This window comes from Arachis stenosperma, chromosome 1, assembly GCF_014773155.1.
Source record: "Arachis stenosperma cultivar V10309 chromosome 1, arast.V10309.gnm1.PFL2, whole genome shotgun sequence".
Taxonomy (NCBI): domain Eukaryota; kingdom Viridiplantae; phylum Streptophyta; class Magnoliopsida; order Fabales; family Fabaceae; genus Arachis; species Arachis stenosperma.
The window spans coordinates 129,641,920-129,694,141 of record NC_080377.1 but is presented as its reverse complement, the minus strand read 5'-3'; the positions used below and the strand labels follow the sequence as shown (position 1 = coordinate 129,694,141).

The window sequence follows — 52,222 nt, the reverse complement described above, 5'->3', positions numbered from 1 at the left end:
GTAGCATTCCCGCATCACACCAGTACACAGATAGAGCAAACAGATTCTATCTTTTTCATCAAACATCATAACAATTTTGGGTAACATTTCAACAGAAGGTGTTCCCACCACCACCACATCCTTCTTCACAAGTTCACAAGATATTTAAGCGAATTCCTAAGGCATTCAGGGAAATCCCTTTCAAGAAATAAAAATACCTGTCGGTAAAGTTAAATTTGGTAGGCTTCTGGGGAAAAAAAACCCACTGTTAGAGAGTTAGGATCTATAATTGATTGCAGACATCCATACTCCATTGGTAAATATCACAAAGAAGGTAAAATAACCGTTCAGGGCTATTTTAGGGCAGTGACTTAGCAAGAGCAAATAATACACATGTCCAGCATTTGGTTACAATGACCTCTAGAAGTCTTGGAAAACAGGACGCTCTTTGGTTAAACCAAAGAACTCAAAATCAAAACAGTGCAGAACCTTCTCTGCTTCCAAGTATTTGACTTCCTGACAATAAGAATAATTTCATCGGTGGTTTTAGGACACTAATAAGTAATAACTGTTGAATTCAATCTAATCAGGTCCCCAGTATTCAGATATATTAAACTCTATATACCATCAAAGAATGGTATAAAAATGAGTTCACAATGCAGCATTATTAATTATGAAGGGCTATGGATGCAAACTTTTCAACTCAAGAATGGTACCAGTTTGTAGTACATATGTAGAGGACTATCCTAACAAAAGACAGAGCTGTGACTAGAACTACATGAGGAGCACTAAAACCTTGGCTAGTTAAGCTTGCTTTTTGGTATTCAGTTCATAAATGCTCAGAAGCATTTTGGTTTCGCAATGCCCCTGAAGATTCGCTTAAGAATAGTAAAGAGATGGCTCAATTTTAAAGCACTTGCCAAAGTAACCAAGCTACAAGTAATCCATCATGAACGCGGTTAATACTAAAGACAGAGGAATAGTTCTGTCATAAGAACACTGATCTGATGATTAATCAAAAGCAACCACATACTGGAAAACCCAGAACAATAAATCAAAGCCTTGCAAAGAAAGAAGCAATAAGCAACACCACAATTTCATAACCTTCTGAGAAAGATACCTCATATTCCATAAAAAAATTTGTCAAGGCTGTTGAGACAATACAGCAATAATAATACACCATAATCACCAAATCACTGAAATGCTACAAACAAAACATTACTCATGAAGCAAGTTTACCCTTTAATAGTCTCTCAGCTTCCAAATCATGACCATCATCATCATAATCACCAGGATTCTTCTCAACATCCACCATTGTATCACGCTGCACCGGGGCAGGCCCTGTAACTGACTGCTGATAAAGAACTCCACCAACAATGGTGAATAGCAAACAAAGCAATCCGAAGGGGCTGGCGTGCTTGTCCCAAATGAGCACATTGATAGCCACAGTGAGAAACTTGTTCACAACGCCAGTGACAGTAAACGCCGTGGCGGAAACGGCCTTCCTTGCCGCAAAGCCAAAGAAACTAATCGCCAATCCAAACACACAGGATAGCCCAACAGCAGCAAGAGCACTGGGATCAAACAAGCTCCCGGAACCGGATCTCAGAGCATCGAAAACCTCAAAATTCTCACCGGTAAGGAACCAGAACAAGGGCGCAATCATGAGAGACAACAAATTGTTGTACAAAACAAAACCCCAAGTGTTCAACCCTAGATTCATGACCATGTGCTTGATGTAAACCATCTCAGTGGTGATTGTGACAAGATAAGCAAAAGCCCAAGAATAAGCAGTGAGGGTGAAAGCGGAATCAGTGGAGACATACCCGACGGCGCCGGCAAGGATAACGACGAGGGAGAAAAATGTGAGCTTGGAGGGGCAAGGCTGGTGGCGGAAGACGGTGTCGGCAAGGGCGACGAGGAGAGGGGTGAGAGATCGGAAGACGATGAAGGTGTCGACATTGGCGTGGCGGAGGAGGTTGGTGTTGGTGAAGATGGCGAGGAAGAAGACGAGTGCAGCGGGGAAGAAGCGCTTGGCGGTGTCAAGAGTGAAGGGGTCGTGGTGGAGGAACCCTAATTTGCCGAGAAGATAGACGCCGAGGGCGGAAGTGAGGTACTGGAGTGCGGTTAAGAGGCCGGGGTAGTTGAATTGGGTGATGGCGTACTTGTTGATGATGGCGAGGAGACTGGAGCAGAGTGCGTAACCGACCACGAGGAAGGTGGTGGTGTAGTGCTGCTTCGATGCGTCGATTCGAATGGAAGACATTGGCGGCGGAGTGAGAAAGAGGGCTGGGATTGGGGTTGGGGTTTATGATTTAGATCACCGACACATTGAGGACACATTGAGGAGCAGTGGGAGATCTTGAAGACCAAGAAAGAAATGGAGGGAAGGAAACGAAGACCGTGTCAGGGTTGAAATAGTAAAATTGGGCGCCCAGCTGAGCAGCCAGTCAGATTACTGCCACTCATGGGGAAAAAGGACAATAATTTTGGGTCTCACTTTCATCTCATATTTATTGCACAAATATTTAGTAAGTAAAAAAAAATTAATAAAAAATAGTTATAATTTATTGAAAATATTAAATAAAATAAATTTTAGTTTTTTTTATCTTCTTAATATTATTATATTTATTGTTAGAGAATTATACAATAAAAAACTAAATCTATACAGATATGAGATATATAAATATATATAAATATTTATCACTAATATAATGACACGTGGTATGAAGTGTAACAGAGAGGTCCGGAAAGAGAGCTTGACAATGAATAATGAGCTTGGACGTTTCTTGATAAATGTGTACAATGAGAATCAGTTTTTTTATTTCCTTTTTCATGGAAATGGTGGGATAATAATAATAAAATTTGAATATAGCCAAGAATAAAAAATGCTACTGTAAGTCCATGAAAAACATTGAATTGAACTTCTGGTACTAAAATCGGCTAATTTTTTCGGATATGATGTACGGTGTGGTGTAACGCCCGTTTATGGAGGTTAGTGGTGTTTAACAAGTCTGTGACGGCGGTCAGCTGACGGAGAGAAATCGGACGGTCCGATTTTTTGCAGGGGTGAGGGTCACAAATCGGACCGTCCGATTTGTGGGCGCTGATGGTGCATGCATGGAAGTAGGACCATACGATTTGTAGCATGCGGATGAGTGTTGATTTTTTTTGCCCAAGGAAATCGGACCAACCGATTTGAGGGCCTATTTTCAAAATTTTTTATCACCAAATCGGACCTACCGATTTTGGGTAAGGAAAATTTTTTGGGCGGGCTTTCTGGTAATCGGACCGTCCGATTTTTTTGTTCTTAAAAATTCGAATGGGCATACATCCGGTCGGATGGTCCGATTTGGGTGTGGTTATATATATAGATGCACCCACCGAATTTAAGCAGCTCATTTCATTCTTCTTCTTCGTTGCTACAACTCTCTACATCTCCTCTTTGCAGATCTTTTCTTCTCTATTTGTAGATCTCTTCTTCTCTATTATCATGGATGATAGAGTAAGGTTAAAAGTATATTATGATGGCCATATTTTATTACAAACATCAGAAGGAGTGAAATTTGTGTGTGATAATCCGTTAGATATTGTTATTCCATTCACACTGTCATTTGAAGAATTAAAAGGGATCATATGTGAGAAGATGGATTTTGAAATATCTAGGAGAGTGTCGTGTATTCTGTACAGATATCCTATATCTGTCTTTGGTGGGTTCGTGCAATTTAAACGAAATACGTGACCGACGAGGCGAGCATGCAAGAAATGTTTTCAGTGTATCTTGAAAGTCGGTCGCGAATGACGTTTATCGAATTGTATATCGAGTTCGAGCAATCTGCAGCGGACCGAGATATTGAATTGGAAGATTACAACAGTGATAGTGAAGAAGACTTCGAAAGTAACTACGAGGTCGTTGATCCGGGTGGAAACGAAGATCAAGATGACGAGGCTATGTTGGCAGATGTAGCGGACGTGGCAAATGCACTAGCAAATCAGCAGCCGTTTGTGGAGCCGAGTTTCATGCGGTCGTTGGATTTGGATGCCATGCATGCACCGGAGTATCCTCAATATTTAAATGCAGGTGCGCCGTTAATTTAAGTTAAGATTTGTGATAGTATGATTTGTGCATGTGTTATTTGTTTAGGACAAATACTTAAGACAAGGGTAAATAGGCAAAATATAGCATGTAATTAGTAATTGTTTATCGTTTAATATAGTCAAATTGGTGATTGAATCAAACTGGCTCGGCCGGTACTACCGTGGCAGACACTTGGACAGGGTCCGTTGGTTCGATCGGACCGGCCTGTTCGCCCAGACCGGACCGGCCGGTTCGACCAGACCAGACTGGCCGGTTCAACCGGACCAATTTGGTATACGAAAATGACCGATTTGACTGGACCGGCCATCTATACCGGACCGGTCGGTCCAAATAAGCAGGGCATTAGGACGGGAGTTGACGGTTCGACCGGACCGGCCGGTTCAACCGGACCAGGTTGGTCGACCAAAATGACCGATTTGACTGGACCGGCCATCTAGACCGGATCGGCCGGTCCAAATAAGAAGGGTATTAGTGTATGAGTTGACGGTTCGACCGGACCGGTCGGTTGGACCGGACCAGCCGGTTCGATAACCGGTTCGGTTTTGAAAAGTACGTTTTCCATTGTTCTGTGCTTATTAGTTTCTTACATTATTAGTTCTGACTACTCTAAAATTTGTGATGTTATTGCAGCAGAGCTCCCCCTTATGCCGGATGGTGAATTTACTGTGGGGATGGAATTCAGTTCTAGGGAGGCAGTAATTAAGGTGATGAAAGATTATACAATCCGCAGATGTGTGGATTATCGGGTGCATGAGTCAGAACCGACGACATTCTATGCTAAATGCACCCAGTATGGTGTGCAGTATACAGTGGACCTCCGTCAACAAAGGTGTGACTGTGGTGAGTTCCAAGTTGACCGGCTTCCGTGTCGACATGTGTTTGCTTGTTGTGCAAACCAACGTCTTGATTGGCAACTGTATGTACATGATGTCTACAAGATGGACCAGATTCGACGAGTGTACAGGGTTAGGTTTAGGCCACTCGGGAATCCGACAACATGGCCAGTTTATCATGGACCTCGATTCGTAGGTAATCCATTCCTAAGACGGGTATCCAAAGGTCGGCCAAGGATGTCCCGGTTCTTGAATGAGATGGACACTCGGATGTTGCGTGGTCCTAGGCGATGTAAGCAATGCGGGGCCGAGGGCCACAGCCGTAGTAGATGTCGTCAACGTGGTGGTCCAACTAATCCGGGTGATACAACGCAATAGAGCTCCGGCCTTAGCGGTTACTCGATTTAGTGTATGACTTTGAGTATTTTATATATTGTATGACTTTGAGTATTTTATATATTGTATCACTAGATTCTTGGTGCGGGACACTCCAGTACTGCTGATATACTGGTGGAGTCAGGTAATCCGCAGAATGCGTGGCAGAAATGTATGGAGTGAACTGGTCAGGCTCTTGTTCTGCCTGTGTTTGTGAGGGGGGCGGTGGTGGTTGCGGTGGCAATGGTGGTTGCGGTGGCAATGGTGGTTGCGGTGATTGTGGGTCTTGGTTCTCCTGGTTATGCATAGGATCACCAGGCTGATTATCTTGCGGTTCCATCTGTGACAGCTGCAAGTGGTCACCAAATGCACCTCGGTACCAATGCAAGTAGATATCTGCCTGATGTTGTGAGGGCACCGTGTCATCAACAAGAACTAGACTATACCGGTTCGTCCACTGCATAACCCAGGATGAGTGGGTTCCAGACCAATCTTGATTCTTCGGACCTGTCAGAACTTCGCCGTGTGCTTCACCTAGGTCTCGCTCCTGATCAGGAATACCCTGAGTCAAGCCAAACTGCCTCCTCAGTCTATCAGATGCATGCCACTCAACACATTCAAAAGATATAAGTGGAACTGTGGCACTCCAAATAGCAGAATGCTGACGGATGTCAGCAGGAATCACTTCCGGATCGGTCCTTCCAATTGCATAAGGCTCCCAAACAAACTGCACACATTATGCAAGTAATCATAGGATTACACACAGAATAATAATACAGCTAAACGAATAACCAAGTCAACTAATCAACTCAAATAATCAATATACAACTCAAATAATCAAAATGCACACATTATGCAAGTAACCGAGGATTACTCAAATAATCAATATACAACTCAAATAATCAAACTACGTATTTATTACAACAGACCTGTCCTTCTTGCAGAGCATCCAGGTTTCCCCTAAGGTGCTCAAGTTTCCTCAATCTGTAAGGCCAATTCACACGTTTCCAGTTATGCCACCTAACATCATGCAATTCGTTAATATACATTTATCAACTAAATTTAAGATACATTATTATAAAGTGTTTAGTAATTAAGTTTACCTGTTTGCAATCAGAAAGATTCGAGGATTGCTAGGAATTGGCGCAAGGAATGGTAGGCGGATCCAAGCCCAGGCAAGCAAGAGTGTCAGCGGACCATCAATCTCCTTACAGTCAACACGAGTTGCCCTACACAAAGCTCTGTACAGGTGTGCCAGGCATGCCGAACCCCAACTGAACTGTATTATCCCGGCAAAGTTACGGAGTAATGGGAGAAACTTCCAGTGCACCCCTGCTCCAAACTTATCTCCAAACATAACGGTTCCAAACAATAACATTATGTGGCACTTCACGTACCTCTGAATCTGGATATCATCAACCAACACTAACCGATCCTTCAATGCTCGAAACCACGTCAACTTGATGAAACTTCCCCTACAGTCTGCCTGCCTAGGTGCAACACTAAACTGATCCAAGCATTCAGCCTCTAACGCCTCATAACTACTCAGTGTCGGTCCCGTAACTGGCAAACCATTCGTCGGAAGACCATAAATTAATGCCACATCCTCCAGTGTCACAGCACACTCACCAACCGAAAAATGGAAGCTATGAGTCTCGGGGCGCTATCTCTCAATCAGAGCATTAACCAATGCCGCCTGACATTGGACAACTCCAATCTGTGAAACATAATAAAAGCCAGTGTCTCGTAAAAATCCCTCCGCTATTAGATTGTACCGATCCGGCGGCATGTAGTGGTCACATTGCAACATTCTAGATCCCTAAACAAAAACAATAATATTAATAAATTAACAAATTAAACTTAAAAGAATCGAATTTTCATTATCAAATAATCAGCCACACATAAGAATCAATAAATATATTAATAATAACAATACAATACAATACTTACTTTATACAAATAACTATTATATTATCTACTAATACTCAAATAACTAACTACTCTATTTTATTCTATTCTAAGAGCAAGCAAACATACAATAATAAATCAATCAGTAACCCTTCATTAATTATTTATATTAAACTTATAACATAAATAATTAATTCAACAATTTTTAATTCATAATATTTATTTACGAACGACTACTAATACAATATTAAGTAACTACAAAAAAATTATTTATTACTAACAATTAAAACTACTTAACTTATTTATATTCACACGTACAGCACATTAGCACTACATATAATGTATTCTATTCTACTGATAGTTAAATTAAACGCTACTAGCAGTAATAATTATTATTATTACAATAAGCGTTATAACAATTAATATTAATATTACTTATTCTATTTATTTATCATACATCCAAAATTTTATAATAACCGTATTATTATTAACAATATTATTATTGCAATTATTCTATTAATAACAATAATTAATTTATTATTATAATGTAATATCTGAATAATATTAATACCCAATAATCTCTAATATTATTTTAATTGAACTCAAATACCTAAATATTATTACTCCACTAATTCCTAACATTATCATTACAATAAACTATTACTAATCTCTAACATTATAATTATTATTTTAATTAAAATAAAAAATTTTGGATTAAAAACTTACATAATTAGGATGATCAAGATAATTAGCAATATGGAGTTCTGGACGATTCACATCTTTTACTTTTCTTCTTTTAGGCATACTTTCTGTGTGGTCCAATTTTTTCCAGCTCAAACCTTTAACAATGGAGTGAACTACCGTGGCTTGGGGGTGGGGTATATGGGAGAAGAGAATTGGAACAAAGTGAAAGTGAAATGGGAAAGGGAAAGGGAAAGTGAAACTGGCTTAAGGGAGCTCGGGTGGTTGGGATTTGATCATCTTTGATGGACCAACGTGCATGCGCGACACGTGGCTGGGGGCGCAAATCGGACGGTCCGATTTGCGTACCTTCCCAGCCTAAAATCGGACCATCCGATTACAGCTCCTCAAAACGGACCGTCCGATTTCATCGATCTGGCCGTCACACTCTGGTTATGCACCATGAAGTCCCATATCGTTGTAATACACCACTTCTCCCCCAATATTAAAAATAAAAAAGTGACTAAAATCAAGTTATCTTGACCTTGTATATTATGTAGTTAATTCGAAGAATTTTTTCCTTAAAAAAATGTTGTTTTACTTGAAAGATTATCGAAAAATATTAATTTTTATTCTTAAAATTAAAAAATTTAATTTTAATACTTTTCAGTAAAATATGCATGACACATCTTTTTTGTTACACCTAACAAATATTAAATTTATGTTATTGTAATAAAAATAAAATTTACAATAAAGGAAATTTATGTAAATAATAATAATAAAAAATTAAAATTATAATATATATCTACCTATGAAAACACAAAATTAATATTTTAAGTAGTATTTGAATACATAATTTTATTTATTTAGCATTTAATTACTAGTTAAATATTTATTATAAAGATAATAAATTTTTTTGGGATAATTTGACTTTATTTTAGAATAATGAATTATGATTTTATTTTTAAATAGTTAAATTGTTATTACTTTAGTATTAATCATTATTGAAGGTGAAAAATATTTATAGTTGAAAATTATAGCTAATATAGTACATTGTGAATGATATTTTCTATAATAAAGTTCTTACACATCTAAGTATTTTTTATTCAAATTCATTCAAGTAGGTCCGACACCGACAAAAATCACTATCATTAAAAGAGTATGATTACACGCGCATATTCTTCTTCTTCTCACGCTAGCTCATTCTTCTTCTTTTTCTCACGTACATTTACGCACAGAGCGTTTTCTTCTTCGCCTTCTTCGTGTTCTTCATCCTACTATTCTCCTCTTTCTTTTTTTGCGTTCCTTCTTCTTCACGTGTTTTCTCCTTATCGTCATTCTTTTGTTGTTGATGTTGCTGTATTTTTTTTCTTTTCTTCCTCTCCCTAGTGAAGAAGCAATAAAAGGTGAGGAGGAAGAGTTTTGAATTGTGCAGAATATAAATGAAACAAAAATTATATTTAGAATGAACCGAAATTATATTCAAAATTAATCGAAAATTAAATTCAGAATATAAATTCGTTTCAAAATAAGTACAGACTAAATGTACCTTATTTAAATTTAGAATGAATTGAAATTACTTAATGATTGCGACACACAAACTTAATTCGAAAACAAACACACAAACAAAATTAAATCATGAACAAAAATACATCCAAATCCATAAAGTGACTTTGCAGCATTATGTGTTTCTTCTTCTTTATTTGATTAGATGAATAAGACAAGAAAAGAAGAACATGATGAGAAATTTTGAGAAATTTTTTCTTCTTTTTTGTTTGATTTTTCTTCTTTTTTTTCTTGGTTTTATTTCTCTTAAGATAGTGAAACAAGAAGAATCATAATAAAATAATTCACTCAGAAATAAACCGAAATTATATTTAAAATGAACCAAAATTATATTTAAAATAAATCTAAAATTAAATTCATAATGTAAACTCATTTCAAAACAAGCCTAAACCAAATGCACCTTATTTAAATCTAGAATAAATCGAAATTACTTAATGATTGCGACACACAAACTTAATTCGAAAATAAACACAAACAAAATTGAATTATGAACAAAAAAACACATCCAAATCCATCAAGTGATTTTGCAGCATTATGTGCTTCTTCTTCTTTGTTTGTTTAAATGAACAAAACAAGAAAAAGAAAAACATGATGAGAAGTTTTGAGGAATTTTTTCTTATTGTTTCTTCTTTTTTGTTTGATTTTTCTTGATTTTATTCATCTTAAGATAGTGAAACAAGAAGAATTATAACAAAATAATTCACTCATAAATGAACCAAAAATTAAATTCAAAATATAAATTCGTTTTAAAACAAGTACAAATCAAGTGCACCTTATTTAAATCTAGGATGAACCGAAATTAGTTAATGATTGCACACAAATTCAATTAAAAAACAAGCATACAAATAAAAATTGAATCATGAACAAAAAATGAGAAAAGAAGAAAAAATAGGAGGAAGAGGAGGAGGAGACGGTGGTGGTGACGACAATAACGAAAGTGAAAAATAATAAAAAAAAAAGAAGAAAAAAAAGAAGAAGGAAGACGAAAAAAAGAAGCGCGTGACTCTAAATTACTTGGATAAATTTGGATGCTAAAATTGTTTGGATGTGGAGAATAATTTTTCCTATAATTGATAAAAAGTTCAAAGTAATTAAGAAAAAGTTAAATAAAATTAAATATCTAATTTTTTATTTGAAATTTTTTATTAATCATATAAATGTTAGGTATAAAAGTTAAAAAAAATGAAATAAATCTAAAATCTAATACTCAATAAGTGCAAAATATTTAAGAAGGGGTGAATTGATAAGGATGAACAATTTTAATAAGTTTTTGCAATATTAAAACAAGAAAAATGAAATAAATCAAATATCACACAATTAAATAAGAAATAAAGACAGGAGTTGAAATAAATCAAATATGATACAAGTTTTAAGTTGAAATAAATCAAATATGATACAAGTTTTTGTTAGGATTTGGTTGAATTAGTCCCACATTGCTTAGGATAGCAAATGGAGTGGGTAGCCTAGGCTATAAATATGAGGCTAAGTTGTCCATATTTTTTGCACCAGTCGGAAACACTTAAAGTTTGTATCTGACTTTTCTTTTCCTCTATACCTTTTGATTAGAGAGTGTTGTGAGATATAGTTAAATATTTGCTTTGAGAGTATGGGTGTACTGGGGTGCTGGTGTTAGAGAGAAAGAAGTCTATGTGTTGTAATAATTTTCATATAGTGATATTCTCTGGTTGTCATTTGGCAACGGCCGTGGTTTTTTCTCCAGTAATTGGAGTTTCCACGTTAAATTCTTGTGTGGTGATTGTGTCTATTTTATTTCTCTGTGAAAGGTATTTTATCAAGAAAAAATGGTGTATTATTCCCAACAAGTGGTATCAAAGCTCCGGTTCGGTGGGATTTATTCTTAGTATACTCTGTGGTTGCAGCCTAGTCTGACCTTCCACATCAGAAAAAAAATTTATCCTGTAGCTTGAGGTTGATCTTTGGTTGCTGTTGTTGTTGTTGCTGGAAGGCAGTGTGACACTGTGAGAGTGCAGTTTGGAAAGGTTCTGGCTAAAGAAAGACCTGGTATTTAAGTGTGTCCATTGTGACACACCTCTCTTTCCTGGGGACCTTCCTAGTGCACGGTCTACATTTGAGTTATACTATTCCAGTATATGTTTGCAACAATGTCAGTATATTCAAGTGCTGTGAAGCTTGAAATAGAAAAATTTGATGGAAGAATCAATTTTGGCTTGTGGCAAATACAAGTCAAGGATGTGTTGATACAATCAGGTTTGCACAAGGCGTAGAAGACAAGAAGTATCCTCATGGTATTACCGTATTGCCATGGATAAGGATAAGTTGTGGCAATCGGGTCCACAATTGCACACGGACATTGGTTGGCGTTGAGATGCAAGGTGTGTGGCGGAGTTATGTCGATGACTGAAGAACATTTAGGAAAAGCCAATTTGAAAGTTGCACCATGAATTTTCAGCAAGGTTTCGATCTGTACCAAGGTGAAATGCTTGAAGTGGTCTAATTCCAAGTGAGTATACTTTCATGGTGGAGTATGATAGTTCTCTGAACTATGATTGTCGGTATAGACAATGGCAGCAAAGAATTGTCGGTGTTGACTATGGAAGCTGAAGATGTGTGACTATTTCAATCAAGGTGGAGATTGTTAGGATTTGGTTGAATTAGTTCCACATTGCTTAGGATAGCAAATGGAGTGGGTGGCCTAGGCTATAAATATGAGGCTAAGTTCTCCATATTTTTTGCATCAGTCGGAAACACTTAAAACTTGTATCTGACTTTTCTTTTCCTCTATACCTTTTAATTAGAGAGTATTGTGAGATGTAGTTAAATATTTGTTTTGAGAGTATGGGTGTACTGGGGAGCCGGTGTTAGAGAGAAAGAAGTCTATGTGTTGTAACAATTTTCACATAGTGATATTCTCTAGTTGTCATTTGGCAACGGCCGTAGTTTTTTCTCCAGTAATTGGAGTTCCACGTTAAATTCTTGTGTTGTGATTGTGTCTATTTTATTTCTCTGTAAAAGGTATTTTTTCAAGGAAAAATGGTGTATTATTCCCAACAGTTTTCAGCTCCCTTATACGGCTAAAAAATATTATAAGCGAATTGAATTGTATTTTAATTTTTTTTTCCTAATCACACAAGTAAGTTAAAAAGGTTATCAAACTTATGAGTTTGTGAACAATAAAAAATGTTAATTTAACTTTTAAAGCACATAGAATTTTCACTAGCGAAATAATGCTCATTTAAAGAAATGTTATATGATAATTACTGATGAATAGGAAAAAATTTTAAATCACAATTATCATTATAATTATATATTTCATTTAAACGGCCAACATAAATTATTTTTTTAGTAATTACTTATATGATTTAATGATTTTAAAAACGAGTACAAATTGTAAAAACGTTTTTATTTTAAAAATATTTTATACACAATTTATTACTCAATCAAAATAAGAATATTTTTTTAAAATTAGTAACACAATCATTAAAATATGTATATATTTATTATTATAATCAATGAACAGAGATTGGAGAATTTTTCAAAACAAGCTACATGCAAGCATTTTTTATTTACAAGTTATATAAATTGGGTCAATCTCAACAAAAACAACTCTTACATTAGTGTGTATGTAAATATGCGTTCACTCAACTATTTTAATAGCATATTCAGATTATGAAAGACGTTTCTTTTTCTTTCTCGATCAAAATCTCAACCCTGAAAATTCAAACGACGCTTTAAATCTCTCAAGAAACTGTTAAAATTATAGCAAAAACTCAAAGAAATCAACAAGAAAACTTCAAAATCTCCATAAAAAAACATAGAAACAAAAGAAGAAAGAATATTTAAGGTACTGTTTCACTAATCATCCAATTTTTTCACTTTTCTCTTTCTCATTTCGAACGCAAAATACTATATAGTCGTATTTCTATTTATTATGTGTTCTTGTCATTATGTTCAATTGGTGATAACCGTTTTACGTACTGTTTCGCGTATAGTTTAACATATATTTTCATGTGTTTTTGTGCATATTTGCATGTTTGGAACTAAGTTTTTATAAATAGAAATTTTCACTATATTTCAAGTAAATTCGACTGTAACTGGTGTTGTTGTTCTTAAATATTGTCCTTGTCATAGTTATCAAAATCGGACCGGATCGGCCGGTTCAACCGGTGAACTAGACCTAATACCGGTCCGGTCCAGCTTTCGAACCGCTTAAGACATTGACCCGGTCAAATCCGATATGAACCGGTAAAAACCGGTCAAATTCGGTGAAAACCGGACCGAACCGAACCGGTTCCATATGTCTCCAGTGCTGCCAAGTGTCAAGCCTTGTGAATTTTTGGAAAATTTTCCAAAATGTCTAGCACAAGGTTCGAACTCCTCCACTTAAGGATGTTAGGAGGAAGTTTATACCACCAAGCTGACAGAATTCTTGTTAATTTTATATACATATTATAATACATATATCAAGTTTTTATTTTATTTATATTCAATTTATTTTAATTTTAAAGCCACTCATTTTTAAATTAATTATATTTTATTTAACTATATATTTTATTAAATATATACAAATTAAAAATATAAACAAACAAAATTTATTAATCATAATTTATTTTTTCTTTTCATGATTATATGATATCTATTAATATTATTTTTTATTAAATATTTTTAATATATAATAATAGGTAAAGACTCACATGCAGAGTTGTCTTCATATGAAGTTGATAGTTAAAATTTCTTAGATGATATTTAGTCAAACTTGTCAAATCATCTAACGGTTTTTAAATATCAACTTCACATAAAAACAACTGTATGTGAGTTTTTACCTATAATAATAATATAATAAAATAAATATATATACCGGGTTGACCGGTTCAACCAGTGACCCACCGGTTGAACCAGTGACCCAGTGACCCAGTAACCTTACCGGTTCGATCATCGGTTCGGTTCTGATAACTATGGTCCTTGTACTTCTTGTGTCATTTTATGCATATTCGACAGTAACTGGTGCTGTTGTTCTTAAATATTTCCTTGTACTTCTTGTATCATTTTATGCATGTTTGGTTGACTTGAATATCATTTTGAACTCATATTATGTCATGTAATTTAAAAAATAATATAGGTGTATATGATTGGTATTTAGGTGTATATCAAGTGAATTCAAGTATAACTAGTACTATTGTCCTATCCCTAGTGTAATTAGAAACAGAATATTGTCCTTGTGCTTCTAGTGTCATTTTATGCATGTTTGGTTGACTTAAATTCATTTTGAACTCATATTATGTCATTTAATCTAAAAAATACTAGAGGTGTATGTGGCTGGCATTCCGATGTATATCAAGCGAATTCGACTGTAACTGTTGTCCTATTCCTGGTGTAACTAGAAATAAAATATTGTCATTGTACTTCTTGTGTCATTTTATGTATGTGTTGGTTGACTTGAATATCATTTTGAACTCATATTATGTCATGTAGTCAACAAAATAATAGAGGTGTATATGACTTGTATTTCGGTATGTATCAAGCGAATTCGACTGTAACTGGTGATGTTGTTATCTATTAACCTTATTTTTTATTGCTTACAGTAAAAATGGCAAGCAAGAACCATGCTGCACCAAATATAATGTAAGCAGATATATCCTAGACCAACTCAATTTATCTTTGTAAAACTATAGTTTATTAAAAGGGTAAAGTACTAAATTGGTCTCCTACGATGAGGCATAATCCTATTTTGGTTCTTAAGGTTTAAAGAGTCCTTTCAATCCAAAAAAGTTTCGTTTAGTTTCAATATAGTCCCGCCATGAGGTCAATGTTAAATAATTAACGGAATGTCCTACATGACAGCAGTACAAGAACAATTTCGATAATCTGGAGAACAAGTACAAGCTCTAGAGACACAAAATCAACCGTGAATGCATCAATTATATTTATTTATCATTTTTTTTACAATTTAAATAAAATATTTTCTATTTAGAATGAAAGTGTAAAATTTATTTATTTATAAAAAAAATTATATTACTTTAAGTTTAAAATTATAAAAAAATAAATTTATTTAGAATAAAAGTAATATGATTAAGTGTAATTTATTTAGATGTGATTAAAAAATAATTGAATACTATGTACAGTAAAAAATTGATATTATAGAAAGATAAAATTAAAATTTATTTCTATGTATCGTTTTTATCACCAACATTTTCGTCCTATTTAAGTCCCTAACGTTTCAAAATCATCTAAATTTTATCCTGTCATCAATTCTGTCAACGGATCCCTAACGGCAGGGCAACATTGAGTCAATTTTAAAATATTAAGGACTTAAATAGGACAATTGAAACGTTATGGACAACTTTGGGATTTACCCCAAATGTTGGCGACAAAAACGATACTTTACTCTAATAAGTATTTGCCAAATTCTTTTGCATCCTTTGGTTCAAAAACATTCCGCACTTCTCTCATGATGTAATTTCTCACATCTTTTTCAATAAAACTTAACTCACTATGATGCCATGCTGCTGTGACAAATGATTGGTATATTTTGCTTGGTCTGAATCCAGCTTCCTCATTATTCTCTATTGTACGTCGTACCGACATGCTTAGTTTCCCGTGCTGTTTAAGCATATCTGCTTGATTTGCACAGCAAGGATGTGAATGATGTAACACAACCTTCGAAGTCATTTATATAAATTCTTGCAGGACAATTTAATCCAACTGAGGGATTTGTCCTCTCGGTTGGAGATATTTTCGATTTTTATTTCCCCTCTCTGCTATATGTAATCAATTGATTCTTTATTTCATTTTCCTTCTTGTTTGTACTCTGAATTCTTGTAGAAAATCCTGCAACTTTTGAATAATCTTTGTAAAATTTTGCAGCATCTTCAAGCATGTTAAAAGTCATCCCAATCTTTGGAACAAACTGCTCATCAACATCGCATGAAAACTGAAAAAATACCAAAAATAGTCCACAATACACCATAGTAAAAGCTAGCATACACCAAAGTTCATCATAAAAAATAATAAAAATCAGATTCAGAAGTCCTCATCAAACATAACATAAATGATTCAACTATAGAATCATAAACTACTAACAAACTATATTATCTTGATTCAAACCGCACCTCACTACTTGATTTGATTCAAAACAATAATACAATTCATCCTCGTCTGAAGCTATAAATAGTTCTGACATACACCAAAAAGTTTCCACAGTACGCCAAAATAGTATTGATATATACCAAAATGAGAAATGTAATAAATTCATCAGAACTCTTACATTACATTCAACTCAAACCATCAATGATGAACATCATTTTTCACAAATAAAAATAACAGTATTCACCTATAGAATCATAAACTACTAACGGAAACATTAACTAGAATCGATCTACACCTCAGCATCTTCATTGGATTCAAAACAATAATCCACTTCGATCTGGTTGAATTGACAATCTAAACTTGAAGCATTCATTATCTTCGACAACAAGAAATCGTGATTTCAAAAACTGATTTCAGAGCTTGATTTTAACAACGTAGAGAGCAAACAAAATCGTGAAAAAGGAAGAAAGAGAACGCAGAGAATGAAGGAAGAGAAATGCAAAGATAGAATATCGAAAACGGTGAAAACAAAATCGTGAAAAAGGAAAAAAGAGACGCAGAGAACGAAGGGATAAAAACGCAGAAATGGAAGATCGAAAACGGTGAAAAAATTCGAAAAAAGAAAGGAAATTCGTTCGAAAAAGGCAGTTATATATTCACGTGTTGATTGAAAAATTGGTTACATTAGTTGGCGGGTAAGGTGAATTAGATTTAAAAGATTTGTAAAGACTTGTATGAAAAAATGACTTGTATGCGAAAAATAATTATTTTTCAAATAAACAAACAAAATTAAAAATATTTTGCTAAAATAACATTAATATTGTGTTATTAGTAATTTGAAAGTGTGTAATTAGTTTTATCCTTAGTTTTTTTAATACTTTTTACTATAAAAAGTAATTTTGTATTTAGATAGAAAATTTAAAAAAACATTTTTAATAAATAATTTATTAAAGAAAAGATGATAATAAAATAAACATATATTTTATATTATTTTTTTAAATCAATCAAATAATTATCACTAGCTTATATATATCATTATAATGATTATTAAATTGTATTTTAATTAAAATGAACTAAAATAAATATTATTTAATTCTTGTAAAAAAATATATTATTTAGATATCTTTCAATAGAGAACCATTATTTTCTTTTCATCAAAATCTTTTTGAATTTGACTTTTCTAAAAACATGTTACTTGCTTAAAATGAAGTGACGTTTTTTTACGTTTTTAATAAAAGTATAATACAAACAAACAAACAACAAACAACAACAAAGCCTTGTCCCACTAAGTGGGGTCGGCTACATGAATCAAACGACGCCATTGTGCTCTGTCATGTATTATGTCTACAGAGAGACCGTTTACATGTAGATCTCGTTTGACCACCTCACGGATGGTCTTCTTAGGTCTTCCTCTGCCTTTCGCTCTTTGTCCATCTTCCATCTCATCCACCCTCCTGACTGGATGTTCTATCGGTCTTCTTCCCACATGTCCAAACCACCTGAGACGCGATTCAACCATCTTTTCCACAATGGGTGCTACTCCAACTCTCTCCCTTATATCTTCGTTCCTTATTTTATCCAATCGCGTATGACCACTCATCCATCTCAACATCTTCATCTCTGCCACACTCAACTTATGTTCGTGCTCCCCTTTAGCCGCCCAACACTCTGTACCATACAGCATAGCCGGTCTTATAGCGGTGCTATAGAATTTACCTTTAAGTTTTAAAGGCACTTTTTTGTCGTATATAAAACCAGATGCACTCCGCCATTTTGACCAACCTGCTTGGATCCTATGATTTACATCCTGTTCAATCTCTCCATTATCCTGTATGATGCACCCAAGATACTTAAAACTTTTAACTTTTCGTAGGATGTTTTCTCCAATCTTCACCTCTATATTGGAGTTTTCCCTTCTCAGACTGAACTTACATTCCATATATTCCGTCTTGTTACGGCTTATGCGCAGACCATACACTTCTAGAGCTTCTCTCCATAACTCCAACTTCTTATTTAGGTCTTCCCTTGACTCTCCCATAAGGACGATATCATCGGCAAAAAGCATGCATCATGGCACAGGCTCTTGGATGTGCTCTGTGAGTACTTCCAAAACTAATGTGAAAAGGTATGGACTTAAGGATGATCCCTGGTGTAATCCTATACCAATAGGGAATTTCTCTGTCACACCACCTTGAGTCTTCACACTAGTTGTGGCCCCATCATACATGTCTTTAATTGCCCGAATATATGCGATCCTTACTCTCCTCTTTTCTAAAACCTTCCATAAGACCTCCCTTGGTACCCTATCATACGCTTTTTCCAAATCAATAAACACCATGTGTAGATCCCTTTTATTACTACGATACCTCTCCATCATCCTTCTTAATAGGTATATCGCTTCAGTGGTAGATCTGCCTGGCATAAATCCAAATTGGTTCTCTGTTACTCTATCACCCTTTCCCATAACTTCATAGTATGACTCATAAGCTTAATCCCTCTATAGTTTCCGCAACTTTGTATATCCCCCTTATTCTTGTAGATAGGTACCAAGGTACTCTTTCTCCACTCATCAGGCATCTTCTTTGACCTTAAAATCTCATTAAAAAGCTTGGTTAACCAGTTGATGCCTTTTCCTCCAAGACCCTTCCAAACCTCAATCGAGATATTATCAGGTCCTACTGCCCTGCCATTTTTCATCTGCTTTAGAGCCTATTTTACCTCGAAGTCTCGAATTCTTCGATAGTAGTCAAAGTTTTGATCTTCTTCCCTTGTGCATAATCGACCAAGGCTCGGAAGAGTCTTCTGTTCCTCATTAAATAACTCGTAGAAGTAGCTCTTCCACCTTTCATTAATCTTCTCCTCTTGAGCCAACACCTCTCCATCCTTATCCTTTATGCACTTAACCTGATCCAAATCTCTCGTTCTTCTTTCCCGACTCTTTGCGATCCTATATATACATTTTTCTCCTTCCTTCGTGCCCAAAGACTGGTAGAGACCCTCATATGCTCTTGTCCTTGCTTCACTTACAGCCACTTTTGTCTCTTTCTTAGCCGCCTTATATTTTTCCCAGTTATCTGCATTGCGGCATAAAGACCACTCTTTAAAGCATTCCCTTTTTATCTTTATCTTTCTTGTATACTCCTTCCACCACCAGGACTCCTTGTCTCTTGGTCCTATTCCTTTAGATTCACCAAACTTTCTTTTGCTGTCCTAATAACTCTGCCATCCCACATTCTTCCGCCTCTTCTCCTACCCGTCTTAGGAAGCTTCTTTGTTCCTCACCTTTCATCCGCCACCACCTCGTCCTTAGGTTCTTCGTATGATGTCTTTTCCTCAACTTTTGCTCAACGCGAAAATCCATGACGAGCACCCTATGTTGTGTTGTCAAACTCTCTCCCGGGATAATTTTACAGTTAATGCAAAATTTCCGGTCGACTCTCCTCAACAAGAAGAAGTCGATTTGAGAGCTTGTCATGCCACTCTTATAGGTTATAAGATGTTCGTCTCTCTTTTTAAAACATGTATTTGCGATGAGAAGATCAAAAGTTGAGAAAAAGTCCAAAATAGTTTTACCCTCGGCATTGATCACCCCGAAACCATGGCCTCCGTGAATACTCCCATATCCAGTCACTTCTCTCCCAACATGGCCATTTAAATCTCCTCCTAAAAAAATCTTATCTCCCAAAGGTATGCCTTGAACCAAACTCTCTAGATCCTCCCAAAACCTTATCTTGTGTTGTTCGTCCGAACCCACTTGACGTGCATAGGTGCTAATCACATGGAAAGCACCTCCCTCCACCACAAGTTTGATAGAAATGATCCGATCTCCCACCCTCTTGACATCCACTACGTCCTTCTTCCACTGCTTATCCACAATTATTCCGACCCCATTCCTATTCTTCACCTTTCCTGTATACCAAAGTTTGAAACCAGAAGTATCCAACTCCCTAGCCTTTGCACCAACCCATTTCGTTTTTTGTAGGCACATAATGTTAATCTTCCTCCTTGTCATGGTGTCCACCACCTCTATGGACTTTCCTGTTAGAGTGCCTATGTTCCATGTCCCAAATATCAACCTTCTGTCGCTTCGACCTTTACTTTTTTCTTTGTGAACTAGCTTATTTACCCTCGTCCGTTCACGAAAACGCGAGAACCCTTGCTCATTTAACACTACATCCGGGCACCGATGCAGCGGCTCTTGCTTCGACACCGTACTCGAGCCATACGGCGCGTTGCTTCCGGGCAACGACCTAGCTTTAGCGCAATAATGTCTTTGATTCATGTCATGGGGGTTCGGCTATATTTTTATGTTGGTTGCCGAAGACCTAACACAACCCTCCTCCTTTATCCGGGCTTGGGACCGACTATGTACCGCAAGTGTAACATAGGCGAAATTAATAAAAAATAATTGAAAAAAAAATAAAAATCTTGACAGGGAAAAAATATTTAAAATTATATATGATCACACAACATAGCATAAGTCCAAGCCTTGTTTAACATGTTTATTTGCTTCAAATGTTAAATATGTAGTATTTTATCTGTTTCTTTTTTTTTTTTTTTGGACTTGTATTTTGTCTGTTTCTACTTTCTAGTTTTTGTTGCGAATTGGAATAATCAACAAATACTTTTCTTTAAATTTTAGATTATACTATGAAAAGGTAAGAAAATTTTTGTTTCACTATTTTCAGTTTTTTTTATCTTGGACTAAATTCAAAAACCCTTCCTGAACACGTAATTCAACCCGCCCATAACCCTTTCTTTGTGTCTTTTTTTTTCCCACCCAAGTTAAGAAAGAAAACCCAATCACAAAGAATCTATCAACCCATTTGTAGAGACGGGTCCAAAAATAATAATTTCCCTTGCTTATGCTAGCCAAGCCATGTCTAGGAAGTTGATATATGAAACCCATTAGAAAAAGAAAGGAGTGTTCATGTGTTTGTAAGGGTATTTGACCCCAAAAAAAAAAAATGCCTAGCCAAGCCACCAACTTCCTGCGCCAGCACCCCTGGCAAGCTGTTCCTCCAACATAAAGCCAAAACACACGTGTTGCAAAGAAAGCAACTCCATGGGAATCTGTGTAAATTTATATCTGTATTGTAGTGCGTCTCTTTATTGTTTTGAGGAAACTGCCAAAACTGAGTATGAAAGATTTTAGGTAAAAGATTGTAGTGCGTTGAGAATTGTTATATAATTTAACACATTTAATTAAATTATTATCTAATATTTTTTAATTATTAATTACACATAAATTTTTACTAAAATTTAAACGTTGACAAATTTGATTATAAAAACAAAATTATAACTTTTAATGATTCATTTCGTTCCTTAAAACTAACTAAACATCAAACAAAAATAGATAACATTAATAATCTAATTTACGTAATGTGTTATTGAATACGTATCATTTGTGATGCAGATATTCAAATTTAAAATTAACTTAGTCTTAGTGAAATCATTTGAACACAGAGTATTATTATTTTTTTTTATCTATGCAACTGTTAAGTTAGATTTTACTAATTATTTTTTTCCGGCAATAAAAGCAAAGGTACTTAGCCTAAACTAAATCACCTGTCAAAAGTCAAAGCTTGATAATATTGTCGTTAGATTCAGAGTTTATCATAGTCAACTTATTTAATTATAATCATACTAGTTGTATATTAAAATTAACTATTAAAATTATTCACTAACATAAAATACATACTAAAATAAATTAAATAATACATATATTTATATATAAATATATAATAACTAATTTTAATAATTAATTTTAGTGTACAAATAATATTTTTAAATTATATATGACTCCAAGTCGGTATATAAAAGCCTATGATCGAACAAATGTATGTCAATTTGTATTTGGGCACTCTGTTGCATTCTTTGATCTGTAGCCTTTTAAATTTAAAAATGTGGGGACGTTTAAGGTTCTCCAAAATCAACTTCTTTCGTTATTATAGTTAGGACGATGACATTTATGGCTGTATTTAATTCAGGAGCAACAACCAAAGGCTGATCAACTCATAAACTAGTTGGTAACACTATGTTAGTTGCATTTTAATACAAAGTGAAGCAATGACGTCACCGTTCCCAATATGAGGATTAAGTCAAAGTGGATGATATAAATTAATCAACAACTAGTACATCAATTGGTGATTAACAGACATATGTATATATGCTTAATTAATTGTAGCTCATTTTCTTCACAACAAAAACTCTCCTCACTAATCATGGTTGATATGCCTACATCAGCATAAAGAGTCACCAAAGTACAAAGTACAAACTAAGAATTAGAGAAGAAGAGGTGGATTTTGTTAGAATCATTACTAAAACCGAACATTTTAGCATATTAGGCAGCAGGAGCATAGTCATAGCCATCATCGTCGTCATCACCTTCCATGAAACTTGAATGATCATCTCCATTATTATCCCCTTGTCGAAACCAACTAGTAGTTGCTGGAGCATAGCCACCATCACGATCACCGTTTTCAAGCATGTTGCAGCAAGGGGCAACATTAACCTTGGAAGTGGAGGACATTTTTCTAGAGTAAGTAGTTGAACAAGAAATAATACAAGTGTATGTATGTGTTACTATATATTATGTGTTTTGTGTTGTTGTTGTTGAGTTTGAATTGGTGGCAAGAGAGAGACCACTCTGTTATCTATATAATGGAGATAGAAAGTGGAAGGACTCGATCGTTTTGGCCACTAGCAACTAGCAAGCCACGAGCCAGGCATGTGGATTTTGGGTTCGGACCTGAGCATCTCTCTAATTCCAGTGATGCACGGTGCTTGGTTTCTGCGTCCACGTAGACCAATTCATACAACTCATCATACACGTTTGATTGGGACACATAGAAGCCAGGTTGTTAATGTTGTTGGAGCGTGCCAACAAAACACACACACACAATTCTTCATCACTGCAAGGTTGGGCCACTTAAAGTGAAAGTGTATGCTTATTATTAGATGCCTATAATACTGCTAGATTTGCATTGGCCCTTAATTTAATTTATAACGTTTGGCTTGTGTATCGAGTAGAAGATGGAATCTTTATTGTTATTAATCTCTCTGGGTAAACAATTAAAGATACTGTTCGGTTCGGTAGGTCGGGTACCGGATGGTTCGGAGTGATCCACGTACGGACAGGTGAGGCGCGGCCTGGAGATGGATCGCGATGGTAGAAAAAGGGAGGAACCGACGTTCCGAGCTCTCGATGAGGAGAGGAGTGTCACCTGCAATGACACTCTGACGCTCAAGTCAGTCGAATGTGCAGGCGAAGAGGGGAAAAGCAATATGTGATATACCTTGGGGGAGGGGTAGATCCCTCCCCATTTATACCATGTCAGAGGTGGGCCATACAAGGACAGGCCCACCTTCCTCGAAGCTTCCTCGCGCAGCTACAGCAGAGAGTTGTCAAGGACGCGTGTCCGAGTCACGGAATTAGTCATATGTTCTCGACCATTCGAGTCGGGTCATCTGTGGGCGGTCGGGTCGACCCACGAGTAGTTTGGATCAGGCCGTAACAGATACAAACAACATAAATAACAGGATGTATTTTAGCTTCATTAACCATCTAAAATAAAAATTATATTGAATTATTTAAAATTTAATTTTTAAAATTAAAATTAATTTTCTTTTTTTAACCTATTATTTACATTGTTTTGAAAAAAATGTTACTCTCATACTTTCTCTATTGCTATTCACGTATAATTCTCATTAAGATTATTAGTCGATAATTATTCATATAAAGATGTCTTTATGTAAAAAAACATAAATTAAAAATTGAGCATGTTATTTTTAATTTTTCATCATAATTTTTTTTCATTTTACTCAGGAATATATTTAGCTAGAGATAAATATTAATTCAAAATTCGAAAAATTCAGACACTGATAAAATAATACTTAACAGATGTTATCAACAAAATAGTCCTTAAACAATTTTTAAATTTGACAAAAGTGACCTTCATTGTTTAACTCTGCTTTCATTGAATGAAAGCGCTGTTTTGCCAAAAAAATTTGATAAAATTCCTAATTTACCCTTTAGTCGCAAACTCTAATCCCATCCTCTCTCACCCCTAACTCTCACTATCACCAACTTCTCACCCTATCTCAATTCTGTCATTACTCTAATTTCTCATCACACAACTTTATCATTATCATCATCTTGTTCTTTATCAACAATAATAAGAATAATTTTTTATATACAAGAAATAAAAAAGACAAAGGTTCTAGCTAGTTCTGGCTACATTTCGAATTCAAACTCTTGGTTAAATAATTTTTTGTAAAATTTTTCAGAGGCTTCGCCAGCAAATCGAACCTTTATACGGTGAAACTCGATTCGTTGCGAAGGACGAAGCAGGAGGGATCCTTGAAGAATTTTCTATCGTCATCGTGATACTCAGAAGTAGATGTGGACATCACAGATGGCGAGGTTTCGAGCAGTGCCATGGAAGGGTTGTAACTCCGTGCTTCTTTTTGGGGTTTTCTTTGTTTCTGTCGTAGCACGTTCTCTGAGATTGGAATTTGGTATTTATGTTTTTTTTTTCTGGTCTTTCTTGTGGTGGTGGTAGTGGTTAGGGGTGCACAGACCCGGCCCGGCTCGAAGGCCCGGCCCGGTCCCAAACACTTTAGAGGCTAATTTGGTGTGATTTCATCGGGTTTAATGCTCGGTAAGGGTCTCAAAAATAGACCCGGTCATTATTTCGGGTCGGGTCCGGGCCATAGCTCGGGTCACCCGAAGTCCGCCCGGTGGCCCGGTCATCATACACAATTAATATTTTGTGTTATTAGTGATGGATCATGACTATTCTTATGTGTAATTTAAGTATTGTAAACTTTAATATTTTGTGTTATTAGTCATTATAAGACTATAAGTTAATGTTTTATGTTTAGAATACATAAGACTTTAGACTAATGCATAATATTGTGTTATTTGTATTGATTTAAATATTTGATATTATTAGACAATATTAGTATTGATTGTGGTTTTGCTTTAGTATTGATTGTGGTTATGCTTTAATTTTAAAGAATGGTTGGTTCTTATTATATTTTTCTAAGTAAATTTTACCATGTTAAATAATGGTTGGAGTCTTGAAAATTTGGATATTTTTACATGCTAGCTTACAAGAAGGTATCAACATAATGTAATGTTAACGGCCCGATTTTCACCCGATTTTCACCCGGTATAATTGTGGCCCGAAAGTGTATTGGTTTCATCGGATCTAGGGTCGGGTTCGGGTCTAATAAATAGACCCGGTGTATATTTCGGGTCGGGTCTGGGTCCTATCAAACCCGGCTTCACCCGACCCATGTGCACCCCTAGTAGTGGTGTTCTTCTTGTCTACGGCACTATTTTTGTTTTTCTTCTTCTCTTTGATTGTTGCTTTAATGTGTTTTATTTTTATTATATTTGATCATGTTGTTTCTATTTTTCTTTATGGTTATGTTGTTGCGGCTTTCGTTTTTCTTCTTTTCCACCTTCCTGTTCTCGAAAATTTTGTGAGTGATTATGGATAAAAAAATTAGTTCGTTTATAAATTTTGATTATCATTTAGTTGTTAAAGTATTAATCTTTCTCCCAAAATATGAATGAGTTTGACCTGTTGATAGTAATATTGTGGGGTTGATGATAATGATCCTCCATTTTTATATGTAAAGAAGAAGAAGAAGGAATACAAATAAAAGGGAGGGAAAGAGAAAGAGTGATAGTAGAACCATGTAAAGATAAATTAAGAATTTTATCAATTTTTTTGCCAATTCAACGTTTTTTGTCAATGAAAACAAAGTTAAATGATGCATAGTCATTTTTGTCAAATTTAAAAATTGTTCAAAAACTATTTTATTGATAACATCTGTTAAATATTATTTTATGTGAATCTTTTAGATATTAAATTGATATTTACCTCTATTTAATTATGAGTTGATATTCTACATCCATTCCTTACCAAATTTGTTAAATTTTTTGGCAATGTATTTAGTTTTTATGTTGCTATATAAAATATACCTTAATTAATACTACACGATTATTTTATTTCTCCACATACTGCTTGAATTTTTTGAAGATGTCAAAAATTTATAATCTTTTACATAGAAAATATATCAGCATTATTTCAGTATAATTATATCAATGAAAAGAACGAAGTATTTGTTATTATTAAGTGATAGTGTCTTCAATAGACCATAAATGTCAACGAAAAATTAATTCAAACATCTCTTTAACTCGTTAAGCTCTTTCAAAAAGAAATAATTGAGTATGTTATTTGCCTGGTAAAAACTCTTCCCAAGATTGGCTAATTTCTATAATGCTAGACAAATCTCTCATTAAATGCTTTTGGCATAATAGCTTTATTAATTCATGAAAGTAAAAATGGTAAAATCTTTAATTTGATAGTTAAGAATTATCTTCATATATTTTTAATGTAGTTTCTATGACATAATTCTATTTTAATGACATGTATATTCTTCATCTCTATTAATGGGAGAAATAGAATTTTAGTTTTTCTATCATGTATGGTACATGAATCTCCTTCAAAGTGTATGCATAATCTTTCTCCATCATTTGATCAATATATACTAAGTAAAATCTAAGCAATAATGTTAAGAACTAACAGAAGATCATGGGTATTATTTGTTTTTATCTTGATTTTGACTGTCATTATACTTTAATTTATCATTCGTGATGGTTTGGTCTCCAAATTTAATGTTAGATCAAACATATTTATTAATATTATTAAATAGGACTTGACCACCTAACATAACATGTGATTACTATATCCATTATCAAGATATCATATGTCATCTTTTTTCTTGCACTCTTTTTATGACTATGCATAAAAAAGACACTCTTCTCCCTTATTTTTCTCAAAGAAATTTGCATAATAATCGTTCTTCCTATAGTCCTTTTCAATATGGTCGATTCTTTTGTAATTACAATATTGTAGTTTTTTCACAATGCCAACAGTCCTTAGCTTCTTTAGGTGGTTGATTTTTTTACATATGCCACATGAAGAATATTATTTTTTATTTTTAGTTTTATTTTTATTTTTTTCTAAAAATTTTGGCCTAATAATTTTTTTTGTCTTTTTTCTCATCGTCTTTTATTTAAATTCTAAGTCTTTATATTGAGTTTAGATTGAAATGTATTTTTTAAAATTTTTTTATCTTGTCAACTTGTCTGTCTTTGTTCAAGAGCGTATAATGAGTTTATTAATTCTGTTAGTGTTAATTTTATTTGATGTATTATTAGTGTCTTGAATTATAGACATTTTAAGATCAAATTTAGATCACAAACTAATTATTATTTTCTCTACTGTCTTTTTATTTGACAAATTCTTTCCATAGACTTTTATTTTCATCTCTAAACTCTTACTTCATGTTTTGCAATAATTCGTTAGCTAATAATATTCCTATTATCATTGAGAAAATAGTCTTCGTCACGATTTATTGGAAAAAATACAAAATTATATAATTTTTTTATTACTGATCTTTTTTTAATTCCTTCTTTTAGCAACGAAATGTGTTGCTTAATTTTTTAGACTGGCGAGTATTTTATGGACAATTTTTCATAAATCTTATACTTATATAGAAAAGTTTTTACCTGACAATGACAATTTGCATAATTGTCTTTTGATAATATGAGAATGAAAATTTTTATAATTGAAATAGTCATGATTATAGAAAAATTTTTAGTGAGTTAGAAAGAAATTTTTACGTCTAGCAAATGATCAAATATAGTTTTAATACCACTATTAATTATATGACAGTTTAAAGTTGGTTTAGTGTATTATGAACTTAAATTTTATAGATGAATGATAAAAAAAAATTAATAGCTATATTATTAATAAGTTAAGATTAAAAAAAATATAAAGACTTTTTATTATATGTTTAAGAAAGTTTATATTTTGGGACTTCATGTATCTCTTTTAATACAGTTAACTCTAGAATGACCTATTTATAAGCTTTGCATCAAATTGGTATAATACAACAAATTTAGAGTAACTAAATCATTATTTTAAGGATTTAGTTAATACGTATCCTAAAAATACATGATAAATTTTTTATTAGTATAAAGTTTTAAATATTTTATTAAATATAAAATAAATACATCAAAAACTTAAATTTTTTATATTTTTAATAAAAAAATTATTTTATAAACTTAATATGTGCTCTTAAAATCTAAAATAGATAAACTCTTATTTTAATTAATTTTTGCATTGTGTTGCATTCTCTTATTTGTAGGCTTTTAAATTTAAAAATGTGTGGAAGTTTCAGTTTCTCCTGAAGCAACTTCTTGCATTAATTATTAGTTAGGACGACAGCATTTAAGATTGTATTTAATTCAGGAGAAACAAGCAAAGACTAATCAAGTAAACTAGTTTGTGACATCTTGTTAGTTGCATTTTAATCAACAATTAGTCATTAATTGGTGATTAACATACATATATATGCATATGCTTAATTAATTAATTGTGATCATTTTCTTCACAATAAAAGCTCTCCTCACTAACTCATATGGTTGATATGCCTACATCAGCATAATTAAGAGGCACCAAAGTACAAACTAAGATGGATTTTGTTAGAATACTAAAACCGAAAATTTTAGTTGAGAGGAGTTATAAAGGGCTAATATTAGCTAGTAATATTTGAAAATGTAAATTAAAAATATGTTGTTAAATTATTAAACTAAAAAAATTAGACTGATAACTATAAGTGCTGGCCAAATACACTAAATTGTGCTGGCCCTTGAACTTTTCGCTTTAGTATATTAGGCAGCAGGAGCGTAGTCATAGCCATCATCGTCATCGTCACCTTCCATGAAACTTGAATGATCATATTCATTATTCTCCTCTTGTCGAAAGCAATTAGTAGTTGCAGGAGCATAGCCACCATCACGATCATCGTTTTCAAGCTTGTTGCAGCAAGGGGCAACATTAACCTTGCAAGTGCAACACATTTTTCTAGAGTAAGTAGTTGAACGAACAATGCAAGTGTATGTATGTTACTAAATTGGTGCACTATTATATCTGTGTAAGAGGCTAGTGGTGTATGTGTTTGGATTGTTGTGTTGAGTTTGAATTGGTTTGGAGAGAGACCACTCTATATAGAGCAGATAGAAAGTGGGAGGACCCCTTTAATTTGGTCACTAGCCACGAGCCAAGCTTGTGGATTTAGGTTTGGGACATGTGCATCTCCCTAATTCCAATGATGCATGGTGCTTGGTTTCTGCATCCACGTAGACCAATTCATACAACTCAGCATATACACGTTTGATTGTTGATGTTGCAGGAGTGTGCGTGTCAATAAAGCACACACACAATTCTTCTTCATCAGTGCAAGGTTGGGCTACTTAAAGTGAAAGTGTAAGCTTATTAGATATGTATAATGCTACTAGATTTGCGTTGGCCCCTAATTTAATTTAATCAATAACTGTCTGGCTTGTGTATCAAGTAGAATATAGATCGTTAATCATTTTTATCACAATTCTATTTTTCTTTTAGATACTCCATTTTACTAAGGAGTATATATCTAATTTTACATTGATGTTCTATGCTCTTTTTTTTTTTTTTTATAGAATTAACTAAATTATTTGAAATTATATTCAGATTCTCTATAGTTACAATGTATACCTTGATGCACACGATTACTTTATTTCTCCACATATTAGTTGAACGTAACTTTTTGAACATGTCAAAAATTTCTGATCTTTCATGTCATTTTGGTATAATTATCAGTAAAAAAAAGAATTACTTCTTGTTATTGAATAATAAGCTGTGTTCTTGTATTCTATTTGGTGATAAACTAAAACAAATTATGAAAATTTAATTTATTCTTATTTTTTTATTTAAAAAATTTGAGAAAAAATATAATTATAAAAAATTAATAAAAATAATAAAAAAATAAAAAATAAGTTGTATCCATTATTAGTGTCCTGTGTTCTTCCTGTTTAAATAGACATAAAATACACTAGCTAATTCAGTATTTTTGGACATAATATCTCTATTCATGTCCCATATGTCAAACACAATTTTATATCTTTATATCCCTATCAGTGTCTTGAAAATAAACGTAGGCATGCATAGTATCTCATAAAAATCACAAATATAAGTGAGAACTAATTTAAACATCTCATTGACTTGCAAAGTTTTTTTCGAAGAAAAAGATTGACAATATTACTTGTTAAGTAAAAAACTTTTACAAGATTGATTAATCTCTATAATATACTTGGTAAATATCTCATCAGCTGTTTTTGACATAGTAGCTTTAATTCATAAATATAAAAATGATCAAATCTTCATTGCCACAATTATAAATTATCTTCATGTATTTTTAATGCAATTTCTATGACATCAATCCATTTTAGTAAAAATTTATAGTCTTCGTCTTTACTATTGCCATAAGAGTTTTAATTTTCCTATCATGTATGATTTGTGAATCTCCTTCAAAGCTAAGTGCATGTATTGCGTAGCCTTTCTTCATTATTTGACCAAAACTAAGTATATTATGAACAAGTTTAGGAACTAACAAAATATTATAATTGATTTTTATCCTGCAGTCTTTTTCAATTTGTTTGAATCTTTTGCAATTACAGCATTATAAAATTTTCACGATACCAACAATTCTTCTCCAAGAAGTCGATTTTCTTGTATATGTCATATGGAGGATATATTTCCCATCTTCAGTTCTTTTTTTATTTTTCTAGAAGTTTCTTGTCTTCGAGAATTTTTTTTATTTGTTATTTGGATTTTGAGACTTTATACTTGGTTTAGACTGAAAGCATATTCTAAAGAATTTTCATAGTCTTGATTTATCAATTTTTGTTCAAAAGCATGTAATGAGTTTATTAAATCTATTAATGTTAGCTTTATTTGATAAATCCTTAATTTTAGTATCAAATTTGGATGCAAATTAATTAGTACTTTCTTTAAAAAAAAATATAGAGAACCAATTTTTAGTTAGTCAGGATTAGTCAGGATCTTAAGGCTTTATAATTTAGGGTGTAAGATTAAGTGTTTATGATTTGAGATCTAAAATTTAAAATAAACAAAATAATTTTAAAAAAATTGGCTAATGTTAATTAAAAAAATTATTACCTACCATTATTCTTTTCTTTACTACCCTTTTTATCTGACAAATAATTTTTATAAGTTTTTATTTTAATTACTAAGCTTATTAATCTTGTATAGTTATTTTTTATTTTCTCAAAATCTTTCATTTTTATATTTGCATGTTGATTTCTTAGAAATTGGAGGAAAATTATTCTTACCTTTTTGTTATCTTTGAATTTTTACTCTGTTTTCTATACTTCTTTAGCTAATGATATTCTTTTTAACTTTGAGAAAATTGTCTTGGTCTTAATTTGTTGGAGTTAAAAAACATAGAGTAATATAATTTTTTTTATTAAGCTTCTTTTAATTTCTTCTTTTTTGCAATGAAAAAGATTGCTTGATTATCTGAAATGGTGAATCATTCGTGGACAAGCTCCCATTAACTAATCTTGTACTTGTATAGAAAAATTTTCAACTATCAATGCCAATTCGTATAATTGTCCTTTAGACAATAATATAGAACCAAAATATTTTATAATTTAGATAGCCATAGTTATGAATTTGTTTGAGTGAATCGTACTATAGTGCACATATATATGTATAGTTGATAGGTTAAAATTTTTTTTTCAAACCCAATAGATCAAATAAATATAATTATGGTATCGCTATTAGTTTTATGAAATAGTAGTTTGGAGTTAGTTTAGTATAGTTTGAACTTGAATTTTATAACAAGTAGAGTAAAAGAGATAGTTTTACTGAAAAAATAATTTAAATAAATGATAGAAAAAATTAATAATTACATTATTGATAGATTAAGAAAAAATTATAAATACATTTTTACTATATCTTTATGAGAGTTTGCATTTTAAAACTTGATGTATCTCTCTTAGCTTGATATAATAAACTCTATGATGGTTTATATGTAAGTTTTACGAATTGGTGCAATACAAACCAACTTAAAATAACTAGATAGATCATTATTATTTATTTAATTTTTAATTAGATAATACTTTTTAAATATTGTCTTAGATACTTTTAGATATTATTTTACTAGATATTGTTAGTTTATTTTTTTAAATTTCTTTATCATAATATCTAAATATTTAGTTTTCTTAAATAAAATAATGGAATCTCTAAAACTTTCTATAGATGTGTATTTGCATTGTGTTGCGTTCTCTGATTTGTAAGCTTTTAAATAAAAAAAAAGAAATTTCTAAAGGCAGCAAATTTTAGCAATTTTTATCATTTGACTAGTATAAATATTAAATTATTTTTAATAAATAAATTTTATTAATTTATATATATAAATTTTAAAAAATATGAGTACAAACTGTATTGATTTAGGTGTATAAATTTTGATAAATATAGATATAAATTATATATTTTTTGTGTGTAAAATTTTATAAATATAAATATAAATTATTAATGGCCAAATATTAATAAAAAATGATAATATTTACTATTCCTTAGCATTACTTTGGTTCTCCAAAGTCAACAACTTGCATTATTAGTTAGGACGAAAACATCTATGGTTGTATTTAATTCAGGAGAAACAAGCAAAGGCTCATCAAGTAAAATAGTTTGTGACATCATGTTAATTAGTTGCATTTTAATACAAAGTGAAGCAGTTACGTCACTGTGGATGATATCAATTAATCAATTCTAGTACATTAATTGGTGATTAACATACATATGCATATACTTAATTAATTAATTGTTGATCATTCTCTTCACAACAAAAGCTCTCCTGACTAACTGATGGTTGATATGCCTACATCAGCATAAAGAGTCACCAAAGAACTAATTAGAGTAGAAGAGATGGATTTTGTTAGAATCACTATAATCGAAAATTTTGACATATTAGGCAGCAGGAGCGTAGTCATAGCCATCATCGTCATCATCACCTTCCATGAAACTTGAATGATCATATTCATTATTATCCCCTTGTCGAAACCAATTAGTAGTTGCTGCAGCATAACCACCGTCATGATCATTGTTTTCAAGCTTGTTGCAGCAAGGGGCAACATTAACCTTGGAAGTGGAACACATTTCTAGAGTAAGTAGTTGATGAACAAGAAATAATACAAGTGTATGTGTTACTATATTATTATATCTCTCTGTAAGAGGTTAGCGTGGTGTATGTGTTGAGTTTGAATTGATGGGAAGAGAGAGACCACTCTATTCTCTATATAAATTAAAGGAGATAGAAAGTGGAAGGACTCAATCGTTTTGGTCACTAGCAAGCCACGAGCCAGGCATGTGGATTTAGGGTTCGGACCTGAGCATCTCCCTAATTCCAATGATGCATGGTGCTTGGTTTCTGCATCCACGTAGACCAATTCATACAACTCATCATACACGTTTGATTGGGACACATAGAAGCCAGGTTGTTAATGTTGTTGGAGCGTGCCAACATAACACACACACACACAATTCTTCATCAGTGTAAGGTTGGGCCACTTAAAGTGAAAGTATAAGCTTAGTTATTAGATATGTATAATGCTACTAGATTTGCATTGGCACTTAATGTAATTAATAATGTTTGGCTTGTATATCAAGTAGAATGGAATCTTTATCATTATTCACTTTTTATTAACATCATTACTTTGATCGTTCGTTAAAGCATATGTATAGTAGTGTTGGAATTTATTAACCACTTGCTTTATATAGCTAACAATGAACGCATGTAGGTAAATTATCCTTGCTTCCACGCTTTTTCTTTTTTCGAAAACTTTTGCTTACACCTTCATCTACAGAGTAAGAAGAATTAGCATACTCATATAGTTTAATTACTTAACATCATACATTATTTGTTGGATGCTCCTTGTTATTTATTACCAAATAAAAGAAATTAACAATTTAAATAAATTATTTATTTTTCTCCGGGAAAACAACACTACTTTTTTTTTTTAGCTTTTAGATCTTTCTTGTGTGGCACCGAATGTTTAGGCTTTTGGAATCATCGTAGAGATGGATATAAGATAGAAGGGCTTCCAAGACTCAAAGGTCCAACTTATCGGTTATCGAAAGATCGAGGTGGTTAATATGTACATACCTGCTGACCTAAAGTCACCAATCAAAACTGTAATATATTTATGTATATATATGAATTGAAAAAGTATATAGAACCAAAAGTTACCAGCCAAAAAACTAAACAAAACTACATTAATTTATATTAATAATTAAAATCTATAAAAACCTTCCTTTTCTCTCTCATATTAATCTATCCACCTCTAACCATCACACACACAGATCTCTCTCTTACTGTCAGGTCCTTTCCGCCTCCCCATCGCAACCCACTCCTCCGATCGCTTTCGCTTCTAGTCGGAACTGTCTTTACTAGATCGGGAGCTTGTGAACCTTATGTTCAGACTCGGGTTCGAGTCTCGGAGTTTCCGCGCGTCAGCGCACGTGACTTCCCCCTCGGAGCCGGCGTCAACAGCTACAGGAACAGGCGCGTCGAGACCGAGTAGCTCCGGCATAAGCCTGAGGCCGATTGTGCTATCTAAGCTCCGGCATAAGCCTGAGGCCGATTGTGCTATCTAAGGAGACGACGGAGGCCATCAATGATGAGCCGGTTTGTCTGAGGCCATTCAGTTTTGACTTTGAGCATCCAACATGCACTGAAGAGGATGTCAATGAGTTCATATAGAGGGAATCTGTCAAGTTCAATCCAGATCCACCTTCTCACTAATTGATTTCTGTTACCACATAAATACCATCATCATCCTATGTAGATGATTTGTTAGGGACAACAAACTTCTCTTCCTTTGTAATCTTAGACTTAAATGTCACCAACCAGGTTATAAACAAAATTTCTCGTGGATGTTACAAGCATTTAAACAAAAATATAAAAAAAAATATTCATTTAATATGAACAAGACATCCTAATACTTAACAAAAGAAATATCTAATTATATTTTAGCAAAAATAATTAAATATCTATAAAAGTTAAAAAATATATAAAATTTTTAAAGAAATAGAGGCATTCACATTTGCAATACAAAAAAATTCGAAAAATATATAAAAGAACATCCATTTAGTATGAAAAAGAAACATTCTGATACTTAGTAGAAGAAACATTCATATATATTAATTCGTAGAAATTTTGAATTCACCAAAAACATTTTGGCTGATTTTTTGCTAATACCCTTTTGGTTCCTAGTATTGCTCATATGAATTATATCACTTTTTTTTATCAAATTATTTTTTTCGCGTTTAAAAAGAATTGATATATCCAAACACACTTTGTCGATATATATGTGCTAAATTTTTAATGAATTAAAAATTAAAAGGAAACAGTTAGTTTGGAAATGAAAAAGAAAGAGAAAATAGAAATTATTGTCTTGCATTGTTAGATTATTAGTAATTCAATTCAGTCATTTAGCCAACTTATTTTATTTATTTTTAATAGTTAGAAAATAATTTTGTTTTGAAGTTCCCATATTTAGAACTACTTACATGCATCGTACTAGTTTAATTATTGAAATGGTTTGGTTAACAATTGCTATAATAAGAAAATGTTAGAAAAAAAAAAGACAAATGTAAGAAAAAATGTTTAGGTTGTAATATTTGTGATAAAAACATATTAAAAATTTAAATTTTTAAATACATTTTTATATGTTAAATGCATTTAGGATTTAAAAAATCACTAATTTTATCTAGTTAACGAGTTCCTTTAAGATACTTATTAGCTAATTCTAATTTATGTATTCATTATATTCATTTTCATTTAATGCTTAAAAATTATTTAAAAAACAAAAAATTAATTATAAATATTTATAAACTATTCATTAAATATATTCTATAAACATATAGAAATCAGTTGAAAATTTTTAGGTGACCAAATCTTTGAATTTGACACAAACTAACTCCATTTTTTCACTAAAAATATTATCCCTGTGAAGTTTACCCAATGAGTTAATTAGATTGATGCAACAAAAAAATTAAGATAAATTCTGCGATAAGATATTAGGCTTGCTGAGACCTGAGATATAAGTGTAGAAAAGTAAGAAGTGATTGAGTAATGTTTTATGACTAGAATTGATAGGAGTAAATTATATCCATTGACTATACCATAGATCTTCTGTATATATAGTTATAAGACTAACTACTTTTTGTTATTAAAACAGAATGTTAAATTTTTAGGAGAACAGCGGAATAAAAGAAGATAATATTATATGAAGTTGTTGTATTGAAGTTATGTTTTACTTGATACAAAAGTCATGCTATTTATAAAGATACTTTCAATTAACCTCATAAATATTTATCTACTAACTATTAATTATTACTGATTTAACTCCCAGCTACTAACAATTCTAATAATATTTTAATATGCCCCCGCAAGTTAGTGGATGGAACATATCAATAATCCCCAATTTAGATAAGTTTCGATGAGATGGTTAGCAAAGAGGGGTGTGGCGCAGTAACGCAAAGGAAGAGGCGTATGGCGCGCGCAAGACGCAGAGAAGACAAAGGAAAAGAGTGGTGCGGCGTGAGCCGCAATTTGGTCATGACAGAAGGGAGGAACATGGCTTCTGTGAGCGACGTGGAGTGACGCAGAAGAGATGATGCGTGCGATGCGGTAATGCAGAGGAAGAAGATGCGTGCGGCGCAGTGACGCAGAAGAAATGATGCGTGTGATGTGGTGACGTTTGGTGCGGATGCCATTGATTTTTGACCTGTTGAACTAAAAAAAAAATGGGGAGGAGACGTCGAGGATGCCGCGATGACTGGCAGTGTTTTGAACAGATAGATAAAGAGAGGAAGAAACAAGGCTACTTCTCTCGTTCTGTGTTTGAGAGTGAGACAACCAGGGAAGCAAAAAAAGAGAAGAAAGGATCGGAGACGTCGGAATGCAGCAATGATTGACAATGGATTGAACAGATAGATAAAAAGAGGAAGAAAATGTACATACAGGAGGTGCTTTTTTTACCGAAGAAGAAGGAGAAAGAAAAAAAAAAGAAAAAGAGAAGAGAAAAGAAGAAAAAGTGATGATGACAACAAACTTTGAGAGGCGCGTGAAAGCGTAGGTCTCAATGACCATAATTTTGGGTAATAGAAAGAGAGAGGGAATGATATAACCAAGATAACACCAGCTATTAGAGAAGGAACAGAGTCGGTAACAAAGGTTAGATTTTCACTAGAATGAATATAGAAAGGGCTAGTGGGATTTTGTGCTACGTTAGAAGATGATTCTGCCATTAGAGAGGAAGAAGACAATGGAGACTGATTATTTGGGTTTAAAGAAAAAGTATGGTAATTTTTCAGTGGAAAACTAATGGCTTATTCTCTTCAAGGAGGATACCATGACTCTGATACCATGTTGAATTTCTGGGAGAAGAGTGGAATAAAAGAAGATAATATTATATGAAGTTGTTGTATTGAAGTTATGTTTTACATGATGCAAAAGTCATGCTATTTATAAAGATACTTTCAACTAATCTCATAAATATCCATCTACTAACTACTAGCTATTACTGACTTAACTCCTAACTACTAACAACTCTAATAATATTTTAATACAGAACACTAACTAATGAAACTCTCTCCTATTTTCTTGTTGTACGTTCCATAATTTTTACTGATTCTTGATTCTCTTCTTTATTTTCTTGATATTCTCTCTTTACATTCCCCCTTAAATTGAAGGGAAAACTTAGTAAACTCGAAGTTTGTGCTTAAACTTCAGAAAAAGAGGCAATGTAAGAGGTTTCGTAAGTATATCAGCAACTTGTTCTTGAGTTGAAATATTAGTTACAAACAATTTGCCTCTACTGACATGATCCTTAACAAAGTATAGATCAAGTTCAAAATACTTAGACTTGTTGTGCAGAATTGGATTAGCTACAAGGAGACAAGCTTCTTGATTATCATGATAGATGACTTGTGAGGTCTTCAATGTCACATTTAGCTCAAAAAGTAAATTCTGCACCCATATTAATTCAGCTTGAGCTGCTGCCAGGGCTCTATATTCTGCTTCCATGTTAGCCCTTGAGGTTGCTTGTTGTTTATTACTTTTTCAAGCTATAAGATTTGATCCAAAATAGACACAACACCCTGTGATAGACTTTCTATCATCAACATCAGCTCCCTAATCTGCATCTGAAAAGGAAAGTAACCTCAAGCCAGTGTTTTTAGAAAATAACAACCCCTAACCCATTGTACCTTTAATGTATCTCAAAATTCTCTTGATTACTTTCTATTGATTAACAGTTGAAGAATGCATAAATTGACAGACTTTGTGTACTGAATAGGTGATATCTGGTTTGGTCAGAGTAAGATATTGAAGAGCTCCCGCAATAGACCTATACAATTTTGGGTCATCAAACTGTTCTGAATCATTAATATGTAATTTTGTAGATGTAACCATCGGAGTTGGTACGGTATTCGATGTTGACATCTTTATTTTATCTAACAAATCCTTGATATACTTCCTTTGATGAAGAAAAATCTAATTGTCACCTTGGTATGTAGCTTCTAGTCCAAGAAAATAGTTAAATTTTCCTAAATCTTTATGAGAAAAAATTGTATTGAGCTATTGAATCAAAGTCTGCAATTTATGTGAATTATCTTCTGTGAATAAAATATCATCTACATATGCTAGAAGAAGAGTAATAGAAGTAGCAGTTTTTCTAATGAAAAGAGATGGATCTGATTTAGTATTTTTAAATCCAAAAAGAGAGAGTAAAAGCTAAAGTTAGAAACCAGGTCTTGGGTGTCTGTTTAAGACCATATATAGCTTTGTTAAGCTTGCAAACATGTGTGGAATCTTGTTGAATAAACCCCTGTGGCTGTTCCATAAAAACTATTTCATATAAAATACCATTAAGAAATGCATTATCAAAATCAAATTGTATCAATTGCCAACCCTTATTAAGAGCTAAAGTGATAACAATCTGAATAGTTTGTGGCTCAACTACATGACTAAATATTTGATTAAAATCAAAATCTTCCCTTTGGAAAAATTCCTTTGCCACCAATCTGGCCTTATATCTAATTATTTGTCCTTGAGGGTTCTTTTTTAGTGCAAACACCCACTTACTTTCTATTATAGTGGAATTAGGTGGTGGACTTGTGAGAGTCCAAGTTTGATATCTTTAAAGAGCCTTGTATTCTTGTTCCATAGCATGAGTCCAGTGGAGATGCTTGACAGCTTCAGTAGCATTCTTAGGTATATGATATAGAAATTCAGGATCATCATCAACATTAGTAATCACAGTTAGTCTAGATTTTATAGGTTTAATTGATTTAGATCTAGTAATTATTTTATGAGTATTAGTTGGAGGAGGGGAGGGGTGGGAGTGGAGAGGTTGAGTTGGTATAATTTAGGAAGGTAGTGACATTGGTAGTAGTTAAATTTCTATGTTGGAAATAGGAATATGGCCATAAGGGAGATTTTGAGTAATATGCTGCTATTTTGAAGAATTGATAGGTATTGTTTCTGACGTAGTGTGTACTATAGGTGTTAATGTTAAGAATGAGGCTTGTGTCATGTGTGTGGATGAGGATAATTGATGAGCGGATATTTTACACACTTTTTGACATCATTTTCATATAGTTTTTAGTAGTTTTTGTTTAGTTTTTATTGAGTTTTATTAGGTTTTAATGTTAAAATCACATTTTTGGATTCTACTATGAGTTTTTGTGTTTTTGTAAAATTTCAGATATTTTTTGGCTGAAATTGAGGAGCTGGAACAGAAGTCAGATTCAAAGACAGAGAAAGCACTGCAGATACTGTCCGGATCTGACCAACCTGCATTCAAAAGAGCTTTTCTGGAGCTACAGAAGTCCAAATGGAGCGCTCTCAACGGCTATGGAAATCTGACTTCTGAAGCTTTCCAGCAATATATAATAGTTTATCTTTGCTTCGGATTAGAAGGCCCAAAACTGGCGTCCAACGCCAGCTTCCTACCCCTTTCTAGGCGTACAGCGCCCAAAGAGCAGAGATCAATGTACAAACGCCGAAAGAGGACCCCCTAGCTGGAGTTCCACACCCAAGAGACCTCATAGCACGTGGATCTCATCAAAGCTCAGCCGAAACACTCACCAAGTGGGTCCCAGAAGTGGATTTTAGCACTAAATAGACTATTTTACCCTTACTAGTCATTTGTTTAGTATTTAAAGTGTATTTTACATGATCATTAGACATCTACGCATACTATTCATCCCTATTTTCGTTTTCACTTTGTGTTTTTACTTCAGCATGAGTTTCTAAACCTCCTGAATTGAGGGGAGGAGGAGCCCTGTTGAGTCCTATGAATTAATAAAAGTACTACTGTTTCTCTTCGATCCGTGTTTGATTAATTCTAAAATATATATTCGTACTTCATCATGGTGAATAGGATTATCTAACCAATTAGCTCTGTTCATCACATTAAGACGAACGTGCCTGACAAACACCAGCGTCTACTTGGGTCAGAATGCGTCTTTCACCAGACAAGGACGACCAACATCTTGAATATACATCTCTCAAACGGCTAATCCACGACTTCATTGGAGACTTCTCGAGATATCAGTTCAGCCAATTTTCGGGGAGATTAGAGTTTTTGTGGTAGAGGCTAGAACCCTATAATGCAGCATTCTCTGATCCGAAAGATTTGACCTTGTCTGTGGCATTTTGAGTAAGATCATAAAGGAGAATGAACTGTACACGCTTCTCCCTCAAGCAGAGATGGATTCACACTAAACCTGGGGTTCAAATCTGGAGGAGTATTGGCAACTGCTCAAACCAGTGCCAATCACATACAGCTTGCCATTGAAGAAATCACTCACAAGCAAGGGGAGCAGTAGTACCAGAGTTAATTTAGAAAGACAAAACAACTCCAACTCTCAACTCTATTCCTATCATTTAATCCAATTGGTTTTACCCCTTTCGCACATTACTCTTACGACTCTACATATGACATATAATTATTCAAAGTTTATCCAACAGAAACCTTCTGATTCCACCTGACTAAGACCTGCAAGGTAACCATAGCTTGCTTCAAACCATAATCCTCGCAGGATCGACCTTGATTCGCTCAGGTATTAATTGGACGACCCAGTGCACTTGCTGGTACTGCTGCTGTACGAAATAGTGTAAGTTTTGCGTACACGTGCACCAATAATATCAGAAGATGGGAGTTGAGGTTGTGTAATATGGAGGTGATCAATAGAACTAGTGTTAAAAAGGAATATTTATGACCTACACAAAATCATGTTTAGTAGCCTTTGTTTGAGAAGTATTCTGATTGTAAGGAACATGATAGAATATGAAAATTTTCTTTCATCAAAGAGAACATGCCTAACACCTATATAATCTACCATTCGAAGATAAACACTTATACCCTCTATGTTGAATATACCCAAAAATAAACATAATTGAGATCTATAATCCAATTTATGCTTGTTATATGGTTGGAGGTATGGATAACAAGCACAACCAAATACCTTGAGAGTAGTATAATCTGGTTCTTTATGATGCAAAATCTCAAATGGTGAAGAATTGTTCAAGAGAGGAGTTGGTAATCTGTTAATAAGATGTACAGTAATAATAAAGGCATCTTCCCAAAACTTTAAAGGTAAACCAGCTATGGCCAAAAGAGATAATTCAATTTATGTGATATGCTTGTGTTTTCTTTCAACATTACCCTGCTGTTAGTATGTGTAAGGACAAGCTAGTCTATGTGAAATGCCACAATCTAAGAGAAAAGATCTAAAAGCATTTGATAAAAACTCATAACTATGATCAATTTGTATAGATTTTGTTGTACATCCAGTTTGATTTTCAAGTAGTTTTTTGTAGTTTTGAAATGTAATAAGACTCTCATATTTATTAATAAACAAGGAAATACATGTATACTTAGTGCAAGTATCAACAAAACATATGTAATACTTGTATCCATTTCTGGAAATAGATGGGGATGGTCCCTAATTATCTATATATACCAATTCTAAAGGTGTTAAGTAAATAGAGTTAGAGTCATCAAATAGAAATTTGTGCATTTTGGCCATAGAACAAACAAATGAGGAAACACATATATGCCATTTTTAGTTATTCCTTGTAGAAGAAAATTCTTGGTAACTTGATCATGAACAAGGTAGTGATTAGGCCAAAACTCAAAGAAAATTGAATTGTCAACTGCAAATTTAGAAACACTGAGAATATTCTGTGAAATTTAAGGAACTATCAAAAGATTATTCAATTTATACGTGAGATTAGTTTTAGAGTCATGTAACAGAGATGAATCTGATTTAGAGATGGCTATACCTTGTCCATTACCTATATAAAGTTGGTCTGAACCTGTTTGAGTTTTTGAAACTTGTAAAAGATTTGAGGGATCAGCAGTGATGTGATGAGAAACTCCTAAATCAGCATACCATGGTGATTCATTCAACAAAGTTGTTGCATCAAGATAAGGTCTAGGTTGATGGAATGAGGGTGGAGGTGGAGGAAGATTTGTAGATTGGATGGAAGAGATAACAGTTGGAGATTCATAATTTTGGTCAAATCTAAAATAACAATTCCAAGCAGCATGACCTGGTCTATTGCATATTCGACAAAAGAGCCTTGTATTATTGGAGTTGAATCTTCCTCCTCTCTAAGAGAACCTTCCTTCTCAATCTCTTCTTGTATTCATGCCTCTTTGGAAATTAGAAGCAAAAGAACTTGATGCTTGTGACAGATTAGCTAATGGAATCAAGTGTTACGGTTTCTTGAATCTTTGAAACATTTCTTCATAAGCAATGAGAAATTATTCTGTCTCTATGATAATGATTTTTCCCATCTTAGACATGACAGATGAAATGAATCCTTGGTACTCCTCAGTTAATCCATCAAGGATTGTTTGAATATGATCATCATCCGGATAATGACTATCAATTGCAATTAATGAATCAACAAGAGTGTGAATTTTACCAATGTAATCTTTTGCTGATTTTTCATATTTGATAGATCTCAATTGAGATTTTACACTGTGAATTCGTGTCCTTGATGATGTTGTAAAGACTTCTTGAAGGTTCTCCCACATATCATAGAAGATTTTGCATTTTACCACTTTGTTTTTGAAATTGGTATTGATAGAAGCAAGAAGCCATGTTTGTAGAAAAAGATCTTGCAACTTCCATTCTTTATAATCTTCAGATTCAATCTCTCCTTGTTAGAAACATCAGTAGGATCAGTGAATTGTTGAGGAACTTTATCCTTGTGAAAATGATCTTCAAGATTTTGAGATTCAATTGTAATGGTGGCTAAATGGTGCCATGGGATGAAATTATTTGCATCAAATTTGTCTGTGATGACTGAAAGGTAGTATTTGAAAGATGATGCAGCGGAATTGAGGATCATAGCCATGGTGTTACCCTTTTGCTCTTGATACCATGTGAAGTTTACCTAATATGAGTTGATTAGATTAATGCAGCAAAGAACTAAGATGAATTCTGCAACAAGATATTAGGCTTGCTGAGATATGAGTGCAGAGAAGAAGTGATTAAGTAATATTTTATGACTAGAATTGATAGGAATGAATTATATCCATTGACTACACCATAAACCTTATATATATATATATATATATATATATATATATATATATATATATATATATATATATATATATATAGCTAAAAGACTAACTACTTTTTGTTATTGAAATAGAACACTAACTAATCAAACTCTCTTCTGTTTACTTGTTATACGTTCTATAATCTTTAGTGATTCTTGATTCTCTTCTTTATTTTCTTGACCTTCTTTCTTTACCGTCCTAGTATGTTAATTTTTCTAAATATTTTTCGCTTAGTTTTTTTTTATTATCTAGTATTTTCGCATATAAAATGTCACTTTATATATTATATTTCACTCATTCAATGTGGCATAAGTGCATTACTCGATATACAAATTGTTATATTTTCTCTAACCTCAATATCAATAAGCCAAAGCTCAATGGATTTGGAATTAAGGAATTGGGATAAATTTTTTGAAATAATAAAACTCATAGTATTCTGGCCCAGCTCAATAAGGGCAGGAGGTCCACTTGACCTACTCCCGAACTCAGCGGGTCACCGACCCGTTCGAACTAACTCGTCTCTCGTGAAGTCATCCCCAGTGAGTGTCTGGACAGTTGGTTGGTGCCAAAACTGACTCCGCACGTTTCGCACAAATAGACCAGCAAGTATACCGGGTCGTCCAAGTAATACCTCAGGTGAGTGAGGGTCAATCCCACAGAGATTGTTGATTTGAGCAAGCAGTGGTTACCTTAAAGATCTTAGTCAGGCGGATAGAAAATATAGTTGTCACGAAAAAATGCATAAAATAGATAAATAAATAAAACGTTACTAGATAGGTATGAAATTAATGGTATGAGGACGGTTGAGGCTTTGGAGATGCTTCTTCCTTCTAGATCAACTTTTCTCACCATCTACTCTAACTTCTGATTGATTCATTATCTGGCAGGCTGTAAATGATTGACGTCGGGTCAGCGGTCATTAATCTTCTCTGCTTCAAATCAAATGTCGGGTCAGCGGTCATCCAATCTGAACGGGGTAAAGCTCTAGCAGTCCATTCCCTTTGTGATCCTACTCAAAATGCCACAGACAAGGTCGAATCTTCTGGATCAGAGAACGCTACTCCTTGGGTTCTAGCCTATACCACAAAAGCCCTAATCGCCCCGTGCCTCGGCTGAACTGATGTCTTGAGAAGTCCCCAACGAATCCGTGGATTAGCCGTCTAAAAGATGTATAATCAAGCTTGTGGTTCAATACTATCCAGTCAAGGACTCACAAGAACCCATGTGAATAGAGATGATGGTAAAGTTACACTCCCAATTCGTTAGGATGAAGAACGAAGATACATCTTAGAATAGAATCAAGCATAGATTGACAAAAAATAGTGATATTATTAATTCATAAGAATCGGCAGAGCTCCTAACCTTAACCTTAGGAGGTTAGTGACTCATACTATACAAAAAAATAATGTAATTCGAAAATATGGCATAAGGTGAGGTAGAAGATCCTAAACATGGGTGATTTTCTCCTATATATACTAATCTGCTAACTAAAGATTACAGAAAATAACATAACCTAGTCTTGTAGTGTGAAAATTCACTTTCCAGGCCCACTTGGTGAGTTTTTGGACTGAGCTTAAGTGAAGCCACGAGATAATGCTCCCTTTTGGGCATCCAACGCCAGCATTGGACTCATGGATGAGCGTTGCACGTTAGCTACTCCCTTTTGGGCGTTGGACGCTAGGACTGGGGCTGGTGGCTGACGTTGAACGCCAGTTTTGGGTCTTTATTTCCAAAGCAAAGTATAAACTATTATATATTTCTGGAAAGTCCTGGATGTTAGCTTTCCATAGCCGTTGAGAGCACGCCATTTGGACTTTTGTAGCTCCAGAAATACTCCTCCAAGTGCATAGAGGTCAGATCTTGACAACATCTGCAGTCCTTTCTCTGTCTCTGAATCAGACTTTGCCAAAGCTCTTCAATTTTAGCCAGAAAATACCTGAAATCATCATAAAACACACAAACTGTAGAAAATTGACACGACGGCAGAATTACGAAAAGGAACACCGCAAATAAAGAGCACGACACAGTGAGGATGATGGCACAGTAAGGCATGATAATGCAGCGAGAAGAGAGAGTAGCGAGGGGGTGGCTGTAGAGAGGTTGGATGGATATGGAGTATGGACAATGTTAGGAATATCTGAATTGAAAAAGGGTTATGCAAATGAGGATTAGGTTAATTCAACTATTAAGGGCAATTCAATAAACTTATAAATTTCGGGGATTAACGGGGACGGGGTGGGGATCCCTGCTCGGGTCCCCACGCCTGCCTCGGTGGAATTGTGTCCTCCGCCCCATCTCTGCGGGAAAAATTTCCCAAAATCAGATCCCCATTTGGAGTAGTCCCCGGAGGGATCCCCGCGTCTCGTGGAGTTTTGCCATTCCAACTCTCGAAGGTTAAGGCAATACTTTCAAGGGCATCCGATCATCCTACGAACCGACCAGGAAATCTGACAAATCTTGCAAAAGCCTGACCCGGCAAGATAAATGATGATTTGGGCGATAGAACTGTCTTAGTATGATATCCAGTACGAACCCCATCACGTTATCAAAGCGCAAGCGATGGTTGATTTCTTAGTTGAAGTGACCGGAGATGCTCTTGAAGTCTTGAGCACACGGTGGAAGCTCAATGTAGACGGAGCTTCCAACCAGCATTCAGAGGAGCCAGGATCATTTTAGAAAGCCCAAAAACCTACAAGCAGTCCATAAAATTCGAGTTTCTGGTTTCAAACAACCAAACTGAATATGAAGCTATAATCGGCAGCTTGATTCTAGCCAAGGAGGTCGGGGTGGCAAAGTTTGAAGTTAACAGCGACTCTCAGGTCGTGACAGCCCAAGTGAATGGGACATACCAAGCTCGGGACCTGTTATTGCAAAAATATCAGGAAAGAACCAAATAGTTGTGCAAGGATTTTAAGGAGGTAGTGGTCCAACATGTACCCAGAGAGAGAAATGCTAGAGTAGCCCTTTTGACAAAATTGGTAAGCACCAAGCCTGAAATGGGAAATCGATCTTTCATCCAAGGCTTAGTAAAGAAGTCATCGGTAGGGGGTGTTTGCAATGCGGTTTGGTTCGTTATTTAAGAAAAAGCCATCCGATCCGATCATTTATTAAAATTGTGATTCGATTTGGTTCGATTTTTTTATCAAGATCATCCAAACCAAACCAAACCAATTATAATCAATTTGGTTGGGTTCGGTTTGTTCGATTTTTTTAATTAATTCAAACAAAAATAATGAACAATATGAGCATATAGTGATACAAAATTAAAAGAGGAAGAATCGTATAAAACATAAAAAAAACTTTAGGATCAAGAGTAGATGCAACTTCTATAAAACAAGAAACAATCATAACAAATAATATTTATAATTAAAAAGCTACATTAATGAAAAAATGATTACAATATTACATATCCACCAATTCCACCTTCAATTTCACTAATGTTATCCCTCATACTATGATCAAACTGCAAAAAGATCACAGATACAACATTAAATATCAACACTAACAGTGAATCAAAATAAAAAACAGAATAACAATAAATCATTGAATCAAAAACAAGTTAAAAATAAAAAATAACAGCAGCCACCAATCGCAATGAACTCTGAAATCCATGAATCATGCCTTAATTATAGTTATAGAAACCTTTCATTTGAGTGTCAAGAAATTTGCTAAGGTTTTGAAAAAGAAACAACCTTGCCCATACATTTACTAGGAGACAATATGCCTATATCTACATTGTGAGGGAAAGCCGACACATACCAATTACAAGATACATTGATATTACTTCTAATCAGTAATTAGGAAGCCCATCTGGAATACATTTGATCAACAGAATGAATACTTTACAAGTGAAATTTGTATTCCATTATTACTTTCAAGTTCAACATGTTAATCTACTGAAACTTTATCCTGGATGCTCTTCTTATATATATTGTCCCTTATATCATTAACTAGGTTATTGAAGCTACAGTGTTGTCTAAACACCACGAATTCACCATAAACTCTTCTCTCTTGCTTAGCAACAGAAATGAACTACAACAATTTCTATTAAATACAATAGATTCCATGACAAATAGATCATACTACATGAACATGCAGAACCAAATAGATTCACTAAAATGACAAGCCTAAAACATCACCTGTACTGCGAAAGCATCTCATCACGAGTTTCCTGCTTCTTTTCAGTTCCATTGTCTGAAATCACTTCTTCCTGCACTTGCTCTTCAATTTTCTGGCTATCCTCCATTGGACCAACCCTAAAACAAATAAATAGATATTAACCAAAAATCACCAAAATTATCTTACAGTTATAAGAAATCATATGCAAACATCAACAAGAAAAGAATCAAAAGCAAACTAAACATCGAAGTTAGAAAGGAAACAGTAAGGCTATACGCTATGCAACAAATTCTCAAAATTAGACAGTTAAACCTGGATCAACCAATGCCAAATTTTATTGAAAAAAAAAAGAACCACGAAAAAATAAATGAAAGATGCAATGAGTTTAGAAAGCAACAACAGAACAAAGATAAAGGAGAAAGGGAAAATTGAAACCACTGCTTGCAGCCACCGATGGGGAGGAAGTAGAAGAACCAACCTGACTTAGGCTCCATTCTTGGTGTTGTCCAGAGGCAGGCCGACAGCAATGGTGGAGGCGCGGAGCAGAGGGAGGACAAAGAAGGGAGAGGGAGAGCAAAAGGCGCTGAGAGTTGAGAAGATTGGAGGCAAAGGGGCAAGAAGAGTTAGGGGCTGAGAGGGGCTGCTAGGAGTGGCTGGGAGACACTGTTCGGCGGGGCTGGGAGGGGCTGGGAGGAGCTGCTGGAAGGGTTAGGGTAATGGGATTTCTTTGAGAGTTTTAGCTATGTGGGGACGAGGGGTTGGGGTAATGGGGAAGCTAGGTTTTCTGATGGGGGTGGGAAGGTGGGCCGTGGGGTAATGGGCTGCCTAATGGGTTGGGTTAACTGAAGGGTTTTTTAGGATTTCTTTTGTTACTGGTTCGGTTTAGTTCGATTAGGGTTTTTAGTGTCAGAACCGAAAACCGAACCGAACCGCATAAAAAACAGCAAAATATGAATTTTTTGGTTTTTTCGGTTTATTCGGTTCTCAGTTTTTTTGTTCGATTGATCGGTTTTGTTCAGTCCGGATCGGTTTTGAACATCCCTAGTCATCGGTGACCCATTGCTTGACACAGGGTCAAGAGGAACCTCTTTCTTGGATCAGCCTGATCCAATATTTTCTCGAGGAAGAGGAGTTGCCAGAAAACAAGAAAGAAGCCAAGGTTGTGAGAAGAGAGGCTGCCAAGTATACAGTGGTACAAGGGCAGCTATACAAGAGATGGCTCAACCAACCCTTGCTGTAGTGCTTGCGGCCCGATCAAATGGAGTATGTCCTGAGAGAAGTACATGAAGGATGATACGGATACCACATTGGGGGAAAAATCCTTAGCTCGGAAGCTCGTCAGAGCTAGTTATTATGGGCCTTCCATGATTGCTAATGTTTGCGAGCGAGTTCGTTAAGAAATGTAGGAAATGCCAAGAAAATGCAAACTTCCACAACACACCGGTAGAAGAGCTCAGCTCCGTTCTATCCCTACGACCTTTCTTCCAATGGGAGTTGACTTGCTGGGTCCCTTCCCAATGGCCCCAAGGCAGGCCAAGTATCTAAATGTAGCCATTGATTATTACACTAAATGGGTGGAGGTTGAACTGTTGGCAAGAATATCATCCGTGAATTGTCGAAAATTCCTTTAGTGACAAGTGATTGCGAGGTTCGGATTCCAGAGGTCGTGATGTCGGATAACGGAACACAGTTTTCTGACAAGAAATTTGGGAAGTTCCTGTCAGGCCTTGGAATCAAACAAAAGTTCTCTTCTGTGGAACACACCCAGTGCAATGGACAAGCTGAGGCGGCGAACAAGGTCATCCTGAGTGGGTTAAAAAGGCGACTGGATTAGAGGAAGGTCTCCTAGGTAGACGAGTTAGCCTCGATCTTGTGGTCCTACAGCACAACACCACAATCTTCTACCGGAGAGACGCCTTTCCAGCTTACTGATAGTGTGGATACGATGATTCCCATGGAAATAAGAGAACTGAGCTCAATGTTACTCCTCAATAGAAGTGACAAAGTGACTAAGAAGGACCTGATAGATGAGACCAAGGAGATGGTCCACTTGTCAGAAGCGGCATTGAAGCAAAGTTAGCATTGCACTACAACCGCAGTGTCCAAAATAGGAGGTTTGAAGAAGGCAACTTGGTGCTACGACACAACAATATCGGTCCGCCGACCCTGGAGGAAGGGAAGCTCTCCCCTAATTTGGAAGGACCCTATAGGGTAAAAGAAGTGCACGGAAATGGCACCTACAAATTGGAGCAGTTAGACGAAAAGAAGATCCCAAGGACTTAGAATGTAATGAACCTTAGGAGATTTCACTCCTAAAGATTTGATGACCTCCCGTCTAACCAGTTATCTTCCTTTTCTCTAAAGCTCGTTTAATATCTATATTTTCATTAACCTTCATTTACTTTGTTTTACCAATTTACTTGTATCATTATATATTGTTAAAGAAGGGGTACTCTTTCCCCTTGCCATCAGAACGGAACAGTGGCAAGGGGTTTTACGAAGTCCATTGTTGGAAAGCGATTACGTGTTGATGTTTGAAATTTATTTTTGACTTATTCATTGTTGCCAAGTCACAAAGTTGGCTTCCCGGGACTGGTCACCCCGGGAACCCTGATGCAACATATACAGATATCCATTAAATTATGGCCTAACGGTCAAACGAAGAAGCAATATAGCGGTAAAGCGATCAAAATAATGCAAATATTCTAATTATAAGATTCAAAATCATTAAAACGACAGTCCAAAAGGGCATCACATCGGCCCAACAACGGCAAAGTAACAACTTTAGAAACACAAGGGGCATCACATCGGCCCAATAATGAAAAGTGTTCAAAAAACATTACAAGTTCTAAAACACATCACTTCCTCGGGATATCAACAATTTTTTCATCTTGAACCATTTTAAAGGCACCAACAGCGAAAGTGTCGAAGTCGTAAGCAAGGAGAGAGACATGAGCCTTGATCGCCTCCTCGGTAGCGACAATGGCATCCCGGGCGTCTTTGAGAATCTCCTTGTTCTTCTTCTTCATGCTGAAGGCCTCTTGGTGAGTGGAGTCCGCCAACTTCACGAACCTCGCAAGCTTTTCCTCCAGCTCCTTTACTTTACTCTTTGCTGTGGTGGCCCGGCCATAAGCTTCATTAAACTGTTTGGAGAGGGAGAGGTCATATTCTATGAGGCGGTTGATCTCCTCACTTGCCTCCTTCACCTTCTTCTCCTCCTCGGCAAGTCGGGTTTCCAAGTACATCCACCTCGCTTGAGCGGCCAGGTCCTCATACTGGAAGAATTCCTCAGTGCTCAGCAAAAGTTGGGAGTCAATGAAGAACCCTGCGTCGAAATTTTTCTCCATCACCGTGAGAACTTGTCCCGAATTGGAATCAGTTTTTCTCTTCTTGGGTTTGAGGATGACGATCACCTCTTCCTCAGGCTCAATATCAACCCCATTACCCTGATCAGCTTCGTCAGTGGCAAGGTTCACGGGAGGTGTCTGGGTCGGAGGATGCAATTAAGCTTCACCCTCACCGGTCGGGGGAACCTTGGGTTCGATGGTAGGGGTTGCTGAGCTGTCGTTTTCACTATTATTCTTTGAGAAAAGATGAGTCATTAAACAAGTAAGATAAGTGTGCCCCGCCGCCATCCCAACTGAAATAGAACAAGGAGAAGGGGATTAAGGGAAAGAAAATTACGGCAAAATACAGATGCATAAAAAAATAAGTTATGAAATCAGGGGGCGGTACAACAATGCATAAACTGAGAAAATGGAAAAATAATAGTAAACGATAGGGTCTTACCCATACAATCATGAACGGCTGCTCGGTCACCCATCAGAAGATGAGGGTTGAGGTTCTTAGAACAAAAAATGGTTAACAAGATGTCAGCGATTTGTTGATTCTGCCGTCCTAACCCATCATAAGTAATCTTAATCAAGTAATTGGGGCCGGCCCCAAAGCTCCAGTAGGTCGGTATGTGCTTTTCCCCCTCAAGAGTAAGCCAAAAGGGTTGACGGCCTCGAGCCGGAC

The 52,222-nt window shown here is 34.6% G+C and overlaps 3 protein-coding genes across 4 annotated transcripts in view; 1 reads left to right on the top strand and 2 right to left on the bottom strand.

Moving 5' to 3' along the window:
* The window catches only part of LOC130944816 (GDP-fucose transporter 1-like), a 2,957-nt gene extending 536 nt beyond the window's left edge, over nucleotides 1-2,421 (bottom strand). The window contains exons 1-2 of one of the 2 annotated variants that reach the window (XM_057873368.1): nucleotides 1,219-2,421; nucleotides 1-495 (exon numbers count right to left, since the gene is read on the bottom strand). The exon at nucleotides 1-495 is cut by the window's left edge and continues 207 nt beyond it. In XM_057873368.1, coding sequence (XP_057729351.1) covers nucleotides 452-495; nucleotides 1,219-2,245 — 1,071 coding nt within the window. In that variant the 5' untranslated portion in view covers nucleotides 2,246-2,421 and the 3' untranslated portion in view covers nucleotides 1-451. The remainder of the gene's footprint in view (nucleotides 496-1,218) is intronic. The other variant, XM_057873362.1, reaches the window with a different exon arrangement.
* A 2,878-nt stretch (nucleotides 2,422-5,299) lies between these two features.
* LOC130934800 (serine/threonine-protein phosphatase 7 long form homolog) lies at nucleotides 5,300-14,356 on the bottom strand. Its single transcript, XM_057864336.1, has 5 exons — nucleotides 14,279-14,356; nucleotides 6,974-7,105; nucleotides 6,390-6,892; nucleotides 6,216-6,306; nucleotides 5,300-6,013 (listed from the first exon to the last, which is right to left on the bottom strand). The coding sequence occupies exons 1-5, from the start codon at nucleotides 14,354-14,356 to the stop codon at nucleotides 5,300-5,302; spliced, it is 1,518 nt and encodes a 505-aa protein (XP_057720319.1).
* Nucleotides 14,357-49,874: 35,518 nt separating this feature from the next.
* On the top strand, nucleotides 49,875-50,285 carry LOC130934791 (uncharacterized). Its single transcript, XM_057864327.1, has 2 exons — nucleotides 49,875-50,017; nucleotides 50,090-50,285. Exons 1-2 carry the CDS (start codon nucleotides 49,875-49,877, stop codon nucleotides 50,283-50,285), a joined length of 339 nt encoding a protein of 112 aa, XP_057720310.1.
* The last annotated feature ends 1,937 nt before the right edge of the window (nucleotides 50,286-52,222 follow it).

What these genes read in the sequence shown, in the direction of transcription:
- LOC130934800 (XM_057864336.1), bottom strand. Translation starts at nt 14,356, where the DNA reads ATGATCGAACCGGTAAGGTTACTGGGTCACTGGGTCACTGGTTCAACC. An exon ending in TCCAATGTCAGGCGGCATTG is followed by an intron (nt 6,893 to 6,973) that starts GTTAATGCTCTG and finishes GTGACACTGGAG; the next exon opens with GATGTGGCATTAATTTATGG. An exon ending in ATCTTTCTGATTGCAAACAG is followed by an intron (nt 6,307 to 6,389) that starts GTAAACTTAATT and finishes GCATGATGTTAG; the next exon opens with GTGGCATAACTGGAAACGTG.
- LOC130934791 (XM_057864327.1), top strand. Translation starts at nt 49,875, where the DNA reads ATGTCGGATAACGGAACACAGTTTTCTGACAAGAAATTTGGGAAGTTC. An exon ending in AACAAGGTCATCCTGAGTGG is followed by an intron (nt 50,018 to 50,089) that starts GTTAAAAAGGCG and finishes GTGGTCCTACAG; the next exon opens with CACAACACCACAATCTTCTA.